Source organism: Symphalangus syndactylus, chromosome 24 (assembly GCF_028878055.3).
Source record: "Symphalangus syndactylus isolate Jambi chromosome 24, NHGRI_mSymSyn1-v2.1_pri, whole genome shotgun sequence".
Classification (NCBI taxonomy): domain Eukaryota; kingdom Metazoa; phylum Chordata; class Mammalia; order Primates; family Hylobatidae; genus Symphalangus; species Symphalangus syndactylus.
The window spans coordinates 53,438,297-53,510,385 of NC_072446.2; the positions used below are offsets into that span (position 1 = coordinate 53,438,297).

The 72,089-nt window shown below is 44.9% G+C and overlaps 1 protein-coding gene and 1 long non-coding RNA gene across 2 annotated transcripts; both read left to right on the forward strand.

Moving 5' to 3' along the window:
• The first annotated feature begins 24,813 nt into the window (after positions 1–24,813).
• LOC129474633 (uncharacterized) lies at positions 24,814–44,844 on the forward strand. Its single transcript, XR_008654594.2, has 3 exons — positions 24,814–24,985; positions 42,933–43,152; positions 44,578–44,844. It is a non-coding gene; the product is annotated as an uncharacterized lncRNA (long non-coding RNA).
• A 2,782-nt stretch (positions 44,845–47,626) lies between these two features.
• FOXA2 (forkhead box A2) lies at positions 47,627–51,136 on the forward strand. Its single transcript, XM_055265827.2, has 2 exons — positions 47,627–48,129; positions 49,170–51,136. The coding sequence occupies exons 1-2, from the start codon at positions 48,043–48,045 to the stop codon at positions 50,472–50,474; spliced, it is 1,392 nt and encodes a 463-aa protein (XP_055121802.1). The 5' UTR covers positions 47,627–48,042; the 3' UTR covers positions 50,475–51,136.
• The last annotated feature ends 20,953 nt before the right edge of the window (positions 51,137–72,089 follow it).

Genomic DNA, 72,089 nt, shown 5'->3' on the forward strand with positions numbered 1-72,089 from the left:
AAACGGTCAAGCTTTACAAAAGATGAATGTTAAACATCATCACTTAACCCTCTGTGAATAATTTTAAATTAAAACTCTAAAACTGATCAAAGCCGGAATTATTTCACACACTTGCAGTGCAGGTGGCTTAAATATATTATTTGGCCTTTTTTGCACTAAATAAAACTAGAAAAAGAAAAAAATTTTATTCAAGAATTGTTCAGTAACTAGAGGAAAATAAAACAATGAGAAATAAATCAAAATCATAAATGTGAATATTTAGGTGCCAAGCATATTTGATTTTTTTCTCTGCTTAATGTTTTTCTAAACCTATGTCAAAAAAAGCATACAATTATGTTAATAAAAATATACTATATATAAAAAAAGAAATGATCTGAAGTGATATTTGGTATGTAGACCTCACAAAGAAGTAGTTTTTCAATTGCATGTATTACCTAAATCAAAAATGACAAATGTTCAGTAGAGTTGTGGGCCTCACAGTAAGTTCTTATAGTTGAAGCTCCCTTTCGCTCTCTTGTATCTGAGTTATCCAGGGAGCTGAGAACACGCGCCACATCAAGCAAGCCTCAAACTTCCATGGCTCCAGTATTTAAACCTCATTTTTTAGCTTTTAGTTTTAATCCCCTCTGATAAGGCATTTCCAGACAAAATAAAGAAATTGAAGAGGTACATAGCATACATTTTACTATGACTAAAAATCAAGCAAGCTTTATAAAAAAGTGAGCAATATGTGAAGAATCACAAACTCATTATTTTCTGCCTTTTCATTTATTAAACCGATGTTTCCTTTGTACTATTTGGCAAAACCTACTATGAATCTTGGTTGAATGGTTTACAGTAAGGTTAATAATATGCATAAAATTACAAGGTTTATGGTGGGTTGAAAATAAATGTTCAAGAATAAGTAAATATTCAAGAATGTGTAAAGTCACACAAGAAGTAAATAGCCAGGTGAATTGCCAAACCTCTCAAGATTTTCAAAGCATTTTGCCTGGCTTCATTTTATCTTCAGCAACAGCCAGTCACCACCAAAGCTGGGAGGGGGAACCAAGCAAACACCATCACCAAGAGTGGCAGGTGGCAGGGCCCAGCTGGCCTTTCTGCAGTGTGTGTATCCACACCCAGCCCCTGCCAAATGTGCCTGCTCTGTGTTTATTCATGTCATGCCAACACTGATTCCAGTGTGCAGAAGTGCAGGACAACAAATAATTACGATGAGGATTTGTTGGGGGGAAAAGGCAGAAAGACATGGGGCTGTCTTCCTAAGGATTTTATCTTAAAGGAGGCCCTAGATTCACATGCAAAACCTGACTCCAAACGTTGACTTCAGCTTTTCTTTGATGTCTTTACAAACACACACACACATACACACTTAAATGCACAGATGCACAGGACTAGAGCGTGTCTGTTACATTCATGAGAAAGAAAATCCCAGAACAGGCTACCTTTCAGCTTCAGTCTCCATAAGCAAAGCAGCCTGTTAAAGATCACTGAATAATGCTGTTTTGTTATTTTCTTTGACATGATGATGACAAGATTGGGACAAATGTTAACTTATTATTTTAGTCATTTATATGATGTGTTTAATTGTGTGTGGTGCATCATACTACGTGAAAAGGATAAAAGGAATAATTTTCTCATGGCCAGGGACAAAAACTTGAATTGACCATCATAATATTTAGCCCAGTTGGCTCTTAAATTACTGTCTACTAACTATAAGCTCATCAGTCCTAGAAATCAAAAGCCATATACACCCACATAGGCACCTGCATATATATAAAATAAACATATCTATCTATCTGTCTCTCTGTGTGTGTGTGTGTGTGTTTATCTTGGGGGGATCTCTAAATTGTCTGTGAAGGAGAAGGAACTACTTCCTGTCTAGCGCCATTAACAACTGCATTAGCATAGAAATGCATTGGGTGACACATTTTATAAATGCATAAGAAGTGGGAGACTGATGGTGTTTAGAAGGTTAAGAGACAAGAAAATTTGATCAGTTCTGAAGGTGAAATCAATAAGGAGCTCATGCCATCCACACAGTGCATTCTTAGATGCTTCATGCAATGAAACAATCTGGAAAAACCAGGATAAACCAGCAGAGGCAGCCCCGCTACCTCATCCAGGACAACCCATGGGGCACCTGGATACACACTGTTCCCTTCCTGAGGATCTCCAGACAAATGGACGGAGAGCCCCACACCACATTATTAATCATTATAGTTACACCACCTACCTATCTTGTTGTCCCATCCCTGAACCAATGCAAAGGTTTATCCCTATGAAAACTCTTCTGCTCCAATTAAAGCCCGTTTCTCTGGTCTCCTTTTAACTTGAATGCACACAAGAACTCTGTCTCCTCTGCAGAGCATGAAGATGACATCAAATGCAGCCTTTGGTCATTGACCTGACTGAGCAGAGCCTCCACATCTGTCTCTGCCCAGCCCTTGCAGACTCAGCTACCACAGGACACAACTGCTGACCTCCCTCCAAAGGGAGGCTGGAACATTTTTGTCCTTATCTGAAATTCCCTGGTTTCTTTATTATTCCCTGTAAGAACAAAGACAGTTAGATTTCTAACAGCTCAAGGAGAAATCTGCCTTAATAAAAATTTTAAAATTATGTATAAAAATTTCTGTCTTCTCTGATCACTCTCTTTTCTTTGTTTTTCTCCAGCAAACCTAATTAAGGGAGAATTATTTGGTCTGGTATCATGCCATGTAACTATAAAATAATAAATAGAGTTTTCTGTCCCTTTTTTTGTTTCCCAAATCATTTTTATCAAGAAGAGTCCCTATTACTTGGTAGGGCAGCATTACAGAAGTTGAGGCAATACTTCTGATTTCAATAAGCCAAATGGGTTTCGGGTGATAAAAATCTCCCAGGCCCAGCCCCTGCAATTTTTGAGGAGTCATTTAAACGTGTGCGCAACACACCACACTTCTGCTTGATCCAGATCATTAAATCCTCTGAAAATGTTTTTCATGAATTAAGAATAGCCATTACGTGGCGAATCTAATTAGCAAAGACTCAGCTCTGAAGTTCTTCAAATAGCTGAGTAAATATTACCGCGTGTAATTGTGGTAATTCCCTATCATGCCTGCTCATACATCGTTAGTACTATGGAGCTAGCTTCACAGACCAGGAAGATGCTGTGCAAAATGAAGAGTATCTCTTCTTTCCATACCACTTTCTGATGCCAGGCCACTGGGGGAACCCCGCCTCCTCCATCACAAATCTCCACTCAGTTCCTTATAAAAGGTACATGCACTTGTTGAAAATCTCAGATTCCCAGAAATTACTCTGCATTTATTTAAAGTTTTATATTCCTCCAAAAGAGATTTGAGGCCCTGTGTCAATGGCTTTCCTATTTGTGTTTTATCAGAAACATCTGAAAAGAGATGCAACAACTCTTCTGCTTCCCAGCTGCATTGTGACTTTGTGGGCACAGTAAAATGGCAGTTCTCCTCAAGGTCACTTCTTAATATGAAAAGGAAAATTAGAAAGGAAATCCTACACTCTGCTTGTTCAATTGAATCTATAACAACTTCAGATTTTTGAATTTTAAAATTCACTGAAATTTTAGAGTCAGTTTATTCCCCAGGGGTTGTTGTTTCCACTCACCCAATCATTTTGCCTCCGCAATACTGGGCAGTGGGACAAGGAGCAAGCAGGAGACAAGGCAGAGGAGTCCCACAGTGCTAATGAGGAGCAGCACCGTGCTAATACTTTGCACCAACCTCCACCCCCAGACACTGGCCCCTACACATTCTCTGTCACTGCTTTGCTGGGAAACAAGGCTGAGATGCCTGAACCTTCAGCTGCCGTAGCTCCCAGTGGTCTATTAGTACGGGGGCTGGAAAAGATTCTTCACCCCCTTTCACTCTGCCCTCTCCCAGCAGAGCCACCCCGTGTTTCCAGCAAAGCAACTGGCATCATCTTCGCGCCCAGCTTCTCTTCTCTCTAAGGCATAGGAATGTGACCCCAATGTGGGCTGCAAGCAGTCAGACTCCAACATTTAGATGGAGGACCAAGAGGCCAAGATTAGCCAAAATCTCATGAAAAGAAATAGCAAGGCCAAGATGGATGCTGGAGGGCTTGCCTTACCAGCTATCAAGACTTTAATGTTATACAGACTAATAAATCAAAATTCCAAATATTGCCACATGTATTAGAACCAGGAGTTCCAATGGCCAAGAGCAGGAGAAATGGATGTCCCAGATCAAGAAGAGGGTGAATTCTCCCTTCCACCACCATTTTGTTCTGTTCTAGCCCTGGAGGAATTGGACAATGCCTGCCAACACTGGGGAGGGCCATCTTCTTGACTCAGTTTACCAACTGAAATGAGCATCTCTTCTGCAAACAGCCTCCAATACTCCCAGAAATATTTTACCAGCTATCCAGGCATCCTTTATCCCAACTAAGTTGACATATAAAATTAACCATCACACTACAGGAATAGAAAAATAAACAACTAGGTCTAATGGAGCCAAGACATTGGCCATGTATATATGGAAACCTGGTGTGTGAAACAAGAGCCAGCGAGATGATACCCAAAATGCTAGCAGCAAATGCTAACCTAAGTGCCTATATAGTCCGCGGAAGTCTCAGGACTTTCCTCATAGTAAGTCATTGAATCCTCACAGAAAGCCTATGAACTGGTGTGGAAGGCAGCCTCTATGGAGGCTCCCATTGGTTCCCATCTCCTGGCATTCACACCCTGTATAACCCTCACTCCTTGAATGGGAGCTGGACTTATTAGGAAGAGAATATAACCTCTAAGAAATAGAGAATAGCAGAAGAAATGGAATGTGGAATGTGTCTCTTTCTTCCCTCCTTTTTAAAAAATTTTTAATCAATTAATTAATTTATTTATTTTTGAGATGGGGTCTGGAGTATTTTTTTCTGAAGCAAAAAATTCCAACTCCAGTTCAAGGATGTTTCTAACACTGGTCCATAATAGAATGTTTTGTTGTTGTTTTGTTGTTTGTTTGTTTGTTGAGACAAAGTCTTGCTGTCAGGCTGGAGTGCAGTGGCACGATCATGGTTCGCTGCAGTCTCAACCATACAGGCTCAAGTGATCCTCTTGCCTCAGCCTCCTGAGTATTTGAGACCACAGGAATGTGCCACCATGCCCAGTTAATTTTTTTTTAATTTTTTGTAAAGAAGGGGTCTATGTTGTCGAGGAAGGTGTGCAGGTGTCAAACTTCTGGACTCAAGTAATCCACCTGCCTTGGCCTCCCAAAATGCTGGGATTGCAGGTCCAGCCCTGGGATATCACTTTCAAGATGAGGATATAAAAGGGCTATGGATGACACCTGAGATGCCTCTTTCACTCTCTCGTTCACTCACTTTGAGGGAAGCTAGCTTCTATGTTGTGAGCTGCCCTACAGAGAGGCCTGGGTAGCATAGAACTAAGAGAGACTTCTGGCCAACAGCTAGTAAGAAACTGAGGCTTTTAGCCTGATTGCCCATAAGAACTAAATCCTGCCAACAACTACATGAGTAAGCTAAGAAGAGGATCCTCCCCAGGTGACTCTGCAGATGACACTGCAGCCCCATCAGGACCTTGCTTTGCAGACTTGTGAGGTATCTTCAGCCAGAGCCAGCCAAATCCCTGACCCACAAAATCTGTGAGATAATACATATTGTTTTAAGCTGCAAGGTTTGGGGGTATTTGTTACATGGCACTGGAAAACAAGCACAGATAATTCCTGTTATCACCCTCATTTTACAATGAAGGTCAAGGTCACTCACCACAGGACCACTCAATAAATGGGTTGGGAAAATTGTGTATGCATTTAGGCCAAATAAATTGTTCCCTACCACATACCACTTGTAAATTACAGTTGAATTAAATACCTAAATGAAAATAATACAACTTTAAAATTCTTGGTAAGAAGCTACAGAAAGAGATATAAGCACAGACTATGGGATTAGTGAAACTGATAAAAAAGTATAAATTATTAAAATAAAGTTTGACGAATTCGAGTACATTAAAGTTCAGTACGTCTCTGTATTTCAAAAGACAACGAAAGTAAACCTTCTAACTGAGAGAAGATACTTGCAGCATATTTAACAGACAAAAGGAGAGCATTCTGAATATATAAATTAATAAGATAAAGCATAACTCAATAAAAAAGGAGGCCAAAGACATGAACAGACTTTTCTCAAAAGAAATAGAAAAAAAACAATAAGCATACCGTATGGTCAGGCACTGTGGCTTATGCCTGCAATTCCAGCATTTTAGGATGCCAAAGCAGGAGGACTGCTTGAGGCCAGGAGTTCAAGACCAGTCTGGTCAACATAGGAGGCCTCATCTCTACAAAAAATTTAAAAATTAGCCAGGTGTGGTGGCTCACACTTATAGTCCTTGTTACTGAGGAGCCTGAAGCAAGAGGATCACTTGAGCCCAGAGATGGAGGCTGCAGTGAGCTGAGCTGTAATCATGCCACTTCATTCTAGCCTGGGCAAAAGAGCAAGAACCTGTCTCTAATAATAACAATAATAATAATAATAATAATGAGGAGGAGGAAGATAAAGTTAAAACCACAATAAAATAAGATTAATACCCAACAGATAGGGAAATATTTAAAGATCTGAGATTTCCAAGTCTTGGCAGTGAGGAGGAGCAGGGGCTCTCTCACGTTCTGCTGGTGGGAATGTAAACTGATATTATTACTATATCTGGATATTGGTTGGCTAGTTCTCAGATCCTAAAACCTTTGAAGATGTTCATACTCTTCATCCCAGCAAATTCTCTCCTACTTAAGTACCCTGGAGAAACTCATGGAATAATGTTTTCAGTAGCAATCATCATCATAACAGCAAAAAACAGAAACCCAAATGTCCATGAAATAGAGAAACAAACAAATTTGTTTTCTAAATAGCTGTAATACTAAACAGCTATGAAAATAAAACAGATAGACACATCAGTGTAGATGAATTTGAGAAATACCACAATGTGTTTTTCACTTACAAAAGAATATATATGGTGTCATATCATTTAGATGAAGTCAAAAACTGCACAAAACTAAGTGATAAATGAGTGACATTTCTGTGGCACCTTGGGTTGGGAGGGTGTAGTGGGGATCTCTAAAGTAGGATGATGTTTTGTGTCTTAATCTGCATGGTAAATAGACAGGACTTTATTATCATTCTTTTAAGCATATATTGACATGACACACATCCTTTTGTACATATGATGTATCTGATTAAAAGCAGTAAACCAAAAAGGAAAATGGAAGCTTTTTTTTCTGGACTTAATCTGAAAAGCATCTGGATAGCATCTTAGCATCCTAGTCAAATTGAGTAGGGGAAGACATGAGGAGGTGCAGCAGAGACAGGGAAGTAGGGAGGGAGGGCAGGGGATGGGAGAAAAACAATGACCGAGGAAGATAGACCATGTTCTAGAGATTTCATTTCAGTTGCTGAATCAAGCCATGCCTAAAGCCAGATCTACCTTCTTGGAAGTTTCAGTCACATGAGCCATTAACTTCCCTCATCTGCTTGAACTAAAATATGATGAGAATTTTAGTCACTTACACACACACACAAATACACACACACACACACACCCCTAATTGATCTAGAAGTTCATTTCTTTCTCTTTTGTTCTTTTTCTTTTTTTTTAATTTTTTTTTAGGGATAGGGTCTCTCTCTGTTACCCAGGCTGGAGTGCAGTGGCCCCATCATAGCTCACTGTAGCCCTGAACATCTGGGCTCAAGCGACCCTCCTGCCTCAACCTCCAGAGTAGCTGGGACTACAGGTGTGCAACACCATGCCCAGCTAATTTAAAAATTATCTGTAGAGACGGAGGTTTCACTATGTTGACTTGGGCTGGTCTTGACCTCCTGGTCTCAAATGGTCCTCCTGCCTCCACCTCCAAAATGGCTGGGATTACAGGTGTGAACCACTGCACCTGGCCCATTTTTCCTCTTAATCAGCCATTAATAACTTTAGCGGCATAAGAGAATCACTTGAGAAGACTTTAAAAACCCAATTACCTGGGCTATAACCCAGACCAATGAAATCAGAAGCTCTGAGGATGGGACCAGACAAGGGCATGATTAAACCTCTACAGTTCTTACCAAGATGTAATACAATGTAATACTAGATGTAGGCAAGATTCCAGGCACAGAACAGTGCAATATAACTGTACCACTTGCTCGATGGATGCAGAGATATGTAAGACGTGTGGCGTGCAAGGAGCATACAGTCTGCAAGACGGAAATTCCTACGGTGTACATGCAAAATGTGTGCAGAGGCTATCATGAAGTGGAATTACTGGTCCATTGTAACAAAGATGGCTGTTGCCCAGTGTAATCTATTTGTCCCTTCCTCCACAGTAAGGGATCTGGAACTGGTCACATGGGTGCCTGACTGGGTTACGTCTCCCAGACTCCCTTGCAGTTAGATGCAGCCACGTGACCACATGTTCTGAGTGGAATGTGAGTGGAGGTGAAGTGTGTGCCTTCAGGAGCAGGCCTTAGGACAATGACATGAACCTCTCCACTGTCTCCCTCTCTCACTGTCTGAAACCTGACCACAGCAGCCATTGAGCTTTGGCTATAGGGCTGTTGATGATATCCTTGTGGGTAGCAGAGGAACAACCTGGAAAGAACCCTGGACTCCTGCCACCTAGGCAAGTCACACAGGAACTGTGATGTGAAAGAGAAATGCACCACAGGTTAGCGCTTATAGTTAGCTAAGCCACTAAAACAAACACTGCCGCGAAACCCTAAGGTGGACCTTTGAGGGGGATGCTCTGCCCCGATCCCTCTTCAGTAAAGGTTTTGTTGCCTAGCTGCTGGATGTGCTGGCCAAAGGCAGTCTACAGCTGCTGAGCCCTTCAGAGGTGCCTTGCCTCCAGAAAGGTGCCTCATCCAAGCTCAGGGCCATTCCCAGGGAGACTCACATCCCATGACTAATGGTGGTAGGCATCCTTGATCTGAGCAATGGCCTGGCCTGGCCACCTTGATCTGAGCAATTCAAAAGGTTGCTCTGGTCCCAGCAGTTCCCATGCTGCTAAACTGGCAGCTGCTTCTTCTGCCTACTCCTGCTTCCGTCCTCCTTCCCCTCCACACAGCATTGGCCCTGAAGATGCTCCTTAATAAACACCATTCTTCATAAACTCTACCTCATGTCTCTTTCTTGAAGAAGCCAATCTGCAACCATAGAAAGTGCTCAATACAAATACCTGTCGAACGAATAAACAAAGAAATAAATAAATGAAGTCAGCCCGGGATTTTCATCATGCCAAAGAGAGAGCTGAATATAAAAGAGTAAAATCACAACTCAGGGTTGCTGAGTACTTATTTCAAACAGTAGGAAATACTCTTAGATCTTTAGTGTTTTAGATCTTTTTAGAAGCTTGTGTAGGATGAATAAAAGTTGAAGATATTAATACTCCACATTAAGTCCCAAATATCCCAAACTGGAGAAGCTAGGCTAATGTTAATGAACATTGTAAACTATTTGAATGTTGGCTTTATTTGGAGAAAACTATTTCCAGGAACTACTTTTTTTCTTGCCATGTTCTGGTGCCAGAGATAGAGGGGAATTCATGGGTAGCCAAGCTCTCATGAGATCAGCTAAGGCTCTTATACTGGACGGCCCCAGCCTGGAGCTCGCAGCTCCCTCTCCATCCTCCATGGGGTCTCCTACACTCCAAGCTTTCAAATCCGGAGGCACAGAGCTGGAGCACTACCATCTTGGATTAGCCTGTTAGTGGAGGGCAGGAAAATAAATGCAGATTCATTAAAATGAAGTCTCGGTATTTTCTATGGATTTCAGTTAATAGTGATCTTTAAATCAAATCCCCTAGGGACCAATATTAAGAGATATTCTAACTTAAAATTTCTTAAACTTTCAGACACCCAATGAGGCAGAGACTGTAGGTTATTCCTCTAATATTCATCTCTAATATTCATTTACTGGCCTTCCTTAGTAACAGAATCTAATTCTTATCTGTACTCATTGTCACTTAATCAAAAGTGACATGCTCTGTAGTCCTTAACAGCCAGCAGTGGCCATGGACTAGTTTAAGTTAGTAAAGTGTGAATGGAAATGCCACATGAGCAGTGAGCCCTCCTTCCCCTTCTTGCTGCCTAGAATGAACAAAGAGCATCACCTTGGATGATGAAGGCAGGATGACCCACTGGGGATGGTGGCATGGAGAGCTAGAAGAACCTGGGTTCTGAAAGAGCTTTGTTTTGTTTCGTTTTGTTTTAGAGGCAGTCTCACTGTCACCCAGGCTGGAGTATGGTGGCTACTCACAGGCTCAATCATAGCCTACTGCAGCCTCAAACTCCTAGCCTCAAGCGATCTTCCCACCTTAGCCTCCTAAGTATCTGGGACTACAGGTGCACACCACCACACTTGGCTCCAGGAAGATTTTCGACATTCCCATACCACTTAAAACATTGACATTTAGGCTACTTTTGAGGAGTCTTTGTACTTACAGATCATGGAAATTACTAACAGATTAAACACAAAAGTACAATATTCTTTATGTAAAAAACTGGATAGAAAATTGTTTATAAAAGTAACATAATTTGTTTCTTTTAAAATAAAATAAATGTATATTTTGGCATCTCATAATTTTTTGTAAAAGTGGATTTTTTTTCAACTTGTTACTTGAGGGTTTCATAAGTAAACACCAGTGTTTCTCAAGGAGCGGTTTTGGAAATCTAACAGGCGTGCTATGCATGGTGTATGTGGGAAAATACTGGAGTTCAAAGGGCACTCTAAAAGGGGACAATTTGCTTCATGTGATGACCTGTGTGTAAAATAGTCCTATTTTGAATAATGTAGTTTCAGTTACACAAAGAAACACAGAGGACAGTGGCTTGAGTGGACATTCATCTCAATGAGAAGTGATGGCACCTGGGAGTGTGTCATTACCAGTGACATTTAATTATTTTTTCTTTTTGCCTAGCTCTATCTCCTAGTTTTTGGACAATCGGCTTGTATTTCCTGTGTCATTTGAGCATATGTCCCCTCCCCAACTGGGCCCTTGCCTGTCGTCCTGTGTAAGATGCAGGGAATTGAGTAGCTGGGCCAGAGTCCAAGGTACACTCCAACCCGGACGGCAAACAGATTTGGGGAAAGAACCTGTGCTCACCACCTCTCAGAAAACCACCTTCCCTTTTTCTTCAGTTAAAAAAGTGTTTGTCAGTCTGCTCTTCCCATTTCTGGGCAATGGTGTGCTTCCTGCTTTTAACTACGTGGGCAGCTTAAGCTGCCTGAACCCTGGCGAGGATGCTTGTGGCTTGTCAGGCACAGACAGTCTGCAGAGGAGAAATCTCCAAAAGTTTGTATGTAGAGAGGTTTGCTGCAACCCAAGCTAAATGTGAGTAAATACGAGCTGGTGACTGAGGCTCCAGGAGGCTGGGGTGCAGGGCCTCTCAGGGCGAGATTCAGCCCGTGGCCTGCCAGCCTCAAAGATGTGCTCCGTATGCGGTGAGGTCTGGGCTGGCTGGTATTTGACGGTGATTTAATACACAGCTCTACACACTAAGAGACTTCAATCAATGTTGTTGACTGACTGCCTGACTGGCTTTGACCTCGCCTGAAAGGGGGTGAGGGATGCTAAATAAACTGAAGGTATTATCATAATAATACCTGCTGACCAAGAGCGTTGTCAAGATGAATGAGGTCCTTTTGAAGGGCAAAATGTGCTTCTCGGAAGAATGACGCTAGATGAATACTAAATGTAACATCATTTGAATAGAACTTTATATTGCTTCAACCCTGCCTTGATCACAATATCAGCTAGAGGTCTTCTGGAAATGCAAACCCTCTTATTGAGAAAGTTCAGACAAAATGTGACCTATCTTGACACCAGCGGTTTGTTCGGTCTTTATTATCCTGGAATCCTAAAATGGAATGGATCTTGGAAGACTGAACACGTTGTCACACCCCCAAGGCCAAGACTGCCCCGAAATCATCTAGAGGTGAGTCTCTCCCTCCCCGTTCCCCTCCCCCAACCCACCCCAGGAAGAGAAATTCCCCAACTCTCCTAGGTAACGATCCCCAGTGTCTGTCCCATCAACACTGTCAGGATGACCTCTTTGTGTTTAACCTTAATCCTTTGAGAAATGATTTGTCAATTCCTTATTGTTTTGTCTTTAGTGGAAATAAAGAAAAACCTAATACTTTGTGCTTGTATTGAAATTCAGATAGACCGACAGACACACACACGCGCGCGCGCACACACACACACACACACACGTTAATTCACCAACCTGGCGCTTTAAAAATTGATTTTGTCCTTAATTCAAGATAAACTCTAGCTCTTCACTGTGCCCTTATCTTTTTCTCATCTCTCTTGTGCTCCTACTACCTAGATGCTATGTTTAACTCAAGCCAGAACTTGGCACTTGTTGCAAAAAACTAACAGGTAAAAAATTACATATGTCAAAGAACTAATGCCTTAGATGCTTCACTTGGGTTTCTTTTCCCTTTTTTGCTTGGGAGGTGGGACAGGCCTGTTGAAGGTGCAGACATGAAAGATAATTCTCCCGTGAGCCCAGTGATAGGATTATTTGCTGAGTGAGTAATAGCTCCAGGTCTCAGGCATGTGTCACCTTTGCTGACTGTAGCTCTCTACAGAACCCAGGAAAACCATTAAACAGTGAAAAGAAGTTAGCCAATTATTTTATGTGACTGAGGAACCTAACATTTTTGGCTGAATTTTAAAAAAATTGTTGTATCAGAATAGTTGAATTGAATAAAAATGCACCCATACATCAATGATTTTCCACTAATTGATATGTAGCTATACTTATCCAATCTGTCTCATGCATTTGTGATGTATTATATGAGCACCAGAATTAATCAGCTGGCATTATCTCTTGAAATGCCTTAAAAATGAAAACTGGAAAGAATAGTGGAACACTTGGTCAACAGACAACGATTGTGATGATGTAAAGAGACTTAGGCAAAACTGAATCTGCTCCTTCTTGATCTTCTAATTTTTACTCTTTGGGAATGGCGTCTTGGAAGAAGCTTATCTTGAGATATGTGAACAAGACTACTAAATTATAGGAAGCTAATTTCATTTGTATGGTGGATACATTTGGGATTACATCAAGGAAAGAGCAATTTTTTTGAATGTAGTGATTTATAGCTCTGAGCCGTTGACGTGTGTAGGTGACAGAAAAGAAGACCGTTGTCTTCTCCCAACCCGAGGTGCCACCGAGCAAAAGTTCTGTGGCAGGTTTTAATGACTAGGTTACAGGAATAAAAACAAAAGCATCAGGGACAACTCAGTGGCTTCCCTTACTGGCAAAAGACTTCCACAGACTGTCAAAAGTGATCATTGATGTGTTGTTTTGCTGAGTTGTCCTGCTAAGCCTTTCTGGAATGTTTCTATTAGTATCCCATTTTCTGTGTTTTTAATAGTCTTTTCAGAGGAAGGATTTAAAATGTTTCTTCTACAGCCCCCCTTGAAACAATCTGGCTTATATATTCAGGTTATTTATTAAAATGTGTCTTTTCAAACAGTCTAGTTGGTACATTCAGGTTCTTTATCCAAAGGTATCATCTCGATTATCTTCTGAGGTTTGAGAGCTATAAATCTCAGATCTTGTAGTAGCTCCGTGGACATCAGGAATTCATCAGCACAGTGCTAGGACCAGAGAGTCAGAAAGCAGGGGATTCATGGTCTCTACAAAAGTTAAAAGCAACAATAACTCAAAGTATCATCATGCATTGAAAATTCCAGATCTTATTTGTGATAAAATATGCCTACCTGGGGGGAAGGAATTGCTGATCTAAAACAAATTCTAAACAATTACTGTGATTACTGTTGAGTTTTCATAGCATAATACTTAGGTAAACGTCAAATTAGGACATTTCTATTACCCATCCTTTAGTAAACATTTTATTTACATGAGTTGGTCAATTATACTGTCAGCCATGGGCATAACATACATGGACTTAGCTATGTGCACTGATGTCTAGAGTAAGATGATTAGGGTTCAGAATTTTTGAGCTACTTTGGGTGCAGTTGGAGTCTCTGACTTTTGCATTTGAACAGTGGTTTGGAGCCAGGAGAAATGATTACAAACTGATTATAAAGCTGAAAAACAAGAATTTAAATTACTTCAATTTTGTAATTTATGCATAAATCATTCTCTGAAACTTGCAGAATCCATTCTTCTCTATTTTTTCCAAAATATACATTAATTCTATTTAAAATAATCTATTTCTTGTTTGCTTTTATGCACTTTGTTATTATTACTTGTTGGCATGATTAAATATGCAAAGTTCATTAAAAAGTGTTCCATGATCATGTTTCTTTTCTAACCACTATTATTACTTGATTTATTTCATGATTGGTACTGAAAATAATTGTATCATAAGGTGTGTGGTTAAAAAACAACCAGCTTGAGGTGTCAAATCTGCCAAGCATTACCCTACCTGGGACAGATAAAGCCCCCTATTCAGTGGTAGCTATGATGATGATGATGAATATTGTTAGTGTGTGGTGCTGCATAACTACATCCAGGAAAGACTTTTGCTCATAGGCGCCCACAGTAGTATCAGAAATATGTCGCCATCCTTTTCCATATCAATGCCTCACCTCTGGCTCACCCTCCCCCAGCAGATATGATTCAGCATGCCATGTTTGTCAAGTCCTTTATCACTGGCTAGGAGCTGTGCCAAGAAGCAGCCCTGCAGAGGAAGGCCAACTCATGGCTGCCCAGTGCAGAGATAAGGAAACAGAACTCCATAGAGGAGGTCAGCATCCTGGTCAGGTATCAGCTGAGTGGCCTGGGAGCAGACTTTAGCTTCCTGGTACAGCTTATTTGTGCACACTTGACAAGTGATATCTACAGAAGATGTCATCATCTTAAGTTTACAACTGGAGAAACAAGGGAACAGAAGAATTAAGAATTGTAACCTGAAGGAAAAGAAACCACAGAACAACTAAGAACCAGTCAGTGGCATTAATTTGCGGGCTGAAAATTTCCCTTAAGATATCAATAATAGCTAGTGGTTATGTATTGCAGACTTGGAGTAATTTCCTCTTGGCATGTAAGTCACCTTCTGCCACAAGCATTCCGTAACTCCAAGTGTTTATATTTATTGCTGTTTCTATTCAAACTCGTCTCTGCATCACCTTTCCCACTCAGTGATGTTCTCCTGCCTTTTGATAACCCAGGGTTTATCATTTTTGAATCTTATAACATGCATGAAGCATTGTGATGGGCATGAAGATTGCAAAGAGACAAGCTGGCCCCTGCCCTGGATGAGTCATAGACAGATTCTGCCTCAACCACACAGACAGTTAATAGGATGAAATGTCACAGTGATCTTTGCCTAAACTAGGTCTTGAAAGAAGGGAGGCTAAACAAAGAGGAGAGCGAGACAGGATGAGAAGAGAAGCAATAAGAAGGCATTGCAAGCAGGAACAGGAGGAACAATCACTATTTTGAATGCTAGTTTTATTCACGCTGAAACATGCAACACACAGCAATGTTATTGATCCCATCTCAATCTATATAAGTTATGTTGTTTTTTAAATCATCTGTTCTTTTACCTTTTTAAAATAATGAAACACATGCTCCCTTGAAAATTTCTGAATTTTTAAAATTCAGAGCAGTATAAAGAAAGCAAGAGAAATTGCCCAAAATTATGTAAACTGAAACAACCAGTGTTAGAGGTTGGTAAATACTATCTAAATCATCCATCTTTGCATATGGACAGACAGAAAGATAGATAAATAGACAGGCAGACAAACAGAAAGACAGCTAGATAGAGATACACAGATGACCTCAGAAAATTGCATCACCGTATTTATACTGTTTCAGTTGAATTAACTAAAGTATTTTTACTTTAACAAAAGAAAAAGATGTTGAAGTAAAATATGATAAATCGCTAGAAATCAGATAATATTTTCCTGCTGCAGGAAGTAATCATTTCTAAAGCATTCTTTAAAGTTAAAATAAAACGAATATCAAAACCTTTATGAGGCTAGGTGCAGTGACTTACCTAGCACTTGGCTTCCCAGCACTTTGGGAAGCCAAGGTGGGTGGATCACTTGAGCTCAAGAGTTCGAGACAAGCCTGGGCAACATGGCAAAACCTTGTCTCTACAAAAAATACAAAAAATTAGCCAGGCGTGGTAGTGCTAGTTTGTAGTCCCAGCTACCTGGGAGTCTGAGGTGGTCACTTGATCCCAGGAAGCAAAGGTCACACTGAGTGGAGATCACGCCACTGTACCCTAGCCTGTGTGACAGAGCAAGATTCTGTCTCAAAAGGAAAAAAAAAAAAAACCTTTATGAAAGTTTTGCGTGGTGCAGTGCACCTACAGTTTCAACTACTCAGGAGGTTGAGGCAGGAGGATTGCTTGAGGCCAGGAGTTTGAGACTGCAATGTGCTATGATCACATTGGAGAAGAGCTCTGCACTCTAGCCTGGGCAACATAGCAAGACCCCATCTCTGAAAAAAGAAAGAGAAAGAAACAAAGAAAGAAAGAAAAGGAAGGAAAAAAACCTTTATAAGATTGTAGTCATTATTACTGAGGATACATTTCAACTTTTGACAATATCTGACTCTGGCTGTGAAAAATGAGGACATAAGCAAACAAGCTGTTTAAACATAAGTTATTTGTCTTCTATACCTACGATGTTTTCATTAATTGTCTAATTATAGTTAATTGTCATTATCTCAGGCTTTTTCTGGGTCACTTACACAGCTTTTAGCCCTGTTAGGTATATTCTTGGTAATTCCTGTTATATGTATAAGTTATGGATAGAAGTACTTTCTCAATTTATGCTCTTGGCTTAAAAAAAAAACTTATTTCATACAAGTTTTTCAATTTCGTGTTTTTGAGATTTTTTTATTTTTCAATTTTCACTTTGAAATAATTTCAGACTTATCAAAAAGTTACAAAAATAGTAAAAAGAACTTTCTTTCATATGTCTTTCACCCAGCTTCCTCAAAAGTTAATATCTTACATAATCACAGTGCAAGTATCAAAACCAGAAAATTAATAGTAACGCAGCCCTGTGAACCAGCCTTTGGATCTACTCCAATCTTACCAATTGCCTCACCAACGTCCTTTTTCCGTCCAGGAGCCAGTCTAGAATCACACATTGCATTAAGTTATTGAGTGACTCCTTCTTCTTCCTTAGTTCATGTTCTTCATTAGTGCCTTGATAACACGAAATGAAGCCTTCGCTGGTGGGGAACTTTCTTCTGCTTCCTGCATTATGCCTTTTCCAGTCTGGCTTCTTCCTCTCCCTTTTCTGCACATGGTGCAGCCATTGTGGTTGCCCACTTATTTAGGCAATATTCCCCCCTTTTTTACTTACAGAATCCCAACCTTATTCATGCCTTGAGGGGAGATCCTTGATCTCAGATAAGATGTGCCAGACCACTGGGCTGTAGTGATTTGTGACACAGTCCTGGCCAAAGTGACTTAAGGCAAATTCTGAGCTCTGCTGGGAAGATTCTGGGAAGGATTCATTCTCTGCAACGAGAGAACAGGAAGTGAGCAGAGGAGAACAGCCCCGCATTGCCCCTACCCTTCCAGTGACTGTGCCGTGGGGATGAGATGCACTGAGCTACTGCAGTCATTTAGTGATCAGGAGGCCAGTTCTGAGACAACCGCACAGCTGCTGACCCAGAGCACTGAGGTCAATCAGCTCCCCACCTCCAGACTTGTTATATGAGGGAAAAAATCCCTGTTTGTCTAAGAAATTGCTTGCCAGATGTTCTGATAGTTGCAGCTGGAATCATCCTAATGGACAGAGCACACTATGTCTCTTCTTCTTTGCTGAAGTTTATTTGCATAGTTGCTTTTCCACTTTTCAGCATGCTTATGAGTGAGTGGTTCTGTCTGGACTTTCTACCTCTGGCCTACGGTGACTACACTGTCACTGACTTCCTTCCCATTTTATCTGAATCCTAAGCGTCCTCCCCTCTGCAGTATGATTTAGGGGCTGAGGATTGTAGTTAATCTATATTTCTCCAGAGGTTTACTTCTGCAGCGATTTCATTTTGTTCAATGGGAAGCTATTGGAAAGCTTTAAGGATGGATGTGATATGATCAGATTTACATTTTTAAAGATTCCTGTCTGCCATGGGTTAGGGGCAAGCATAGAAGAAGAATGTTTACTTATCAGCTCCAATGGTCCCAAGAACTACAAAGAGATAATAGATGGTTTGGACCATTAGGGCATCAGTGAAGGGGATGAGAGGTGTTTGAGGTTTGCATCAACAACTCTTGCTAGTGGATTTGACACGGACTATGTGGGAAAGTAACAAAGTAAGAATAAAACTTGGGTTTGGGGTCTAAGCCCCTGAATGAGTGGAGATGACATTCAGTAAAAATGAACATTGGGAAAAAAGGAAAATTGGGCAGCGGGTGGGTAGAACGAAAAACAGGAGTTCTCTCAAGCACAAGCGAGGAAGAAGCAGCCAGGAGGGCTCACTATGGGGATTTTCTTCAGTTCCATGGATGAGGTTTCTCTCTGCATGGGTTCTTCTTCTGTCTTCTGGTGTTGCATATTGTGGCAGACATGGTGGTTTTCTACACACTGAGCAATGTCCCCATGCCTCTTCCTTGCTATGAGATTCCCAACTTTGTACGAGTCCTAGGGAGACACTGGTCTACCTTAGAAATCGGTGGGATATCCTGAGGGTGAGGCTGGAAGTACTACAACTTGACTTCTTACCTCCTGTCCAAGAGGGTACTATGTAAGAATTTGTTCATTAAATAGTAATCCTCCAAAGACCTTGGGAACTTATCACTTCCCTTTACCCTCAATTCATAGATAAGGAAATTGGAGTTCAAAGAAGTGAAGAAAGTAGCCCAAAGTGACACGACCCAGAAGTAGGACAACGAGATGCAAGTCTGTGTCATCTCTCACTGCAGGTTGTTCTAGCACACAGCACGTGCTGTCTCCAAGACCCCACCAAGCCCATGGGAGTGCTTCATTCACCAAAAACAGCACCTAATTATCCCCTCTACATAACCATTTGGCACATACCAGTACAGTGGAAAAAATATTCCTGCTGTGAATTTGCCATCCCTGTCTCCCAGCATTATGGGACAATCTGTGTGGCAATGGCGCTGGGCAGTGATGTCCTCCCCTTCCTTAGAAGGGCTTCTAGCAGACTGTCACCCCTACTCCTACCCTCACTCCCTACCCACAAACAGTGAAGAGGAGATAGCAGGGACACGCTACTGAAAGAAAGCATTGGTTTTCAGAAATAGACTCTAAAAAGAAGAAGGTCAATGAAAATGTATGCTATTTTTTAAAGACTTAAAATTTGAAGGAAAATGTCCATTCTTATCAATGTGAGAGAAGACATCTGTGACTAAGTGCAAGAAACACTGGCCAGCTCAAAGAAGGCCTGTGAGGTGTGGACCTTCAGAAAGGCCCAAGCACTCTGAAGTGCCTTTGTTTGAATGTGTCTTCTTGTTACAGTAATGAGAAAGGTGTTGCCTTAATGAGCCATATAATGCAAATTTTAATGGTAAAATTAAATTTTGAATAAACACTAAGAAAAATCAAATATTAGAAATCCATTTCTTAAAAGCTTACAATGGTGACTTGTCAATGTGCTAGGTGAGCTTAAGTAAGATCATTTCAGATTATGTATACAGTGCTGAACTATTTCAATCTAATTATGTTAAAATTGTGTTTTCATTAAGGCTTCTTCCTAATGCAAGAATGCTATTAAAATTATTTTCACTGACATTCGCCTAATAAGCTGGCTTAGAAATTGCATTTACATTTGACCAGGTAGTTGTTTTTAGAATTAGTGATGCCTCAGTGGGAACCACCCCCACCTCCCATCCAGGAAGCGCTGGTGTGAGGATTAAGGGAGACACTGCCACAGACGAAGCACAGTGTTCACAGCCTGACACACCCTGAGCACCTTATGAGGCTGATGCATTATTGCTGCCATTCTCAATCTCCATCTATAATTATTGCCCTCTGTGGCAACAAATATGCAAGTAAACAGGGGCAGTTGTCAGGCTCCAAATTTTGTAGTTATTTCTTAGTTACAGCCAGACATTTCTGGCCACTGACCAATGCAGAGACAGAAGATGGGAAGCCACTTCCAGGGTCCCATCCCACCCCGTGGGCTGATTTCCTGGAGTATGTCTTAGTCTAGCCATTGTAATCCTCAATGATTAGTGAGAAGAGAGGGAGGGATAAGGAATGCTTAGATATTAGCAAGACAAAAGTCAGTAACACTAGGATTGCAAGGGGTTTAGGTTCATAGCTATACAGCTACCTAAGAAATAGTTGTGAGAAATGACCCTTAGGACCACGGCAGCAATGGTGCTTCCTCCACCTACTGGATTCACAGGACATATTGAGTACTCAATGACTAATCCAATTATTTACTTCACACATACTTATTAGATGTTTACCATGTGCTAGGAGCCCTTCCATGTCCTGGAAATATTGCAGTGGACAAGGAAAAACAAGACCTCTTCATCTTAACCCTCTAGAGGGAAAGCAGATAAAAACGAGAAAATAAACTTCAGAGGGTGATGGTCTTCCCTGTCATAGCAAAAGCATTCAGTAACGTTCTGTGGAACACCCGCTGGGTTCCAGACCCACCTTCCCAGAGAAGTTCACCAGAGAACTTAAGAGGGTGATGACTCTTTTTTTTTTTTTGAGACGGAGTTTCACTCTGTCGCCCAGGCTGGAGTGCAGTGGCGCAATCTCGGCTCACTGTAAGCTCCGCCTCCCGGGTTCACGCCATTCTCCTGACTCAGCCTCTCCGAGTAGCTGGGACTACAGGCGCCCGCCACCACGCCCGGCTAATTTTTTGTATTTTTAGTAGAGACGGGGTTTCACCGTGGTCTCGATCTCCTGACCTCGTGATCCGCCTGCCTTGGCCTCCCAAAGTGCTGGGATTACAAGCGTGAGCCACCGCGCCCGGCCGATGACTCTTATAAGAAAAGAAAAGAGGATACATAACATAGAGTGAGTAGCAGTGCAGGGGTGCAGCAGGCGAGCTGAGCCTGGGTGGCAGGAAGGTAACACTTGGGCCGGGAACTGGAGCCAGAAGGAGCCAACTGGTTGCAATGTAATCCCAACTCTCCTTGCTCCCAAGCCACTTCCCGTAACCCTCAGGATACAGGCGAAGGACGCAAGGAGGAAAGGCTGGAATTAATCTTTCAACACAGGTTGGCATCATCAGATGAAGCCCAGAAGAAAAGGAGATAGAAGAATGAGCACAGGGTGGGTGAAAGGTGGTCTGGAAAGACCCCAGGGAAGTTCTAAATAAGTGACGAGATGAGGAGACCCTTAGGGAAAATCATTGATGATTATTAGACTTTCCTGATGGCATTCCCTTTAGGCTACCTGAATGTCGTACAACTTCATGACTATGGCTGATTCTAAGGTGACCCCCCAGTTATCCCACCTCCTGGTATTTATGCCCTTACATAATCCTCTCCCCTTGAGTGTGGGTGCGACTCGTGACTTGCTTCTAACTGGTAGATGAGTCGCATAAGATTACATACAATTGGAACATCGGTCTTGCTGGTCAACTCTCTGCTTTGCTGGTGTTGGTAAATTAGCAAGGGATATGTTGGGGGCCATGTTGGGAGGCCCATGTGGAAAGGAACTGAGATGGCCTCGCCCAGCTAGAACCCAGCTGGAGACTGAGGCCCTCAATTCAACAGGAGGCAAGGAACTGAATTCTGCTAACAGACTCATGAGCTCGGAAGTGGATCCTCCCCTGGCTGAGCCTTGCGATGAGATCCCAGCCCCAGACAGCACCTTGAATTCAGCCTGTTGTGGGTCCTGAGGCAGAGGGCCTACTAAGCCGTGCCAGGATTCCTGACCACAGAAACCGTGACATAAAAAAATAAAAATAAAAATAAAAATAAAAATAAAAAAATATGTGTTTCAAGCCTCTGAGCTTATGGCAATTTGTTATATAGCAATAGAAAACGAATACGATGGCATTCATAAAGGTTGATACAGCTGCTAAAGCGTTCAGAGAACCAGCAAAGCATCACTGGGAGGGAAGAGGTCTGGAGCCCAGGGGGTTTCACAGAACATAATGTAATGTTTTTGATATGACAGGAAAGACCTGAGCACAGGAATGCTAAGAATTAAGATTTCCACTCGTGCTTAAGAGATTGTCGGAGAGACTGAGGTGGCCAGGTGGTAAACTCTTGTTTACCACACTAATTCAGTAATGTGAATTAATTCAGGAAATATAGAGTCATGGCCACAGATGGATTTTTTTGCTTATTACAAAGAAAAATTAGGCTGGGTGCAGTGGCTTACACCTGTAATCCCAGCACTTTGGGAGGCTGAGGGGGGTGGATCTACTTGAGGTCAGGAGTTCCAGACCAGCCTGGCCAACATGGTGAAACCCTGTCTACTAAAAATACAAAAATTAGACAGGCATGGTGGAGCACACCCGTAATCCCAGCTACTTGGGAGGCTGAGGCAAAAGAATCACTTAAACCCAGGAGGGGGAGGTTGCAGTGAGCTGAGATTGTGCCACCGTGCTCTAGCCTGGGTGATAGATCAAGACTGCATTTTAAATAAATAAATAAATAAACAACCTTGATTATAATAAAATAATATACAAATGTGATTTTTTTAAACAAAGTCATACAAAAGCTTATAAAATAAAGAGCAAATTCTTCCTCCTCTCCCCTCAGATTGCCAGTTCCACACCTAAGAGACTACCAGTTGTTATAATTTCTTCTCTGTCCTCCAGGAAATTTTCTGCATGTATCTAAGCATATGTGTGCCTTTGTCTATAAAGAGGAATAAACTGTATCTGCCCTTTGCTTTTCTCGTGACACGGTGTCTTGGAGACCCCTCAGTGCCTGTGCATTCCAATTAGCCATCCTTTTTCATGGCTGCTAAAATTCCTTTGTATGAGTATGCTTTATGTAACTAGTCTCCTGGTGATTGGCATGATGTTTCCATGTTTTCACTATGACAATAAATGTGACATGTAAATCTTTGTTCACTTCTACAGTTGTAGGATGAAGAACTAGAAGCAGAATTGTGAGGACAAAGCATGGGCTACCAAACTGTCCACAAAAGCTGTACTGATTTTATTCCCACACCTATACAAGGGCATATTTTTTAGTGAAACTTTGGCCAATACTGCATGTTAACAAATTTTAGAATCTCTGCCAATTTAACAGGTAAAACTAGTACCTAGGGTTTTAATTTGCATACATCTGATGTTTTCAAGCTTCTTACAGGTGGAATCTATTCAAAGGATGCAGAATCCAGGACAGAAGTTAGACATTAAGAATGAAGCCCTTGGCCAGGTGCGGTGGCCCACACCTGCAGTCTCAACACTTTGTGATGGCAAGGGTGAAGGGTAACTCAAGACCAGCAGTTTGAGACCAGCCTGGGCAGCATAGCAAGACCCTGTCTCCCTGCCACCAAAAAAAAAAAAAAATTACCCCAGCATGGTGGCATATGCTTATATTCCCAGCAACTCAGGAGGCTGAGGTGGGAGGATCACTTGATGCCAGGAGTTTGAGGCTGCAGTGAGCTATGATCATACCACTGCACTTCAGCCTGGGCAACAGAGTGATACTCCAACTAAAAAATTAAAAAAAAATTAAAGAATGAAACCCTTTGTGATAAATGGAAAGAAGAAACAGTGTCATTTCAGAGCATCTTCTCAAGGGTAATGTACCCAGCACCCCACAGGTGGTCATGATCTTGGCAGCCACCTCATGAAAGCTCAGAAACTTTCTTCCTTATCTCAAAATTGCTACATACTTTGCTTAGAGTAAGATTAGTGCATTATAAAAGAAGCAATGTGCATCAGGCACAATTAAAACATATATTTGAGTACTTGATGAATGTCAAGAATGATTTGTAATCAAAAAGTCCTTCTACAGAGTCTTCAGGAAAGAACTTATGATTCTCAGGTGATCATCCTCCTGAGTGTGGCCATGCTTGAAGGTTAAAAGAGCCTAGACACTTTTCTTCTACTTTTTGTTCTTTCAAGCTGAAACTCCATCCAGTGAAAATTGCTTAACGGGGTCCCTCCATATAAACCAATAGGTGTTATTTTAAAAAAAAGACTCACAGATTTATATAAAAAAGGAAATGCTTAATTCACACGTATTCAGTTTCTGTTCTGACTGTTTTCAACAGCTTTTGAAGTAGTCTATGAGCTCACAAAGCCCTCAGCTCAGTGCAACACAAACATACAGCGAAAGCAAAGGGGCTACTCAGGTCTCTCCGTCTCGGAGAAAATGTGCCAAAGACTGGATTATTTTTTAAATCTATTTTTGCAGTGAAAGGAAGCCACAGGCATCTGAATACTGGCTCTCTAGCTTGACACCTAATTTCTGCCAGGGTATGAAGAGCTCCCTTCTGAAACTGCACCTCTGGAATTTGGGTTGGTTTAAAACGAGATTGGAGCATTTGGGTGGCTTTTGTTTTTGTTTCCCGGTTCTCCTTCAGGCTGGCATTTCTTTCCTCCAAAGGACACTGTGTACTCACCACAGGGACTCCTGATTATCCCAAAACACAAATCCTGATTCATTTTTAAAGACTCATGATTGAGGGCTCGTCCTGTATTTTTGTTTTCCCCCAGCTATAGTCTACCTGAGCCAACAAAATGAGTGTATTCATTTTATTTTTAAAAGCCTCCTACAAATCTTCAGTGACTCTTTGAGTATAAAATATTCATACCTTGACTCCAAATTACAGTTGGGAGCATAACCACTCAACAAGTACTTTTAGTTCAGATTCATTTTAGATTCATACAAGCAGAAGAAGGAAACTTGGGAAACACAAAGTCTCCTTTGAAGGAAAGAAATCCTGAATGAAGAAACAGGGGGATATACTGCCGTCTTAAACCAACCCAAACGCCTCTGCCACAGTCGCAGTTATTTAGGGTGGAGGAGCGGGCTCTGGCACCTAGAGAAGGTGGCCGCAGCATGGGGACACCCGAATTGAGGAGCTGTTTGGGCAATAAGCTGATTTAGAGAATTAAGGTAAGTCAGTCAAATGTAACTGTGTTCCAGCTACATCAACTTTTATCAAAAGTATTCAGCACTTGTGGAAGCTATTCTGAGAGTTTAGTCACATCTACTGCAGACAGCTAGAAAGGTGATTTTACTATGAATTTGGATGCCAAAAAAACATAATCTCGATATTCAAAACCCATTTTTTGATTTCCGTGAAGTGCTACCTGGCAGGTCTGGTTGCAAATCATTTTGCAAATGCAAATCCCATTCTCAAAAGTTTCAGGAGTTTTTCTTGTTAGCAATCCTCATAATTGTTGCAATCCTGGTATAGATATTTTTAGAATAAAAAAGTAAAGAAGCCTCCTGGACTTTCAGAATGGAGACATTATGCTAATTGGAGATGGGAGGTTTTATTTGACAATGGTTTGAAAGAAATTCACCAGCATTTATGAAGTCTGCTGGGCTATGAGGTCTTTGAAAGATACAAACATAGTAAAAGGCAATTTTTTTTCTGCCAATAAGATTAGACTTTGCTAACATTTTAGCTAACCTAACTAAAGCCTTACTGGGAAAAGGCCATACGTGGATGCCTTTCAGGGATCACATAACTGGAAGTCCAGAGGTAGGGAAGCTTTTGAGTTTGTTTGATACTGTGGCCCAGTAAAAAAGTCAAGGCCTCTGGATTCTGTTTTTCTCGTCTTCATTCTGTGTGGTCAGCATCACGCAGGGTTGCAAATGGATCCCAGCAGCTCTCATGATTACAAGTTTCTTCCACCACCTTCAGAAAGGGAGAGCAGAGATGACTTTTCAGAAGAGTACTGCAGCTGTTTTTCTAATACCTGCAGCCTGCGTGGCTTACATGGCATAAATAGTTCACTCTTGAGTTTATACCTGTGGCCAGGGGATAAAGTTGAACCTATTAGTTCAAGAGTGGGCCCAAGACACTTGCCAGCACCAGAAACTCCAGGCAAAGCCTTCTTCTTTAGCAGAAATCTTCTTCCTCTTTAGGGCTGAGCTAGAAAATCCAAACTAGGACACCCATCCATTCCAGTGCCCAGAGGAAGAGCAGCAATTTGTAGCCACCAAAATCTTCATCAAGAAATTAGAATTTTAGAGTAAATCCAAGACAGCCAAGACAGCATGCTGGAGGCCCTATTTGAACAGGCTAATACAGAATAGATGGCTCCTTCTCAAGGGGCTAGAACCAGATAGGCACCACGTCCAAGGCCTTATCCCAGCCGGTCCTAGAGAGTCGTAGTTCTCGTTCCTCATAAAGGGCATTCACCTCACAAGAGCCACATGACCCAAGGCATAATCTCTGTGCAGTGGAACTTCAGCCAGTGGGAGGACAAAGTATCTGAATGCAAATTCAGTTAGCCCAACACCACACCCCTTTGTGCCAATGCTGAAAGTAACCAGCAAGACAACTGTCACTCACTATTCTAGCTCTTCCACTGGCCCACTGATTTCCCACTAACAATAACACTCTCTTATCTTGATTCTCAAGTGCTGTTGTCTGGAACTGAGTTCTAGTATAAATACGCCAATGATACTCATTCAGCAGAACCAATGAGGTTCGTTCTGGGCAGCCACAGAAAAGGCAGAGACCTCCAGCTTCTTACTCTCTCAAGCCTGGCAGGTAGCAGCACCATGAAGGGCACCAAACTATGAGAAAGTATTTAATTTACCTAGAGATGAAAAGTAAGCTGCCAGGTCCTGAGCATCCTCTCTTCTCCAGCTCCTGGACACCTCCCGTTCCTGCCCTCTTCTCAGTTGCCTTGCATCTGGATTACTGCAAAGTCCATCTATTTTCCTATTTCTAGTGCACCCTCACTCTACATTCTAGGTGTTTCTAGCAGGTTAATCTACCACTTTAATCATGTGACTTCCCAGCTTTGAAAAATTCCGTTACTCCTCATTCCCTGTTAAAAAAGAAACCAGGATTTTGGGCCTGGCTTTCAAGGTCCAGCACAATCTGGCCAGTCCTTGACCTCCCTGACCGTCTCTCACCTTCCCCTTATGATCTGCCCATATTCCCACCCTACTATCCAGTCCCTATTTCCGGAACATGTCTACGTCTCTGCTCCATATTATTTCTCATGCGTTCCTCCCAAATGGGATGTTCTTCTGTCTCTCCCATCCAAACCCAGCTTAAATGCCTCTTCACTGAGCCTCCCCTCTCAAAAGCAATTTGCTTGCCTCTCATCTAGCAACCCAAATCACCATGTGTTGGATGAATTTATAGGTGTACATGTGAAGGAGCAGATCATATGCGCCACAGCTCATCCACAGAAGGTCCCCAATAAATACTCATCATATGAGTGCGCAAGAATTTACAATTCTAAGTCATCTCTTATTAAATTACTGCTGAGTTCATCATTTCCTGTAAAGGGAACATTGACATGTATGTCTAATAGGTATATTACTCTCCGTATTCGATTGCTAGGGCTGCCATAACAAAGTACCATACCCTGGGAGGCTTAAACAACAGAAATGTATTTTCTTACCATTCTGGAGGCCACAAGTCTGTGATCAAGGTGTGAGCAGGGTTGCTTTCTCCTGAAGCCTCTCTCCTTGGCTTGCAGATGGACGTCTTACATGTTCTTCTCTCTGTGTGTCTGCATCCTAATATTAAATAGGCCCCATCCATTAAATGACCTCATTTAAACTTAGTTACCTCTTTGAAGATCCTGTCTATCTCCAAAAATAGTCACCTTCTTGGGTACTGGGGGTTAGGACTTTAACATATAAATTTTAGGTGGGCAAAAGCACATAACAGCGTATATATTACACACACAAAGTGTGTATACACATTCACACATAAACACATATTTGTCATTTTTCACACTAAATGTTAACAAGGTTGAATATAACAAAATAAAGAGTAAGAAATCTAGACAATACATGGAAATATGTGTAACACAATGTTAAATTTTAAAAGACGATAAAATATCTCATTTACTGTCATGGTTATTAGGTAAAATACATAGTATAAAGCATATGAATTTAATAGTTTTATTTCAGTGTGGTAAGATTTAGTTTTGTGTATCGATTAAATGGTACTATAGCAGGACTGACATTCCACACCACTGTTCCCATGTGCCAAGAAAAAATAACTTCTTTATTTCCTATAATTGGACTCAGCTTTGAAGTTCCTCCCACTTTTTTCCCTGTAATGACTGGGGGAAGCTGCGCAAGCTGACTTGTGGAGAGAAACAGCCTCCTCTGTGTAAGCCGCATCAGTCAGCCTCTTAGCCTATCTATTCTAAAGCCACCTTCCACTACAGCTGTTTATCCTTCTTGTGTCTCTTCAAGGTGCCTCCAGGAAATGCTTATGTCCCTTCAGGTGTTAGGGGAGGCCTGGTCCCTATGCGGAGCTCCTGTATTTGTGGCTCCCAGGTAAAGGGCATCTCCCCTCCCCTGGTTGAGACAATATCCTCTGGTGCCACTGCAGAGTGCCGGTTCTGCCTGGTTCTTTGGGGGCAACTTTGTGAGCTCCCTTTGCTAAAGTGTCTGTTGAGCATGGGCCTGGATCAGGACTGTTGGGGGGAGAGTCCACACACATGGCTCCCTTTCACCTTGGGGGGACTGCGGATCCAACCCACAGCAGGCACGATGGTCTCATCCCTCAGGGACTGCACTCACCCCCACAACGCCCATAGCAATGCCCGGCTCTCTTCGTCACCATGGAGGAGGTGAAGAAGACTGAACACACAGTGTCAAAACCCCGCATCCCAAACCCATGCCCGTCCTTGCCATTGTGGAGCTGCCGTGTTGGGGGGTCTTGCTGGGGAGGGAAACAGGAGCATGTGTTCAATTGTCTCTTGAGTCTCACAAAATACCTCCTAGGTGTTTCCCTACCCTCCCTCTTCCTGAGATCGGCCCTAAGGAAGGCTAGACTGGGCCCTAACTACTCCTCTCCTTCTTCCTCTGGCCCTCCTCTCAAAAATCAGGAAGATACTCCTATCTGCTTCTTGTTGCCTGCAGTGCTTTCACATGGCCTCCTGTAACCTCCCCTTGCCATGGCTCATGGAAAACCTCTAGGGTCTGAGTCATTCAGTCCTCATTCTGGATATGTAAGGGAGGATTTGGGAGTTTAAAACTTTTTTTTCTCTTTCCCCAAAACCTGGTTTTAAGATTATTTCTCTGCTGTTGGGCTCAAGAAGGAGAAAACTAAACCTCAAAGTAGGTCAAAGGCATTTTATTCTTAGCCTTAGACTCTCAAAGAGTGGCCCTTGGAATGGGAGATTAGCATTGCCTGGGGGCTTGTAAAAAATACTGACTCGCAGCTCTCCCCTCCTCACTCCAGACCTTCTGATTCAGAATGTGTAATAAGACCTCCAGGTGGCTCCTGGGCACTAATGCACTGATCTAGGAAAAACTCCTCAACCTGTCCCTCACGGATTCCCTTTCACTTTCACAGTGGATGGGTTGAAAGAGAATATGACTGATGAGGCGACAAAGGCACTGGTTCAATATTTTCAATAATAAAAATTTGCTCTCCTATTCATCATCAACAAATGTGTATCTCTGCAAGAACCAAACCCCTGGGAAGAACCAAACCCTTTCCATGCTCAGAAAGGTTTATGGTTTTTGAGATGAGTTCTGAGACCTGTCCAGCATGCACTTCCCTGTGTCCGTGGCCCCCAAGCTGTGGGATAACCAAAGCCTGGCAAAGCTCCTACCCTCCACTGATCTCATGCCACCTTCACAGTCTCTGGACAGCTGGATGTGTTCACTTTATTTTAAAAGGTTAAGCTTCTGAGGCTCAGTAAAATTAACCAATTCACTCAGAGTCACCCAGCTCCCAAGAGACAGAGCTGGGGCAAAGCTGGGTCATTTGAGTCTATGTCCAATGTCTTTCCCAAGCTGTTGAGAAGGAGAATGCCTAGAGTAAGCTTGTTTCTCTTTCTTTAGAAATAACCACTAAAAAAAAAAAAAAAAATGCTTGCCTTGAGTTAGAACAATTTCTGTGTACAAATTCTGTGTAACTCAGGATTTTCTGTGGGAGAATATGATTGCCCTCTAAGATATCAATTTAAAATGTTAGAATTTTCCTTCACATAATGATGATGTTGATGACGTAACAACTAGTTAAGGATCCAGTTTTACTGGAGGAAACATTAACCACCCTCAAAAGAAATACACCCTTGGCACCATTTTCTCCTCCTGGAGTAGGCACCTGGCTGCACAGGTGAGTGCTTGGGAGTTTAAAGGCAAGGCCTGCAGCTGCCATGGATGACATCTGTTTTATGATCCTCCCTAAGGGAGCTTCTCAGGCCCCACACAGCATGTGGTGTAAGTCAGACCACTTCCAAATCAAGTGAAGATCCATCCAGCTACTCTACACCCTGCAATAGCCAACATACACAGAAACCATATAGAGTATTCTGGGTACTGGTTAATATCTACAGCAGGCCCACTCTGGGTCACCACCGTGTGCATTGCAGATCTAATCTCCATGATGCCTGGAGGAAGGAGAAAGCATGATCTTGTTTGAGGAAGATGAGGAAATTGAGGCCTAGGGAGGTTAAGTGCCTGCCCAATGCTACTCAGCTCATAAGTGACAGACTCAAATCGAGGTCTTGAGTCTAAAGGTCATGTTCTTTCCCACTACCATCCATCAATTTCTCTCCTCAACCAGTGAATACCATTGGCTTAGACCACCTGTTAGGCTGTATGAGAAGTCTCAGGGAGAAGCAATTACTAACAGAACCCTGAGGAAAAAGAATGCCTGGCAGGGGGCTGATAAGAGACTCTTGGGGATAGGGAAGCAGAGCTCCCCAGACATCAAAGGTAGTGACTAACAGAGAAGGTTCTGCCCACTGTGTTGACACAGTTGCAAGGAAAAGGTGGTGTTGATGAGTAAGACCAAGCTAAAGAAAAGCTGAGCTTTTTCCCAGCCCAGTCCTAGCTCCTTCTCACACAACCCTTTGAGAAACAGTGCTTTCAACGTGCAGGACTGGTGTGCCTTCACCTTTTCTTGTCAAATTTTAAGTAAACCCAACCATGACCCTTCCAGGTACTTGGGACATGCTGCAGTTTTAATAAAGACACACCTTAGAACATTGTAATGTAGAATTTTCTACCAATCTAGTGGCCAAAAGTTTCCTTCCCAGGCCAGTTGCCTTCACATTTTTTCTCACAAGAAAATGTGGTGATCCATGCAATTGCCAACTTAAAAGCAGGAAATTGGATCCCTCTGGGTTTTGGACTCCTAGGAAAGGGGGTGCTCCATAATAAATTGTTTAAGGGAAGGAACCAACCTCATCACCTATCCCTCAACACCTGCACACACCACCTGTCCACCAGCTGGTGCAGCCTGCAAGCCACTCAACCTACCCTCTCTACCTTCCCAAGTCCAAGCAAGATGGAGGCCTCTGCCCAGATGCCTTATGATTGGCTGCGGCTGAGCACTGGCATCCACTCAACATCCCCAGAGAACTCAGACCCCACCACAGACATCAATGGTGGGAGATGAATAGCAATTCCTCTGCGAAGACCCTTGAGAATTCATTATATGGGTTGTTCTGAACACTCCTTTAAACATGCAAATCCCTTCAGTACCTCTATACTCCTGATGGAATAGAATATGAATCAAAGGCTCAGCTCTTTTTATGCTCAGATCATAAAGTCTGAAACATAACAGGTTTATGTGTGGGGTTTTTTTTTCAACCAGAGGGCATAGTTAAGGCTTTACTTACTCAGTGCTGGCTGAAAGAAGCTTAGGAAAGGGGAAGTAGTATTTCAAATGTTATCTATTTTTAAAATTAAAATGATTAATGACTAGAACATAAAACTCAATTATTGAGTTTTATCACATTGAGACTGTGATTAAAAATACAGAGAGGGTGGAATCTCCAGATAAATTCCAAAGAGTCTTGTGATGGATTTAAGGTCCCATTAGCCTCATGGGGATCAAATCAAAGGCTTTCGGTTAAAAGTAAATCTGAGACTCAGGAGTGAGAGTTCTTACAAGGACAGGAGAAATTCCACCAGTACTTTGTAGCAATGGCCCTGAAAACTGGAGGACTCTTCTGACACATGGTAGGAATTATCACCGTCCTGGTATTTTGCACAAAAGTGCTTCCGGTCAAATTATAAGCGCTTTCCCCTGTAGTCTATTTGAGCCCCCCAGATATAGTCCCTTTTCTTGCCTCTGGTGTTCAGGGAAGAGCTAGATATCTAGGCTTTCCTTGAAGATTTTCCATGATGGTAGTATCTTATCAGGAGTCCCTATTCACTGCAAGTGAATCACCACACCAGGAAACTCAAAGCAGGGAAATCATTTACCTTCTATTTAATAGGGAACACAGTTCACCATTACTCAATACTCTAGCTGACTCTTTCACCACTGAGCATTGGAAATGCATAGTTCTAGGAAGTTTCTGTTCAAACTGGGCATTTCCATATGCCTCCTTCAAGTAATGATAATAATAATAATAAAATTTAATTAAATTTTAAAAAGCCTTGGCCGGGCACGACGGCTCCTGCCTATAATCCCAGCACTTTGGGATGCCAAGGCGGGCAGATCACCTGAGGTCAAAAGTTCGAGACCATCCTGGCCAACCTGGTGAGTGAAACTCCATCTCTACTAAAAATACAAAAATTAAGCGCCAGGTGTGATGGCTCATGCCTGTAATCCCAGCACTTTGGGAGGCCAAGGTGGGCAGATCACCTGAGGTTGGGAGTTCGAGATCAGCCTGACCAACATGGAGAAACCCCGTCTCTACTAAAAATACAGAAAAAAAAAAAATTTGCCTGGCATGGTGGCACATGTCTGTAATCTCAGCTACTCGGGAGGCTGAGGCAGAAGAATCCCTCGAACCCAGGAGGCGGAGGTTGTGGTGAGCCAAGATTGCGCTATTGTACTCCAGCCTGGGCAATAAGAGCAAAACTCTGTCTCAAAAAATAATAATAATAAGTAAATAAATAAATAAATAAATAAATAAATAACCAGGCATTGTGGCACACCTATAATCCCAGCTACTCAAGAGGCGAGAATCAGGAGAATCATTTGAACCTGAGAGGTGGAGGTTGCAGTGAGCCAAGATCCTGCCACTGCACTCCAGCCTAGGCGACAGAGAAAAGCTCCACCTCAAAAAAAAAAAAAAAAAAAAAAAAGAAGCCTTGGGCTCAGTGAGCATCTTGAGGGAAGAAGAAGGGTTCTCTATTCTGCATTCAGCTGCTGACCCTCCAGGTGACACTGACCTCACTGTTCCTAAATGTTATCCCTAAAAAATGGGGCAGTAACATTTCTGAATGCTGAGATATCTTTCCAGTACCTCATTGAATAGGCCCACAGGTCGTTGGCAGAATATCACGTTTGGTGAATGCAGGTGACTCACCACCCATGACTCTGAAGACCCAAGTTTGAAAAGTTGATTCTATCTTTTTTTTTTTTTTTTTTTTAGATGGAGTCTCACTCTGTTGCCCAGGCTAGAGTGCAGTGGTGTGATCTTGGCTCACTGCAAGCTCCGCCTCCCGGGTTCATGCCATTCTCCTGCCTCAGCCTCCCAAGTAGCTGGGACTACAGGTGCCCGCCACCAGAACCAGCTAATTTTTTGTATTTTTAGTAGAGACACGGTTTCACCATGTTAGCCAGGATGGTCTCGATCTCCTGACCTCATGATCTGCCCACATCGGCCTTCCAAAGTGCTGGGATTACAGGTGTGAGCCACCACACCGTGCCAAGTTGATTCTATCTTAAATGAGTTGAAGGGGACTCGTGGCCTCTCCACACTTGAGAATGCAGTTTGGGAGTTCAGGAAATGTGATTAATATTATATGTCTACTGGTCTCTCCCTTCAGCCATTCTTAAAGATATTATTCACATTTGAACCTCACAACAATTACAACACATGTATCATTATCCTTGTTTGATGACTAAAGAGCTGAAGCTCTGCATGGATGAGGCCTCTAAGCTCTTGCCATTAGGAAATGGAGACACTAAAACTTAGATAATATCTGAGCCCTGAGTATATCCCACATGCCTACCTCCCACCTGCCACTATGTGCACCTTTGTGCTTCGGGGTAATTTCTAGCAGCAGAACTCTATCCTACCCACAAAGGACTGGAAGTACCTGGAGAATTAAGACACCTGAGCAGCCATTGTCAGTCAGTGACTGACAGGAGTTGGTGCATTAATACCTCAGCTCCCCTACCTCTGCGAGAGACAACTCTGAGGCACATGTTCTACTCTGGCTCCCAGAGGTCCCAGCAGAGTTAAGCATCAGTGCCCCACAGTAGTAACCTGCCTGATGGCAGGCCCCTGCCTGGCTGCCTTCCCTTTCCTCTCTCACCTCATCACTCCCCTACCAGCATTTCCTGGCCAATTATCCTGCTTGCACTCAAATCTTTGCATCAGAGTGGATTTCTGGGAGAGCCAAAACTAAGACACAGAACTTTTGAGCCCAGGTTTTATGTTTTCATTTTACCTGACACTTTCCTGTCTGTGTGGGTTTGGAGTTTTCTGGAGAAACCATCAGAGGCCTGATCTACCAGAGAGGTAGATCTCTCCTTCCAAAACTGAGCTGTCTCCACTGTGTGTGGAAACTGGAGGGGATTTTCCCACACCCATCCTCTCTATCGGGGTTGGAGCTACAGCCTCCCGAGTGGTTGTCTCAGCTGGACTCCAAAAAGGCAGCCTTTCAATTGGAGTTTAGCATGTGGTGTGTTTATAGTCAGTGGGGCCAATTGGCAGGGATTGGGGAGATGGAAAGAAGGCAGGAGTGAGCAGAGGGAGAATCTGGTCCCCAAAGCAGCCTTGGCCAACTGTATGGTGAGCCCCAGAGCTGGTATAGTTCTCAGAGTTATCTGAGTTTGGCTGAGATGGCCAGGCCCTTGTAGACTGTCATCCAAGAAGACTGGATTTGGGCCACCCTAGAAAAGACCACGACCTCAAGGGAAGTGCTCTCTGCAGTTGAGTTGACCCCTGAAAGGGCTGACAGCTGAAGGCAGCTTGTGGTCTGTACTCCCAGCAGCAGACCAACAAGCCCAGTGACACCTCAGTGTCCACTGAGTAGTGATCCTGGTTTCAATCTCTACTTCTCTCCACCTTACTGAGAGAGGAGCTGTTGCAAACCCATCCTGGGCTTTTCTCTCCTGCTCAGAACACTGTGACTCTCCATTCCCAAGGGAAGAGGCCAAACTCCCTAGCCTCAAAGCTCCTCAGACCAATTCTCTCTTGTCTCCGAGCTGTTCTTGCTGCCCTTCCCAGGAAGCTCCTGCCGTAACACCCGCTGCCCAGTTGCTCCCCTGTCTTTGTGCTGGCATTGCCTCCCCACCCCAACTCCAGGAGCCCTGTGTCACTTTCTGCCTGGCAAACTTTCTTTTCCTCCAGTGTTTGGCTTAAATATCAGCCCCTCAAGCAAGAAGCACCCCTCCCTTCCAGCCAAGGAAGAGTGAATTGCTATTATCTCAGGGGTGCACAGTCCTGCTGCTGCAATGATGAATTTTGTTGTGTTCATACCTATTTCTGGTTTACTCCCAGCTGTGTGAACTCCTGGAGGACATTCATGCCGCCCCATGAGCTGTAATGTGAGCTTACGGGACATACTAGGGATTTGGTGTTTGTCAAATGAATATTGGCTGAGCTTCTCTGGGAAACAAACAAACGTGCCTTTAAATAAGAGCTAAGGCCAACATTAGGTCACACCCGTGTCACAACTGTGGCTGCAAATAAAAAGGAGAGGGCCATCTGCTGTGGAGCTTTCAGCAAGCTTCTGCACCTGCAAGCTCTTCATCATAGACTGCTCTTGGGTGCCCAGAGCCACCTGGTATATTCTCATAGACAGCTTCACGTGTCTGGAATGTGTGAGACCCCTGCCCCCAGGAGGGCCCTTAAACCAATGATGGGTGCAGCGCTGACCTTCGTTCACACACCTGAGTCCCCTTCAGGACCAGTCTGAAGCTCCTCTCTGCTGGGCATAGCCTGAAATGGCCCACACTGGGCTTCCCTGCCTTCCGCACTCCCTTATAGACCTCTCTGGGAAGCACACTGACTTGGTAATTCTCATGCACAGGAGTCCTCTCCTCAGGCTCTGCTTCTGGGGAACTCACCTGAGACACCGATAGTAATAGACTGACTAATGAACTATGGAATATACACACTGCACTGCAGTTAAAAGGAAGAGGTCATTCTATACGTGTGAACCTGGGAAGACCTCAAGTCATACTTTTGTGTGTAAAAGTAAGTTGAAATCTGATAAGTGAGCTAAAGTACTATTTAAGGAAAAGAAAATACTGAGTAACGCTATTGGAAAGTTAAGAAGTGCATTCTCCTTCTCAACACCCACCCCTGTGCACTCCATCGCTGGGCTCTGCACCCCCTGTCCAGTGACCAACCTGTCTTCTGTGTTTCCCAGCAATGTGCAAACCAGCTGCTGATCATGGGGACCTCTGCTCCCACTCATCAACTAAGAAAGTCCCTTGGAAAAGGGAGCAATATTTTTTATGAACTATGTAACTATGTTGGTGAGCTTAAAGAGTATGACTTTCTCAGTTACCTGCAAATGAATCCAAGTGGCATTTTTTTAGCTAATGGGTGAAACTTGACAATGGTTCCACCCCCAGAGCAGGCCTCCTGGGCTGGTCTGAAGCAGCTGGTATGGAAGAGGGTGTCAGACTGGCTCTGGCAACTGAGGGTCCTTCTAGAAAGATGGATGGAGGAGGCTTCTGCCAGATTCAGGTCACCCGGAGAACATCACTTGGAAGAAAGATGGCTTTACAGATCAAGAGGAGGGGAAGTGCAGAGACTACTAAAGGAATAGAAAAGGAAATCAGAAAGTGGAATGGTGAACAGCATGTTACCAGGGAGGGTAACAGGGAGGTTGCAAAAACATTTGGAAGCTGAGGCTTCTAGGACCAAGCGACCTCAGGAAGAGGGCAGAGAAAAAATGGAGGCAGTGTTAGCATGTAGTAAAGACTTTAGAAAAAATTGGAAATATGGAAAAGTTGGGAGTTATTAACAGCAGTAAAAATGAAATGCTGACTTTAGCCTTCAAACGAAGGGAAAGCCATGGAATTGAAGACAAGGTCTGGCGCTTGGCTAGGGACAGTCACAAGTGGGTAGAACATGTTTTCTAATTCTGGAGCAGTCTTTGGCCCAGAGCTCAGCACAGCTACTATATCATGTATAGAGATGAGAAATAATCTTTTCAAATGTGTGGAGTCATTTTGAGCAAATGTGTTTATTTTTTTAAAAGGGTTGTTTTAAGTAAGAGTTGAGAGGACAGATTATAAAACATAGTATAATGCATCTCTGTGTAAAATGTTGAGAACTTTCTCAGCTGTCATGCTGAGAAGCTGCAGAGGATACAGGAGAGAAAAAAAATTGATTAAATGTTCTCACTATGCCAGACTCTGGGCTAAGCCATCACCATGAGTCTCACTCATGTCATCCTTACCTAGTATGAAGAGGTGGCTTCTGCTATTATCCCCCTTTTGCAGATGAGAAAACTGAAGCTTCCTTGCAAGGAGAGCTAATGGGCCCTCAGCTCCCAGTGTATACGGTCGCTTAGGCTTTCTAGATGAGAACCCACAGTAAGGAATGCATTTTCCATCCAAATGCAGTTACACACACATTTATAACAGAAACAGAGGTTTTCCAAGACTCTGTTTACTGTGTGAGATGAGTTGAGAACTTCTATTCCGTTATTTTCTTTTCCAGTACTTGTAATGAAGTAAATTGCTGTCACACACATTAATGGGTCACGAACGGAAGTTTGAAAAGCTTCCGTCTAGGATTTGTTATTATCTAATTCTATCTCTTCAAAACCAGTGCTCACAGGTAAACTGGGTTTTTAAATACAAGTAACATAGAATCTGTGCTCTATTCTCCCATCCACCCATCCATCCACTCACACATCTACCCATCCATCCATTCAATAAACATTGATTATCACACAGACTTATAGTCCAGATTCCTCATTACAGGAACTGATGCTATCTCATCAACTCTCTGCTCTCAAAATGGAAAAACTCAAATCATCAAACCAGGCAAAAAAGTCAGTAAATAGCAAATATACGTCCTAAAAACATCCACTGAGAAATTATAGATGATTCCAAAGCTAACATCTTTGTGCATCCCCCAATCTCTCCACCCCCAGAAAAAATAAACTCTTCTTTCAGACAACCAATCACAAAAACAAAGAAACATGCAAAGCATGATAAGTGAAAACAATCACCATAATGTTCCAAGATATTGGTATTGGAGGCATCACCAGGCATAAAAAATGAAAACTGAAACCACGCATGCCCAAAGTATGCTTGCATTTCTTGCTTCTGAATTTGTTGTGAGTCCTGCTAACCATGACCACAGGCTGTTTAAAATTACACCATTTGCCTTATTTAATTTTCTTCTGCAGTCATAAATATTAATTAAGTGAAGCCACATAGAGCCTGCATTTCAATCCTTTCACTTCCTGAGGACCATAAGCAATTAAGAGCCACAGCAATTTAAGTACTAGCTGGTTCTTTAGGTCTGCCCCGTGACAACCACTTTTTTTTTAAAAATTAAGTCAGATTTATTAAGTCTTGGTGGTTTCTTTTTCCTACCTGACTTCTCCTGGCCTGTGGGTGTTCCGAATTTAATTTCTCCTTTTATAAATAGGAACTGTTTTCCTGCAGGGGAGGGGGCCTGGTCATTTTCTCTAAAAGACGATGCAGAAAAGCATATGTTTTGATTAATAAGAACCAGAAATATTTATGTGCAGCATGTCAGCTAGCTGGTGGCCAAGACCGCACTTATCAGTGTTTGTTTAGAATTATTTTATGACAAAATCAAAAGAGATTATTGTACAATGTAAGAAAGATATAAGGTAAAATGTGGAAGTCCTGTCACAATCCTCCTAAGTCCCACGCTCTAGGTGTATCATTATTAATAGTTTGATGTGTAAACTTCAACCCTTTTCCATGCAGTGAGAGAATCAGGGTTTATTTTTATAAAACTTAAATCAAGTTACTCATATCCTGCAACCATTTAGGTCTTCATTATAAAATGATCATACTTTTTATATTATTTCATAGAGATATCACTGCTTATAATAGCTAGAAGATACTATGTAATAAAGTTGAGTTATTGTTTATTTAACTATATTTCACTAGCAATAAGATCTTGGGTATATTGTAGATAAACTGCACACACACACATACGTTAAATACATACACACATAGGCATACACACATGTACAAAGAAACACTATTCCAATAACCTGGAAACTTTACCTCTGAGTATTTTGTTTTCTCCCAGGTTTCTGATAACTTCTCCATCTCACTAAAGGAATGCCTTTTGGGAAAAAAAGAAAATTATAAAATGAAAACAGGTCAAGATTTGGGTCAGAGGGCCTAGGCTGTGATCAGAAGGGTTGGGTGAGCCATCAGTGTCTCTCACCCCAGTTTTCCCAAAACCAAAGTGAACTCCCTTATGTAAAAGGCTTGCATGAATCATCAAGTCTGAAGAAAATATTAGCCTCTACCATGACTTCTCTCTGGTCTTTGAGAGCTCAGTCATTTGGAGAAGGGTAGGTAGAGGAAACTCTTGGGTAATGTACATGAAGAAAGAATGCTGTATTTCTAAATGTAATATGTTAAGAGGGAGAAAAGGATGAAAGAAAACAGGTGAGTAGAGATAAAAGTCTCTTTTCACTTTCTACTTAACTATGAGAATGGGGGTAGTGAGGGTCAGATCAGAGCTCCCACCCTAAGGGACTCTGACCCATGTTTCTCAACATTAGCATCTACTTAGCAGTTTATTTTGAAGAATTAGAAGAATGAATTTGCCAGATTTCACACTTAAAGGGCACATCTAAACTCCTAAACTTTTGAAAGGTATAGACTTATTCATGTAGACTCCTCCGGAGAATATTATGTGTCACTTACATCATAATTTTTCATATAACATAGTATAATTCATTCTCAGGCAGCATCACATATTCCAACCTTCTAGACTAACAGAGACAACCTATGGGGTGATTTAGTAGCCAGGTGTGAAAGGGACAACTGAAAAATAAGTTTGTGTGTTATATCCGGTTCCATCCAGGAATCTCAAAGCAGCTTAGTATAATTTTTCACCAGTTTTATTATCCCCAATCCACACTGCCTTAAAAGCACACATTGATTAATTATTGGTCTAAATTTTTTAGTGTTTCTACATTAATTATTTATGTGCCTTTATAAATATGGTAGGAATTTTTTTAATTTGCCTGCAGAAAGAAATACTTTCCCTCCCTTTTAGCAGTTCATATGTGAAAGAAACGAGCCTTTCCAGAATGAATGCTTCATTTCAATTCCCCCAAAGGGACAAATTATCTTATCACTAATTAGGAATGTATACTGCAAATTAAATAAGCCCAATTTGAAAAATTATTCTCATCTTTGAGACACAAATTTTAATTTCTGAGCATTTTCCGTTATATATGTTGGGAAAAAATTGAGTGGTACACTAAGAACAGTTGTATTTCTTAACAAAGGGGTTAATTGTGAAGTCTATGGGTTCAGTTTTAATTTTTCCTAATAATGTTATTTTCTTATGCATGGGTAGGCAATGCCAACTCAATGTCAGTCCAAATTTTGTGGAGGAAAATTCCCATTTCCAGTTGCCATCACAAGAGACTCAGGTCTTTTCCAGGAGGACCATGAAAATCTCATTTGAAACTCAATAAGCAGGAATTTCTTCCTCACTTTCCCTTCTTTTTGATCTTTCTATTTTGTTTCTTAAATGCATATTGGGATCAAGGAAGAGGTTCAGGGGATGTTTGGGAGAGGTCAGTCCTATCCCTTTTTTCTTTTGAGTGGGAAGCCCTGCATAACCTTCAGGGCCAGCCCAGCCCCAGAGGTGGGCAACTGGGCACAATCAGTCTGAGTTCTCTGGGGCCTCTTCCTTAAGGAGAAAATTTATAAAAGTCTTGGTGAGCGTTTGCTGATGCAGTGAGGTTGCAGCTGACACTACTCAGTCTGGCTTTTATATATATATATACTTTTAAAATGAAGTTTCCACATTGAGAACTGATAATTGCCACAGGTCCCCTTTCCTACCCAGTCAACCAGGGAGGTCCCTGTCTCCGGAAAACACAGCATAGGAGGGGGAGTGTGGGGTGAGCTAACAATGCACCATAGGGGGCATAGGGGGTGGGCAGCTGTGCTTTGTGGGAGGACCACTACATCGCTTGGGCTGCACAGAGAAGTTCTGACTTCTGTGGGCTGGGGACCATGAACTGTGGCTGCGAGAAGAGTCCGTGTGGCTCAGAGCAGCTGAGAGGCGAAGGACATAGATGCACTAGGGAACCTGCAGGAGCTGAAATGGAATGTGTACTTCTCATTTTATCAAGTCATATATCACCACCTAGCTAGGGATAGACTACAGGATCCATGAGAGAAACAGGTCTTTAAAGCTGTGCTATTCCACCTGTGGTCAGTGGACAAGACTGACAGCATCAGCATCCCTTGGAAGCTTGTTAGGAATGCAAAACTCAAGCCCCTCCCTGCGGAATCAGAATCTGCATTTTAACAAGATCACCAAGGGATTCCTATGCACATAAGGGTGTGAGGGGCCGTCCCAGTCCTAGTTCATTCGCCCAGTCCCAGTGGGTCACTGTTGCAGTCATATGGTACCCCTACCTGAAGCTCTCCTTTTTGCAGAGAACTCCACAATCCTTCCTCTGCAGTTACTCTTGGGAGTAAAATTAACAAAGAGCTAAATAATGCAGACACATGTATTGCAAAGCATTAGGAGCTATGCTTGACACAGGATGAAGCTCCCAAGCAGCACCCATCACGTGCAGCAGCACCTCTGGCCGCCTTCATCCTTCTTCCTCCTGGAAGCCAGAAACCCCTAGTTATCCCTTTGATAGGAAACTGATATTGTAGAGGAATTGCCAATGGCAACAGGACAGAATTGGGCTACCACAGGGCTGCTTGTCTACCTGACAACTGAGCCCTTGGTTTTTCTATTGATTCTGGGTCAAAACAGGCTCTTCGCCTTGGGTTTTAGTCCATCTCTGCCAGCAGCTAGACTATTTTAGGATGGTGAAATGTATAATCTTCCCTTTGGAATAGGATTTTAGCACTTGGAAATTCCAGGGTCATGATTGGAAGAAGCCTCAAAAGTAAAGAGGCTGGGACCTGTGGCAGAAAAAGGGAGAAAGGAGGAAGTAAAAGAGGAAAACAGACTTAGTTTCTAGAAGCCCATGGCTTTGCCTATTTGTCCACCATCTGGAATATAGTAAGTGCTCATTAAATATTGGCTGAATGAATCCAAAACATATAAACTCCCCATCCTTGTCATTGCTTAATATTAGAGCAAGTTATATATAGCTCTTTTTGTTGATTCAGAGCATGTGTACCATTTGAGATGGAAACGAGAAGCAAACAACTGCTTCCTAAGCATCAGCCAGGAAACCCAGGACTTAGTAGCTTCTTTCTGATCTCCATGTCTCTCATATGCTTCATTGTTTCATGCTTGTTGAAAGTGCATTTGTTTATCCAACTAAGTAATCAGCAACTCATAGGCCTAATGGTATCACTTCTAAATTACCTCCCTGTATAACACAGAGGGTTCCTAAGAAAGAATGCCTGGGGTTGGATTCTCCAGGTAGGCTGTGACTGATGCCCCATGACTCTTGTCCTTCATAAAGCTTACTGCTTGCCTGTTTGGCAGGAATAACTGAGATTTCTCCCAAGAATAACATCCAAATGTATGAAATAGCTCCCAGGGCCACAAATGCAGATGCATCTAATTTAAGCATCCCTCAAAGAAAAGTTTATTCTCACTCACCATGGTATGTTGTTGTTGCTACTAAAAGTTGTCATTTTTTATTTTTATCTCTTCCAATGATTTTAATTACCTGCTATAATAGTCCCACATACCAGAAATGTGCTAAAAACACAAGAATGGTGAACAGGATGTCAAGTATATACCAGAAATATTTGTCAAACCCTGGCCCAGAATGGGCAGAGCACTGACTTTCTTCACAGACCTACACAGATGGGAGTGGAATCCGCAACTGCTCAATCCATCCACTGAGAAATCCCGTAAAAGATGGACAGTCCACAACTGAAACCCAACCTTCGGCACAACGATCAAATTCTACATGCATAAAGCAAGAGATCTGTGTGCCAGATCCATCTTAAAGGCACCCCACCCAGAGGACAGAGTCTGTCTCCTTCCCCTAAACAATATGCAGAAACCACCCTGGTAAGTCAATACCTGTAGTTGACATGAATATTTCTTCTCTTCGTCTCTCAACTCAGGGAAGATCGCAGTTCATCCCCTGACACCGGTAAGACAAAATAATAATGACTTGTTTTTCAGAACTCAAACCTGTCGTCAGTTTGTATGGTGGCTTCTCTGATCTCCTTTCAAGGATGAGAACTGAATGAATATTTGCACAAGTTATTTTGCCAAAGTTTCCTTAACATCAGATCCAATATCCTTATTACATATTGCTCCATAAAATAGTAAAAGAGAATGTAATAATAAAGCAATGATATTAAATGATACAACCCATACTGCAAAAAATATAGATTGAAGATATAATTCTACAACCAAACATAATCAATGTTACTAACATCGTATTTATTTAATTCACTTTATTTTCTCATTTTAAAAATGTATGTTCCATCTTTTCTTGTGGATCTTGCAGTGGAGAGATAGATTGCATGCAGGTGCAGAGTATTACACTTAAAATGTTGCACCTTGCCTCCCTTTTTATCAGCATTTTCCTGAGCTTTTGCTGAAGGCTGCAACATGCTGATATTTTTTTCTTTTACATAAATACCCTCTGATCAGGTGTTCTTAGCTAATGACCTTTCCAATTGCCCCCTCCATAAACAACTGGTCTTTTGACCATCCAAGAACTATGAAAGCCAACATAAGTGTTTGAAGGTATTCTCAGTGCTAAGCAGACAAATTTTGATGGTCTGATTTTTTTTTTTTTTTTTTTTTTTTTCTTTTTTTTTTTTTTTTTTTTTTTGAGATGGAGTTTTGCTCTTGTTGCCCAGGCTGGAGTGCAATGGCGTGATCTCAGCTTACTGCAACCTCTGCCTCCCGGGTTCCAGCGATTCTCTTGCCTTAACCCCCGAAGTAGCTGGGATTACAGGCATGGGCCACCACTTCCTGTTAATTTTGTATTTTTAATAAAGACAGGTTTCCACCATGTTGGTCAGGCTGGTCTGGAACTCCTGACCTAAGGAGATCCGCCCGCCCCAGCCTCCGGAAGTGCTGGGATTACAGGCGTGAGCCACCGTGCCAGGCTGATTTTTTAGTACATTTCAGAAATAACAACCCATCCAAAGAAAGTGAAATGTTGATTATAATCTTTGACACATGATATGCCTTTTCTTCATTGAGACTTGAGATTCATCCAGAGAATGAATAAGGGGTGTTTGGACATCTGCTTTTTTACCAATTAAAAAGCTTATAAGAAAGTAAAAATGCATATTTTCCCAAGATTGTGTTGTCACTTTTCCATCCCCTCTGCCTTCATCTTGCCTACGTATCTGCCTTATGTTGCCCTAAACACGTTGGGGAATTTTGAGCAAGGCCTTGCCTGGGTGTTTACTATCTGAAAGGTTTTAAGAATTGGAGTATTAATGGGACTTTTATTGTTTTTCTCCTTAGGTATTTCATGGGTTCTCACTTAGGAAAATTGAGTTCTGTTCAGTGATGCCCCTTCTGCACTGGTTAGTTTCATGTGACAAAGAGAGCTCTAGGGAGGACTTTTGCTAGGGGAACGCAGGATTGTTCCAGCAAGATGAAGGCCTAAAAGACCTGGATGGCCTGGGTGTTTTCTTCCCAGGGAGAGCAAGGAGGCCTGGATTTGAACTCGAGTCTTATGACTTTGCCATTGAGGCAACATCCAAAATAAAAATAGCGTGCTAACCCCAAGCACAGTCCTCAGTTATAAAGCAGCTTTATTATAGAAGCCGGCGGTGACCTAGCAAAATGGAAAGGGAAGGGCTTTGTAGGTCTCGGCCCTACATGAGCGTAGACTAAAGAGGGATCGGGAGAAACATCTGCAGCCCAAGTTCCCCGCGAACTTTTTCCTGGAGAGAAACTCCGGGAGCAATCTTCAGCATTCAAGCCTGAGCCAGAACTCTGGATAACCCTTTAGAAATCGGAGCTCCGGGAAGGAGGAGCTCCAAAGACGGCTGAGCTGGAAGGGAAGCGAACCCCAGGCTGTCTGAACGTCCCTGCTTCCTTCGCAGCCCGTTGGTGTCCCGCTCCCCGCTACCTAAAGCTAACCGTAGACCCCACTCGCATTCCCATGGGGCGGGCGTGCCAGGAGGGCGCGGGAGCGGCTGCTCGAGACTCTAGACTCCAGCCCTACCCTACTGGAGCTCCCAGAACCTCGTCAGGGTACAGGAGGGCGGTTTGGGTTCGCGCAGAACTTAGGGGTTGGGGCTCCAAAAAGGCCGAGTTCCCCCGAAGGCGTTTTCGGAGCGACTGGGAGAGAGGGGGAGAAGGTGCTCGGGTGCCAGAGCTGCGGGGTTGGGAACGCGGGGGTAAATGAGGACTCGGGTCGGTCCCGCGGGCCTGGCGGCCGACAGGGGTCGCCCTGTTACTGTGGAAGCCCCCGCCGAGCGCTCTCTGGTGTCCCTGACCCCATCCACCAATAGTGCCGGGGTGGAGGTGGGGGCTTGCAAAGTCAGCTCCTTGGAAGGGTAGCGCACCCTACTGCGGCCCTCCAGCTCGCTCCTTCTTTTCCTGGAATAATTTCTGGGACCAAATTTTCAACCAGGAGCAAAATAGAAAGGGGAGTGGGCACCCACATAAGCTCACAAACACTCTCATACAGCACACGCACAGACTAGGTCAACCATAAAATTCTTTTGAGTTTTGGGGGTGGGGTGGGTGTGTGCGTGCGTGTGTGTCTGCCCTGGCCTGCGGAGAAAGATTTGAAAAATTGCTCATTCTTTGAGCTCCAATGAGTACTCCTCTTTCCCTGCCCTCGGTGGAGTGATGAAGTTGCTCCCATCCACGCGCTAGGTGGGACCCCGTGGGAAATGCTGGGGATCTATCCCCTCTGACTCCTCTGCGCACACCTCCACGTTCACTACGTAGCCGTACACACCATCAAGCCCCTTCCCTGGCGCACCGAGCTGGCCTGCCCCTCGTGGGAGCCTTCAGCACTCTGGGGACCGATGGCCATGGCTTCCGCGGAGATGCAGACCTTGAATTTGTGGGAGAATCCCGCCCTGGCGCTCACTCAGCGGGCTTATTAATGCCCTCTTTATGAATAGTCCAAACCATCTGCATTTCAGCAGCAAAAGGTGCTGCCGGCAGCTTCCTCCTGTGTCCCAAACCGTGCGGACCTGAGTCCTGGGGTTGGGGAGGTGGTTCCCCTGTGCCTACTGCTCCCTCCTCGCTTGCCTTCCAGCCTTACTCTTACTCAAGCTTCAATGCGAAGCTCCGTGTCTGCCATCTCGCCTGTCTTCTGCCACCATCCCCCCCAATTTTGGACAGGTGGGCTGGATGCTTTCTCTGTGTCTGAGGGGGTGGGTACAGGGCTGGATCCCGAAGGCCCAGCCATGTTTTCAGAACCAAGAAAGAGCCTACACATCCAAACACCTGCAATATCCATCCCCCCACTCCAAATCTGGGCTCACAGGCTAACCCAGAACAGAAGACAATTTTTGAACCCAAGAGCTGCAGGGGAAATAAAAGTATACGATTGCTGGAGTTTCTAATTTCTATAAAGCAGTCCCTCTGGAAGACAGAGAGCACAGCGACGCTCTTGAAGTCAACTCCATATGCCCCATCATTGATTCCTGGATTCTTCTCTCCTCACCCCTCCCTCCCCACCTCCTGCCCTGTTTGTTTTAGTTACGAAATGCTGTGGGCACCTCGGTTGTGACTGAAAAGTAACCTTGAAACACGCCGGCCTGAATATCAGAGACAAATCTCAGACTCCCAACCGTCGGCCGCTGCTAGAGGGGCTGCTTGCGCCAAGCGCCTGCCGCCCCACTGCGGGTCGCTGGCGGCAGGGCTCTGAGGAGGCGAAGAGCCGAGGCGGCCAGACCGTGCGCCCCGCGAGTCTCCCGAGGCCGTTCCGGGTCTGAACTGTAACAGGGAGGGGCCTCTCAGGAGCAGCGGCGGGCAAGTTAAAGGTGTGTACATAGTTTTTCTAAATAGGACAGCGCTTTGCAAATTGGCTGTCATGGGCTTGCTATTTTGACAGAGAAAGAGCACTGAGAGCGAAGAAACCCGGCATAAATAAATCCGGCTTTCATAGGGATCTGCCGGGCACGGAGGCCAGACGCGCCCTCCGACAGGCGCACCGGGCGCCCGGCGCGATGGGACGGGGCGGGGGCTGGAGGCCGGAGCCACCCCCGAGGGTGGTCTCCTCCCAGGTCCCTCCTTCCTCAGGGGACTCGCCGTGGACCCGGGAGGAAAGGGGACTCGACCAGGGATCTCGCGTGCCCGATCGCCCGCCTGGCCCGCTCCCCTTGTCCGCCCAGGAGTGCGGGGCGCCGCGGCAGCGGGGCGGGCGGCAGGGGCTGAGGGGCAGGTGCGGAGCGCCGGCTGCGGCTCCCTCTCACCTAGGTGTGAGCTGATTATTCAAATGGGCTGCCCCGGGTCTGGGGATTGGAGGCCCGCGCCAGCGCGCCGCGCTATATCACCAGCCGCCCACGTCACTGCGGCACTTGTCCGCTCCGCGGTCCACACCTCCTCCTCCTCCTCCTTCTCCTCCTCCTCCTCCTCCTCCTCCTCCTTCTTCCTCCTCCTCCTCCTCCCCACCCCCCAACCAGCCCCCGCGCCGCGCTCTTCCCGCCGCCTCGGGGCAGCTCGGCACTGCCAACCTCAGCCGCCACCCGGCAGCCCGTGAGCGCGGCGGCGGCGGGCGCTCCCTACCGCGGGGCGCTGGCCTGGGCCTCCTCCGCTCCTCGCCCCCCCCACCTCCCGCCCACTTCCAACTACCGCCTCCGGCCTGCCCAGGGAGAGAGAGAGAGTGGAGCCCAGGGAGAGGGAGCGCGAGAGAGGGAGGGAGGAGGGGACGGTGCCTTGGCTGACTTTTTTTAAAAGAGGGTGGGGGTGGGGGGTGATTGCTGGTCGTTTGTTGTGGCTGTTAAATTTTAAACTGCCATGCACTCGGCTTCCAGTATGCTGGGAGCGGTGAAGATGGAAGGGCACGAGCCGTCCGACTGGAGCAGCTACTATGCAGAGCCCGAGGTAAGCGCTAGTCTTTTCCAGGGGGAAGTGGAGCGGCGGCGCTCGCTCCTTCCCCAACCTCAGGACCGCTTCCCTCGCTGGCACCCCCTACCCCGCCCCACAACCCCAGCCTTTCTCGGCAGCCGCCTTTTCCGCCCTCCTTGGAATCAAATGGGTCTCTTTTTTATACGACACACTGTTAGCCTTGAGATAATATTAACTTTGTGATCAAATATTGACTTGCGGCGCCTCCAAATCCTCTTCGTGGCCGAGCCACGCACTATCCTAACAGAGTTATGTTTGGCAGCGCGCGGCTGGGGAGGGGTGGGAGGTCGGCCGGCGAGGGGGTGGGGAGCTGAGGAGGAGAAGATGGGTAGGAGTTGGGGGCTGAAGTGGAGGCAGAGTCAAAGACTAGTGGACAAAGAGAAAGAAAGTTTGTGCCTGCAAAGCTCAGCTGCGTGTGGTTCAGGTCTCGGTTCCTTCCCTATTGCCCGGTTCAGTGCCTCCGGCCGCCCCCGCACTCCGCACAGTCACTGCCTTTCAGTTTCCCTGGGACGTGGGAGGGGGGTCCCTGGAGGGAGATGGGACAGAGGGGGCCCGGGACAGTCTTCGCTGGAGGCAGCCCGAGGCGCCCCGTGCGGTGTCCCGCAGGTTGCTTGCTGCGACCAGAGGTGGCGTCCGGGGACTTCGGGCCTCGGCGCCAGCTCAGTATGCTGGTAGGATAGTTTGGGGAGACTCTGGGATAGGGGAATGCATTTGGGGTGCAGGCTTGGGAGTACTCCATGGGACCCCTGTTCTAGAATCTGGGCGAGGTGGAGAAGGACTAGAAACGGGCCACATGCCCAAGCAGCAATCCGCTCGCCACCTTCCCAAGGGCGATCATCGATCATGACTGTCCCTGGATGAAACAGACTCGGAGTCCCGAGACTGGGCCACAGGGGAGGAACGGGCTCCCCGGAGGCCTCCCCGGAGGCGGAGGCCTGGGCAGTGGGTGGGAGGTCTAGGCACCCTCCAGCCGCGGTGCTAACGCTGTCGCCTCCCTCCCGGGGCTCTGTCCGCAGGGCTACTCCTCCGTGAGCAACATGAACGCCGGCCTGGGGATGAACGGCATGAACACGTACATGAGCATGTCGGCGGCCGCCATGGGCAGCGGCTCGGGCAACATGAGCGCGGGCTCCATGAACATGTCGTCGTACGTGGGCGCTGGCATGAGCCCGTCCCTGGCGGGCATGTCCCCCGGCGCGGGCGCCATGGCAGGCATGGGCGGCTCGGCAGGGGCGGCCGGCGTGGCGGGCATGGGGCCGCACTTGAGTCCCAGCCTGAGCCCGCTCGGGGGGCAGGCGGCCGGGGCCATGGGCGGCCTGGCCCCCTACGCCAACATGAACTCCATGAGCCCCATGTATGGGCAGGCGGGCCTGAGCCGCGCGCGCGACCCCAAGACCTACCGGCGCAGCTACACGCACGCAAAGCCGCCCTACTCGTACATCTCGCTCATCACCATGGCCATCCAGCAGAGCCCCAACAAGATGCTGACGCTGAGCGAGATCTACCAGTGGATCATGGACCTCTTCCCCTTCTACCGGCAGAACCAGCAGCGCTGGCAGAACTCCATCCGCCACTCGCTCTCCTTCAACGACTGCTTCCTGAAGGTGCCCCGCTCGCCCGACAAGCCCGGCAAGGGCTCCTTCTGGACCCTGCACCCTGACTCGGGCAACATGTTCGAGAACGGCTGCTACCTGCGCCGCCAGAAGCGCTTCAAGTGCGAGAAGCAGCTGGCGCTGAAGGAGGCCGCAGGCGCCGCGGGCGGCGGCAAGAAGGCGGCCGCCGGGGCCCAGGCCTCGCAGGCTCAACTTGGGGAGGCCGCCGGGCCGGCCTCCGAGACTCCGGCGGGCACCGAGTCGCCTCACTCGAGCGCCTCCCCGTGCCAGGAGCACAAGCGAGGGGGCCTGGGAGAGCTGAAGGGGACGCCGGCTGCGGCGCTCAGCCCCCCAGAGCCGGCGCCCTCTCCCGGGCAGCAGCAGCAGGCCGCGGCCCACCTGCTGGGCCCGCCCCACCACCCGGGCCTGCCGCCTGAGGCCCACCTGAAGCCGGAGCACCACTACGCCTTCAACCACCCGTTCTCCATCAACAACCTCATGTCCTCGGAGCAGCAGCACCACCACAGCCACCACCACCACCAGCCCCACAAAATGGACCTCAAGGCCTACGAACAGGTGATGCACTACCCCGGCTACGGTTCCCCCATGCCTGGCAGCTTGGCCATGGGCCCGGTCACGAACAAAACGGGCCTGGACGCCTCGCCCCTGGCCGCAGATACCTCCTACTACCAGGGGGTGTACTCCCGGCCCATTATGAACTCCTCTTAAGAAGACGACGGCTTCAGGCCCGGCTAACTCTGGCAGCCCGGATCGAGGATAAGTGAGAGAGCAAGTGGGGGTCGAGACTTTGGGGAGACGGTGTTGCAGAGACGCAAGGGAGAAGAAATCCATAACACCCCCACCCCAACACCCCCAAGACAGCAGTCTCCCTTCACCCGCTGCAGCCCTTCCGTCCCAAACAGAGGGCCACACAAATACCCCACGTTCTATATAAGGAGGAAAACGGGAAAGAATATGAAGTCAAAAAAAAAAAGCCTCCGATTTCCACTACTGTGTAGACTCCTGCTTCTTCAAGCACCTGCAGATTCTGATTTTTTTGTTGTTGTTGTTCTCCTCCATTGCTGTTGCTGCAGGGAAGTCTTACTTTAAAAAAAAAAAAAAAAACTTTTGTGAGTGACTCGGTGTAAAACCATGTAGTTTTAACAGAACCAGAGGGTTGTACTATTGTTTAAAAACAGGAAAAAAATAATAATGTAAGGGTCTGTTGTAAATGACCAAGAAAAAGAAAAAAAAAAGCATTCCCAATCTTGACACGGTGAAATCCAGGTCTCGGGTCTGATTAATTTATGGTTTCTGCGTGCTTTATTTATGGCTTATAAATGTGTATTCTGGCTGCAAGGGCCAGAGTTCCACAAATCTATATTAAAGTGTTATACCCGGTTTTATCCCTTGAATCTTTTCTTCCAGATTTTTCTTTTCTTTACTTGGCTTAAAAAATATACAGGCTTGGAAATTATTTCAAGAAGGAGGGAGGGATACCCTGACTGGTGGCAGGTTGTATTTTATTTTGGCCCAGGGAGTGTTGCTGTTTTCTCAACATTTTATTATTCAAATTTTCAGATATACCAACATTGAATGAATTTTACAGTAGGCACACAGGGACCTGCTCCCGAGATTTTGCAATTAACATTTCATTATATTTGCTTTATCACATACTTGTCCATCTATCTTCACCTCCATTGGTCAATCCATCTTATTTATTTAAATCCACTTCAAATTTGCAGATACCAGTACACGTCCCCCTAAACACTAAGGCAAGCACATTATTAAATGGAACTCATGTGGTTTATGGTTACTTTTTGAATTTGGGGGTTAACTTTACACACAATGAAATACACAGATCCCAGGCAGACCATTCCAGCAGGTTTATTTTTAAAGCCAGTAGAAGATCACTCTCCACATATCACAGTTTTCCACCTTGGCTCTTTGAATGTGCCCTGTTGTTGTGGTCTCTTGGGCCGCACAGCTTGCTTCTCTTGGGGGAAGCCTGGATTTCACATGTTTTTGCTGTACTTCTGTCTTTGGGCCTCCCTTCAGGTCAATGAGCCTGGATCAAACTTGCAAATTTGTGTTGCAGCACTTTGCCTGTTCACCACTGTGAACAGTGGTGGAATTGGGACTCTGCCTGGATCTTCCAGCCTCCTCTGTATACAGGCGCCACCCTTTCCCACTCTTCTCCCTGGAGCAGGTATTGTGCACAACCATGGCAGAACTTGCTAACACAGAAAGACCTTGCTAACCCAGAAATGGCGAGACACTTGGTGTAGGGAAACATTTAGAAGACCTTCTCCTGGAATTGGTTTGAAAGGATAAATTAGGGTAATAATCCAAGTCTGTTTTTTAAAAATAGGGTATATTTGGGAGTGAGGAGGAGGTAAGGGGTGTCTGGCCAATCGACCATGATAGCAGTGGAGATGCCACTGTCGGCAAATTTGCTCCCCATCTCCCTCCAAAACTCAAGGCCCTTGCAAATCTTCTTGTAAGTTAGGTAAGGTTGGCAATCCAGGTTTGCAGGGCCCAGGGGATATGCAGGTATTTTGTGAGCTTTCAAGGACTCTAAAAGTATAACGAAAAAACCCAGAGTGAATTCTTGTACACCATGCTCCCTCTGCCCCCAGACGACTCTCTGGCCTAAAAGGACGGCCAACGGCAGTGAAAACCAAGGCCGAGAGCGCAAAGGGGAGTCTGGTGTTGGTTTTGCCCAGGACATCTGCTGGTTGGGCAAGGGCAGGATCAGTGTCGTCGCGGGTCAGGCAGACTTGGGAGCCACTCTCGCAGGCAGTTAGCTTGCGGTAGATAAAAACACTCTGGAGGTTAGGACTTTTTGCCTCAGGTTTCTAAGCTCAGGCTCCTTTTTTCAAGACTAGACCTTTGGGCTTCTTGACCATCCTAACCTGGAGTGTTCCAGCTACGCCCCAGACCTGGAGACTGCCTTTGCGTGCTACCTTGCTGGGGTCTCTGCCACCCCATCCCCCACCCCGCCGCCATCCCCAACAAGCCTGGCCTTCCCACCCGCTTGAGGGGGTTTGGCATCGCCTCCGCCTCCCCCCTACCACTGCCCCCCTCCCGCCTCCAAATCCCTTTCTTAACATGCCACATTGTCCCGAAGAACACAAGGAAGAGAAATTGGGGAGGGGGGGATCCGGAGGCCACAGCCAGCAATCAGGCCGTCGCTCCTCCTAGCAAGGACACACACGTCGTGAGCCCGGCCTGAAATGTGTTTCATTATCACATAAAAGGCTCCCGTGGCGAAGGAGCCGAGAGGCAGGGCCGGGGGCCGAGTGGGGGACAATGGCGGCTGAAAGCGCTGCCCTAACCTGCTATGTTTCGTATGGCACGCCCATTGTGCGAGGGTCGTTTTAAACTACTTAGCGCACCCCCCTTCACTGATCCCAGCCGATAAGATATAGTTCTGTCCGAATACATAAAAAGGATGTCGGGGAGCAGGCGCTTTCGGAGGCTTTTCTGTGCTTCTTGTGTCTTTCACGCCCCCCTCCCACTTAAATCCCTCCCCTAGCCCGGGTTCCGAGCTTACGAGCTCACAAATAGCCTCTGCGGGCTTTCCCCAACTCTACGCATTGTGGGGTGCAGAGGCTCTCCCCCCTCCTTTTTTTCCTTTTTTCCCCACGCCTTCCGCGCGCCGGTTTAAGCAACCATGATCTGTGAATAAACAAAGTCTGTAAACAACCGAAAAAAACATTCTAGATCCGAATTCCAGGAGGGTAAACTTTCCATGCCACGTCACACTTCAGCAAATTTGCACAGATATTATATTGCTTCCCCCCTCCTTTATTATTCTTTTTTTTTTTTTTTTTGCCAGGATCCCATTGTACTTAACTGAATTTTATAACGCTGATCGATATCTTGGTAAAATATTCATTTTTAAACTAGCGGGCAGTGAAATCTTTGCTTTGTGTGCTAAAGTCAACAGTCGCTTGGTTTGAGCTCAAATAAATGCGGGGATGCCTCGGCTCGGAGCAGTCGGCCTCCTCCCTCCGCGCGCTGGACGCTCCGCCGCCCGCCCGCCCGCCGGCCTGCCGGCCGCCGCAGGTAGGGAGCGCGCCCACCCGGGGGCCGCGCCCGGCTCCCCTCCTCAGCGTCCGCACCCCACTCCTGTCTGCGCACCGCCCCTCCCCCAGCCAGTCCTTCTCCCTTCCAGGGCTCAGACGCCCGGGCGGACTTGGCTGGTGGTAAGCTCAGCCAACGGAGACTCAAGGGGTTGGGTTTTTTTTGCAGGGGGTTCGGAAAGTGCATGACTTGGAAGGATGAGGGGTCGCAGAGTTGCAAACTCAGACCGCTTAGGCTCTGAGCTCAGTTAGAGGAGTTTGGTAGGTCCCCGAGGAAGCCACACAGGCTCCTCGAGCGGCTCGGGTCTGGGGACTCGATCTGAGAGCAGAGTGTTTCCGGAGAACAGTGGAGGGTGGGGTGTGGGGAACCCCGGCCTCAGAATCTAGTGTGGGAGTCAGCAGAAAACGATGTGCGTGGTACATGGGAGTTTGAAGAGGCTGAGGCCAGAGCGTGGTGACGCCCTCCCCTTGGCGCGCAGGGGTTCGAGTCCAGTCTCAACTCTTTCTCGGACACAGGCAGGCCGAGGAGACGGTGGGGGTCGGCATCAAGCAGCAGCAGGGGAGGGGCCGCGCCTTTCTAAGAGGCGAATGAACCTTAGCTCTGGCTGCAGGAAGCGGCTGGTGGCCTTTGCGCACAGCCGTGCTTGGCGGCAGGCAGGTTGGGGAGCCTCTGGGGTTACGAGCTGGGTCCAGGAGAGAAAGTCAGAAAGCAGACGCAGGGCCATTTATCATCCCATTCTCCCTGCAACCCAGTCGCCGATTTCCCCCGTTCCACGGGCAGGAGCACGCTCGCGCGTGCCGGGCTTGCCCTCAGGGATTCCGGAGGACGCGAGTTTGTAGGACCCAACAGAACCAGCCACGTCCTTCCGCCGCCTGCGGAAAGGCGTGGACCTCGGAAAAACAGTAGTTCTGCTGCTGCCCCTTGAAACCTCAGGACTCTCGGTTTTCGAGAGCAGGGTATGATAAAGTTGTATTTCCCCAGGTGTCTATCAGCGGCCCCCATCCCCGCCCCCACGCCAGATCCACATTCTCCCTGGGGTCTTTAAATGCCTGGGTAGCAGGCACTGTGAGAGGCCCGTGCCTGGCTCGGTTACTTTGGGTCTTTGGTCTGACGCGACAGGGAACTGGCACATGGAAATTGCCCACCACCCCCGACCGGAAAGCTTTTCCCATCTGCACCGCAGTGACCAGACTTCGAACCCAAGTGGGCAGAAATCTGTTTCGTTGTTCAGCAGGGTCAGTGTTATGTAGTCACCTTCCTGTGTGGGGACCCTTGGTGGCCCCTCCTCTCCTTCCCTGGTGCCTTGGGCTGTGCGCCCGTGTCCACCTCACCCGAAGCCTGCTGCGGAGCGCGCCCGCCGCCCTCCGAGCCCCAGCTCGCCTCGTGTGGCTGGTTATCTTCGCTGAACATGATGGGACGCCTGCAGGACACACGGCAAGGCTAATCGTTTTTAAATAATTAATGAGTCCCGTTCCGCTGGTAATGCGCGGCGTCGAATCCGTCAATTATTTGTCATTAGACGGGTGTCGCCCCACGGCCTTCCCTCGGGCCTTTGATGGCCCGGGGTCCCCTCGCCCAGGCCACTCCACGACCTAATTCAAAGGTGCCGTGCCTTTGAGAGCCGGGTACGGAGTAGCCGTGACCCTTAATTCAGTGCTAGTTTTGAAAGAAAGACCCTCGCTGAAGAGATGTAATCTTCCAAATGGCCAATTTAAACGCCCGATCTTTATCGCCCGCCTTCTCCCCAGCTTCATAAAGAGAAGCCGCTCCTCAATGCTTTGGAGGCCTTTTAATGTGGGAGTGGGGCGGGAAGAAGCAAGAGATAAGGCTCAATAGGGCATAGGAGGAGGCGTTAGCCCGAGGAGGTACCTGAAGTTACCTGGGGGCAACGCGTTTTCTTCGGGGCAGTGCATGCTTCTACACATCCGGGGGACTGGAGGTGGCCCTGGCTTGGAGGGAGAGGTGGCCGAGACGAGATCTGGAATGTGCAGACACCAGTTATGTTTCAAAAAAGCAGCAAGGCCTTTTCTGACTATGCACTTTCACCCTGCAAGAGAGGGCAGGAAAGGAAACATTTTCCTCCCAAACACGATGAACCTGGAGTTGCAAGCAGCTCGTTCTGGCTAATGTCGCAAAGTCATAGGCATAAAGTCCTGCCATACAGAATAGACCACCTCCACCCCCACGCACACCCTAGTGCCATTAGCTCCAGTTTGTTGTCCCTGCTGTAGCAAAAGAACGTTTCAGACCTGAAATCCTACTGGGTGGGGGACAGCATGGACACCAGCCCTGGAGGCAGCACCATGGCAACCAGGCCAGCCAGAGGTTGTCGAGTAAAATGTAAAACTGTAAAACATACAAACAGAAAAAATAATCAATCCCCAAAGTTTGCAACTTGACTTAATTACACTTCTTGCTCTTTCTTTCCCCGGTCAAATGTTCTTTTTACAGTAAATAAAGACTCAAGGGTCTAGGGATCTTATCTTTATCTGTCCCCTTCTGAGCAAAAACAATGCACCGTATCTTCAACCTTCCTTAAATGCGAAGACATCTCCACTCTAGGCTTTATAGCTAACTTTAGATCAGAAATTTACTGCAGCCTCTATCCCCAGGACTGGCTTTCCTCTGAGAAGAGGTAAAAGGAGATGGGGCATGGAGAGACAAGATAGTGATACTCTATTTTAACAATGGATGGAAAAAGGATGAAGGCCTGTGACCCACACCCTACCCCCACCAGGGTCCTGGGCTGTTCTTTAGGTCTTCAGCTCCACACACGTGGCCTTTCTAGAGCAAACCACCCTGATTGGGATTTTCTGAAAAATTCTTTTTTAATGAGAGGCACCGGATGTGGGCAGGATGTTACAGGCACCTCCAGAGACAAGCAAACAAAAATAGCGTAGAATGGATGAATGTCCTCAGCGGAGCTCAGCAGGGTCCCCAGCTCCTGGCAGGCCTCTTCTCCCTTTAACAAAACTCCCAGGGAGTTCCCTACCCTGCAGCACTCCAGGGGGTGCCGCGGAAGCCTAAATCCTGGGCCATCTTCCCCATTCTGTTCACAGCCTTCCTGCCCACTCTCTTATCCCTTTTCTCCTTTCTTCTCTAAAACAATCATGTGTGTCCCCAGTTGCCCCCTCCCGCTATTGTATTTGTTGATGACCTAACACGCTCCCACCAAAAGCCACACACAGAAAACCAACAACGTGGGATGGGAGGAGAGACCAATTATGACTGAGGCTAACAAGCAGGGAACACCCAAGTTGAGGCCGGCTGTCTCCTGGGAGACTGATGGAGGCTTATTTTACAAGCTGTAATTCCGTCGCAGTCCCTCTTGCTAGACTGGAGGTGATGCCTATTCTCCCCTCCCCCTCAGTCCCTGCACCCTTGGGGCCTAGTCCAGATCGTTTGTATCCTCTGCAGAAGAAGCTGCCACCTTGTGCTAAAGTACCACTCATGAAAAGGTAGAGAGGACAGGGAGTCTTCACAAGCATACCCTCACAACACTGTGCTTATTTTTTACGTTAGTTGCTGTTTGTCTGAGCTCTGAGCTCACTGCCAACATTCACATGGACTGGTCAGATGTCATTGTCACCACTCCCCCCGCCCCCCGCAGGTTCACATTAAAAAGCATTGACTTACTTGTCCTCAATCTCTCTCTAAAGAAAGGGTGATATTTCACTGTTAGATAACACAACTGATAGCTGGGAGTGCTAAAAGAAGCAACAAATTAAGTTACATTCATTCATGCAAAGCTAGAGGTCTCACTTCCCACCAGGGCAAGTGCCTGGGGTTTAACCCTGTCTTGTTAATCAGAGGCAGCAATATTCCCAGCAGTGTCAGGAGACGATGATGGCAATACTATACTTTCTTGACTTAAACGTCATTAAATTTATTGTGAGAGAGTATTTCAGCCTCATAAACGTATGTGTAAGGGAAAAATACTGGCATGTAATGCAGCATTATAACTTTGTAATGAGAATTGTTTGCTGTTTTTTAGTTCTACTTGCTTATGTGGTTCAATCTCTGCTTCTTTAAATGGTTGGGTCCTAGTTTATTTTTTAATAAGTAAATCAGCTTTCCCATTGTTTCATTTATTTGAAAATAATAAGACACAGGTCCAAAAATAAGCAGGGATGTTTTTGAACTAGGGTTGGCAATGATCTGAGCAAATGCGTGTGAATTTTGACTTGGTATTTAATGAAAAATATAATCTCAATTTATTATTCCTTCTATTTTTATAAAGCAGAAGTAATTATATATTGAATTTTGTTGGGAAATTGTTGCTTACTGAAAGGAAAGCATATATATAATTCCTAACTTGAATTCATGAATGTTAAAAGTGCCTTATTTGAAAACATAAAACAATCTTTGGAAGTATTTGGAAGAGAGGGCTTGGAAGGCACTAAGGCCTGAGGTAGATAGCTGGATAATCAAAAAGGACAGATGATGATTAGATGACGTTTTCTGTGAAGGAACAGGGTGAGGTTCCAGGGTAGGAGCTGCGTTATAGAGAGCTTCATACGGAAGTCACAAGCATCTTTAGCAAAAACGTCAGGATGTCAACATGTACGCCCTTCAGTATAAAATATACAGCTCTGCTCAAGCTTTTTGATTGCTTTACCTCCACAAACCCATTTTAAGTTTCAAATAAAGGAGATCAATTTCACTATATATTTTTCATTTGTTCTGTGATTCTGAGCTACATTAATCGGGGCAGTTAACACACAGAAAGAAGTTGTAACTTCAGCAAATCTATCCCCTGCTAGCTGAGAAAATCCTCTCTCTAGAAAAGAGAGACTTTTTCTTCAGAAAAGTTAGTAAATTTCTTGGCAGAAATTTTGTTTTACCATTTTAGTGTTTTCAGTGGCATTCATGCCCCCATCCACGTCCTGCCCTCTCTTATTTTGAATGGAAACTCTAGTCAGTCCAATCACCATTGAGTGGGGTTCTCCTAGGTGCCAGGAATCGTGCAAGGTGTCTTCCTGAATAGGATCTCTTTTTAAGCTTCCCCACGTCCTGCTGGTGGAAATCATAATTTACAGGTAATGGTCTTGGGGCTGAGAGAAGTTAGGTAACTTGCTCCAATTTCACAGCGCAGCTTTGAGCTGGAGTCTTTCAACTCGTATTCCCTCAACTTATTCTGGCTTCCCAGGACTCTGGGACACAGAAAATTCCTATTTCAATGAAGTAGGAGGCCAGCCTTCACCAGAACTCCAGAATCTGGAAAATGAGCAGGGACATCTGAAGTGTTAGGGGGAGGCTGGAAAGAAACTGGAAGAACTCAGAAGAGCCAGGCTTTGGTACTCCCTGGAAGGATGGCACAAACCCCGTGGACTGTCCTAGAACAGACGAGGATGGGTGATGTCTGGGATCAGGCTAGATTCTCATGCTGTCTTCTGGGGTAACACAGTCAGAATTCTTATGTGGCCATGGTCCCTTGAAGTTGGGCAGAAGTTCATTCAGGCCTGGATCACGCTTTTCTGCCCACTGATGCTTCCAGGGCCAGCTAGCCAGTGCTGGAAAGAGGGAGGCAGCAAGCAGGCTCTTACATTGTGATTAGAAGGAGAAAATGCCAGAGAAGAGAGAAAATGTCAGGGGCAGAGACTAAGGGCTGACATATAAGTTTAAAACAATCCACGTAGCCAAATCATTTCTGAGCTACAGCCTGTCTGCCTTATTCCCTACCGAAGGATTCTGGGAGCAAGGTCTAGGAATGTCCTAAGAGACTCTTGCCTCTGACCTCCCCCTGACCTGCACCTGGTGGCCTGACAACCCAGGTGACAGCATAGCTGGAATGCATACACCGCCCACAGCTGGTCCCCAGCACGCCCTGGGACCAGCCCCCATGGCAAGCCTCCCCCTCCCACCCCTCACATATATACCAATGCAGATCTCCATATATACCTGCCTCTGAGGTTTGCCCCTGAATAGGATGCCGGCCTAGACACATCAGCCTGCAGCCCTCAGGGAGGGAGGATGCTGCCCAGCACCCAGTAGGCCTGTCGACTAGAAGAGCGCCACTCCAGCAGAGTGCATCTGAGTGTGCATGTGAACAGTGGCTAAGCTTGTGCCAGGCTCTGGGGACACACAGTGGAAATGAGCACTAGCCCTCCTCAAATCAGGGCTCAGGCTTGGCTTGGAGGTCTCCTTTACTTTTCAATATCCGGGAAGCTCAGTTCCCTGGCCTGTCCATTTTCATTGGTGTGAGATTCCCTGCAGACTTAGCATCTTCCATTTCGGCTTTTCAGAGACAGGCAGACAACTGGATTCTAAGGCCAGCTCCTCACGTGTTGGCATGTGGATGGCCAACACTTGGAAGTGAACAGAGTTCTAGATAAAATTGTATTCTCACTCCAAACTGGATAACTGAGTGTTAGACTAAGGTGGGGGCACAAGAATGACACAATTACTCACAATCAGATTGTGTGCTGAGCCTTGTAAAGACAGCCAGAGCAGAGGAGAATGCCAATTTTGGGGGCTGTTTATGGGGGCGAGACAGCGGGGGAAGCAGTAGCCAATCTATATTTTGTCCTCTTTCTATTTTAATTACCACCTCCCCCAATGAGCAGAGTTTACCAATTAAAGGCCAATCTCTCTTGATTTCTTTGCTTCAAAGGACATTTCGATTCACCCAGGCAGACAATTAAATCCCCCTCGTGCCTCTCCCTTCCCAGAGCTCAGGAACAAATGCATCCCTATCTCTTCCCAGCATCTAGCAGTGGGAAGGAGTTGATCTCAGGTGCTCACCTGCAGTTATCAGAATGCCAGACTCATTTAGGGAGCTCAACTCTGGAAGCTGAGGCTATCCTTTCATTGATTGTGGCAAGCGCGGTTTAGATTTCGCCCTTGCTCAGTAAACAACTAAAAGTAACTGCGTGATTTCTCCCTTGCATTCCACAATCTCTCTCCTCCTTCCCTCCCTCCCTCCTCTCTCTCACACACCACATGACACACACACACAGACACACACACACACACACCCTTTCCCTTTCTCAGGCCCAGGCCTCTGGGCTCCTGGTCATCATGAAAGAACAGGCTGATCACTATCCCTGTATAACACCGTTAGCTAAGTGCCTCCCCACTCCCAGCTGCTGGATGTTTTGCAGGGGTTGGGGTGGGTTCTGTGACTTCTTCCCAGGACTCATGACTCTCCCAAGGTGCATACCCTCCCAAGTTTCCAAACCCCCAACCATGCCACATCTGGAAGTCCCCACCTGTCTAGAATGCTTTCCAGAGACTTTCCCGACCATTCCTCCCTTGCCTCCCTTCCCCCACCCCAGCCCCTCTCCCTGTTTCTTGCTGCAGCTCAGACCCAGTTCAATGAAGTTGAGGGCGGAGGACAGATTCTGTCTGAGGTGCAGCAGCTCTGCTTCTGGCTGAGGTAGCCATGTCTCAATACAGATCTGTTTTGGGGATGAAAGCAAATTAAAATGGCAAACTGGCTCAGTGATGATCAAACTTCTAAGGTCCTTAACAAGATCTCCATTTACTCCTCAATTACTAATAGAAAAAGGGAAAGATGTACTCTATTGTCCACCATTTGCATTCTCTGAATAGATTGTGTGTTACAATTAGCCCCCCTCATTAGATCCGTCTCTAAGAATGGGTTTGCTGTGCAGCAATTGTGAGGAGCGTGCGTACTCTGCCATCTATTTGTGTAAAATAAAGTAGGCATAATTGCCAGCCTTCCAAAACAATAGAAAACCTTAGTACAAATCCTAACAATTATGATTTAAAATTTAATAATTCTTTTTTTAAAAGCCAAGTGATGAAGAATAGTTTTCTTGCAGACGTTGGACAGTCAGCCTGCCACGAGTGTGTTTTTTAAAAAAATTAAGCGACTTTCTCTTTCAAAGTCTGTTGTCTTTCAAATGGAATTTTTTCTTGTTTGCCTAAATGCCTTTCACATGATAAAAGATATTTTTCAAATTAGATCACCTCAATTTAAAATACAGTTACCTATTATCAGCCAGCCTGGAGCATAAAGCATTTTAAGAAGTCTCACAGATCTATTTTATTTTTTAGGATTTAGAAGTTTCATGGATCCTTTTCATTTTTAAGGATTGTTAAAATAAAACAAACATTGTAATTTGTAAATTCTTAAGATTTGTGATAGAAATATTGCTCACAGTCTTGAATATTCCACATTAGTCAATAGCAAGCAGATAAATATATATATATATATATTTCTAAATGAAGGGTTGCTCTGGAAATTAGACAGCCATTTTATTACATAAGGTATTCTTGGACAAACCAAAAAAAGTGTGTCCTCACCTTTTCCAGCACAGTTTTGTAAATGGAGTATAAAATGTATTTGGAGTTTTCATAAATTTATTAGGTGCCAAGTATTTCTTTGCACAATGTCTGTCTAGTTTGTGTCCTGAGGGCAAAACAATGTGTGATATTCTTGCATTACAGTTTTGTGGTGGCTGCTCACAGGCAGGTCACATCATCCTACTTTCATTGTCATTGGCAGTGCTATTTTGTTGAATATCTGTTTTGATATGACTAACGCTTATTTCCCAATTTCACCTTGCATTTTCTCCTACATTTTATGTTTGATAAAATAGCTCAATAGTGGTAATTAAACCTCTCCTTAAAAAGGTATATCTATATATTTCTCAATGCTTGTCTTTCTAGCAATGAAATCCACATTAAAAACATTTCTGGGAGAAGATAATTTCTTTGTTATTTTTGGATTGTTTAAAACTATTCATACAATATGGAAAAATAATGCCAGGTAAAAATAGAATTGCTTCTATATCAAATAGGAATTTGTTTCCTTTACTGCCTTCCTTTTTGCAATGTCTGTGCAGGTCTTCCCACACCTTGGCTAGTTCAGTAGATATATTCAGTTTAGATATATTTTAGTTGGTCACCTCTGAAGCTCAGACAAATTGCCGGGCTAAGTTTTGAAAAATAATTTAGGAGAAACTTGCAGATATTTTGAGGACGCAGGGTGTAACCTCCCATGGCACCAAGACAAGCGACATACTGTTTGGTGCAAGGGGCGAAAAACACGACCTAACGGTGTTTACATGTGTATTCAGCCATGAAATTGAATATTATCAAAGTTGAAAAAATGCAAATCAAATTAAAACCAGAGAAAATTGTCTTTGGAATTACAGCGGCCTGGAGCCCCCAAGTGTTTGCTTGAATTGAATCATTTAGAAAAGAAAAAACATCTAAACTGCCCCCTCACTATTCTCTTCCGCCCCCACCCCAGGCACGAACCTTGTTCTTTAATTCTACCAGGAAATGTATCAAAGTTGAGGCATAAATAACTCGACCTAGGACAAATCACGTTGGAATATATATATATATATATATATGTGTATATAAAAATTAAATGCCTCCCTCTATCTAGGTGTTCACAGAGTCGCACCTGCTTCCGAAATAAAGCAGCACTCCCTTTCCTCATTCCTGGGTGAGCCCCTAGGCGCCGGCTGGCGGGCTGGCTCGGGCTCCCCGAGAGTGGCCCGGGGACCTTCGGAGCAGCCTTCCTCGGGCTCAGGCTGCGAAAGCCGGAGCGTGTGCTCGGGCTCCGGGAAGGCGGCGGGTGCCCGGGTACCCGGGGCCAGGCAGCCGGGGCGGATCGGGCGTGCCGGGGTCGGCAGAGCAGCCGACCGAGCCCCCAGTCCCCGCGGGTCCGTGGGGCTGTCCCGGTTTGGCGAGCTCCGGCTGCCAAGATGCGCCAAACGCGGAACCCGGGTTGGCCCTCCGGGGGGTTCTCCTCGCCCCCTCCCAACGCTCACTTCGCTGACATAGAACTTCCAAAGGTCTTAGTGGAGGAGGCCACAAAAGGAAAATGCCTGCTAAATGTCACTGGGGGTCGGGGGAGAGATCGAAAAGAGCACGAGGCAGAGGGACGGTCATTCTTGCTTTTCCCCCACAAATTCTAGAAAGCGCAGGGAACCGATCCTAGGCAGCCAGTCCCCACCGGACCCGGCCTATCCCACCCCAGTCGCCACGGGCTCTGTCAGCTGTATTCCTCTCCCACCCTCCCCAACGCTCTCCCGCCTGCGGGAACACTGGCGAGTCCGGGGTTTCTCCTGCAGGTGCCAAGGTCGGCCCTGTCCAGGTGAGCCCGCTGGGCACCGCGCAGAGAAGGGCCGGGCGAACAGGCAGACAGCCTTGGGTCAAGACTGGGAGCGCGACCCCGCTGCGGTGGGAGCCGGACCCAGGCAGCCACGCCCACCAGTCTTAGTCGGGGACACCAGAGGGGGGCTAGAATGGGGGGCGGGACGCTGGTGACACCAGCGGTGGCTAGGATGTGCTGGCACGGCCCTGGAGACACTTTCGTCTCATTTAGTGACCTCACGATTTTCTTTTCGCTCCCCCAGCCTGCACTTTCTCCTCTTCGACACTCGTCCACCCTGCTCCAGCCCGAGCTGCACCTTCTCCGACCCGGTATCTCAAAAGGAGCTCGAACTCCTTTTCCTCTGGGGAGGAGAAAGAGTGGGCGGCCTCCGCGTCATTCTGTTTCCCTTCCTCCTCCTCAGTCCTGATAGAATCCAAGGGCTGCTCTTGTTCCAGAAACACAGTAACTGCATTCCAGCTGACTCCGATGGGGGCGGGCGGCGGAGTAGTGGAAGCCCATTTTTATTTGAAACCTGTCCCTATATTTTCCTTCCCAGGAACCCCTGGATAAAGACCAGCTTAACCATGGCTGAGAAAACAGACCCAGGCTTCCCAGGGCGGTTAACCTGCCGGCCTCTGGGCAGAGACTGTAAGTTGGCGTCGTGTTTGGGAGACTCGGGACCCTATTTCCAAGGAGAAATATGGGGGACATGTTTATGTTTGTTGTTTTCAAAATTAAGCAAAGGAAACAACAGCCAATTAAAATGAAATATTGTTATTCCCCTCGCACTTCGTCAGTGATTTGCCCCCAGGGATTCACAATTTTCCCAAGCCTGTTAACGGGTGACAATGAGTGAGTGTCTCCTGTAATTTAATTTTCCTGTCACACTAAATAGAGCTACATTGTAAACCTTAGATCTACTCTTACTGATAGGATCGCCTTGTTTTGCCATTTGCACCATAAAGACCCCCAAAAGGGACACTGTATTGTGACCTCTACTCTTGAATTATTCAAGAACTTAATGACATTTTCCATTTTAAAAAGGGAACTAATTGCCATTGATGCAAAGCATGTGACCTTCTCCGGATACCCAGTATGAGAATGTAACCATCTGTATGTGCATAGAAGGCTGAAGAAGGCGGGTACAAACAGGAAAAACACATACAATCCTAACGAGCTCAAAATGGACACTGGAATCAAGCGTAGGGTTTAATTTCACCTCAAACCATGACACATAGCTCCACAAAATTCCCTTCATCAGACCTAAAGTCTGCATAAAACCTTACATCAATTAAGGCTCGTTTTGGGGGAATCTAATAATTTGCTTCCCTTCTTTTGTGGCTCTTTAAAATTATTTATTTACTCAAAAAGGACAAGAAAACCCCATAAATTGGGATGGAACCGCATCTCAATATTTGCTGTTTGAATCAGTCTTGAGTTTCTAGGAAATCCGTTATTGAAATTCTTCACTAACTAGAATTATCTCGCTTCAAATTACTTGGAAATGGATGCTTATCTTTTTTTTTTCCAAAGAAATGACAAAACAAAAACAATAACCACAAAAAACTCCCAGTGTGTTTCCTACTCTTCTTTTACTTTTTCTTGGAGGAAAGCAAAGGGAGAGAAATGGACTTCACCAGTGTTCTTTGGCTTCATCAATTCACAGGTCAGTGTGCAGAGATTCTGGGATGCTGTTCCTGGTTTATCTGAGTCAGTCCACTTTTAAAGTGCGAGCGGCATTAGGAGGTTGGGAGCAAAGCACTTTCTTGTGCTGGGCTGCAGATGCTTCTTTTGAACTTTGAGTGATGCTTGGGACAAGGAATGGTCATTTCTGCAGGGAACAGACAGCTCCTTTTAGAAGGACGCTCTCATAAACTACCCCCTCCCCCCAGGCTTCATTGAGAACTAAGTATCCTTTCTGTGTTTGGCTGTGAATCCACATCTCTGTTGTGTAGAATTTCTGGAAAAGGAAAATAAAATACATTTGAACACCTAACTCGACTTTTATAAACCCCACGTTATGTCAACATGTTTGACACAACTGGTGCTGGTGCAGCCGGAAGTTGTACAAAACAGAATGCCTGACACTCCCTCTGTTGAAGTGTATCAAATGCTATTTTAAAGGGAATTGCCATAATACTGTTATTACCCCAGTTATGTAATAGAGCAACTGTTTTCGTATTTCTCTAAAACAAACCTGTTTCCCTCCCTGGTATCATGTGCTTTTGAGGTCTGTAACATGGTAGGAGACATGCAGTAAGGATATGTAGTTCTTATTGTTAAATAATGAAGACGTATTTAAGAAATATATTTGAGACATTTTCAAGTCAAGAAAAACAGAGATATGTATGAGAGGAGTGGCCAGCCACCCTCTTGCATGTCCCCTGTGATAAAAGCAATGCTTTATTAGTCAAATGTTAATTTAGTTTTAGAGATTTTTCACTTAGTTTTCTGCATTTAAAACATTTTATAACAATTTGAGATAGACTGTAAGACAGAATAAATGATAAGCGTCTCTCATAGCATTCTCTAGTGTTATAATCCAGGAATTTTTTCACAGTGACAGTATATTTTCAAAATGAAATTTTAATTCACTGTTCAAGTTGCCATCATGGATAAATGACAGTCATGTTTCTTTTGATTTTAAAAAACAACTATCTTGATCAGGGGCCACTTGAAGGACACGTTAAGTACTGTGGAGATCGCGGTGTCCTTAGGGCAGAGCAAAGTCCTCTTTTGGCCCCATTCCGAGATCTCATCCTCTTCTGAATGGATATCTGTGTTGGTAATCCAGAACACCATGAGGAGGGATTTTATCGTCACTGAGTTCCAGTGAATGCTTCTAGAAGAGTTGCAAGAGATTCTGATTGAGTACTATGTTTCACCCAATTCCTGTTCCCCCTCTTTACCTCCAATATAAAAACAACTTTGGAAAGCATTCCTATTTGGCCTTTATAAAAGGGTAAATGAAATACCTATGTCATTTTAGTTCACCTGTAAAATGGGTTTCTCATTTCTTGATCAAGCCTGGTGTGAAGGGACACATTGGACTTTAAATTGTTTTATACCCTTCGTCTGTTTTTTTTAAAGATCTGAACTGTTGACGTACAGTTTTTAAAATGCTAGAGCTAGCAAAAGTTGACAACTTTCCATCTGATTGTATTTATTGAAACATGTGCATCTACATATATTTACTGGACTTCTTACTGTCCATTTTTCTTCCCCTAGGAAATGGCATCAAGATAGTTCAACTAAGACATGGTCATTAAAAATATTATAATAATACCTTTTTGAAGCACTCAATTTCTCCTGTTTACTAAATATTCATTTCATCAACATGGGCTGCGTTCCACTGTGTCAGTATTCTGCATGTGCTTGGAGCACTGTTCCAGCCTGAGAAGATGGTTCTGAGGCCACTTAGCAAGACATTTTCCAGCATGAGCAGGTTTCTCTGTGGAAACACGACACCCTGTTCTGTTGTGTTGTCTTTCCTCAGGGAACTTAAGGGGTACAAAGTTCCTGAAAATGTTCTTTATGCTGGTTGAAGCTCTTATGTCACTGTACTCATTCCCTACGATGCAGATTTGAATCACAGAGTAATTAAAATATGGATCAAATAAGGCTGGGGTTCACCAAGGCTGAAAGCTGTAGCCATTCAAGGCATCATTTCTGTCATGAAAATATAGGACCTTTTCAAAACATGCCTTCAGGATGGTGTTCCCTTTTCAAACAAAAATCTAATGACTGCATACCTCTGCTTGACCACATCTTACACTTTCTCTAGATTTGCTTATTTACAGCTACTGGAACAAAAAGATGAGATGAATAAAGCACACTGATTGTCCTGAGAGTCTCCTGAGAGAGAGTGTCCTGAGAGAAGCACATGAGCTTCTTCCCAGGCTGAGCTTTGACCCTCCCAAGTATTTCCCCAAAGGCCATGACACTGCATCGGATTGCTCCTGGACGCTTTCCTCAGAGTTTTCAACAAATATAAACTGAGGAATGGAACACAGCACCAGATTTGCTAATCAAGAGGCAAGGGTCCCAGTCCAAAGGGGTGCTGTGTGTGAATACAGAGCCCAGGAGAAGGGAAGGAGGTGCATGAACATCGGGAATTGCAAAATCTTGCTGAACCAATAGACCAACAGCCATTAACATTTGTCAATGCAAAGATCCTAAAATATACGAGTGTGGAGCTGTCCTGCCATAAGAACTGAAGCTGTGACAATCACACTGCCATGGTAGATATTTAAGCTCCCCTGAGATTTCTGAATCTAACAATGAAGTAGCTAATTTTTGGGAATCTCTTTTTATGACCAGAAAATACTCACAAACTCAGAGTGATTGTTTGGGGTGAAAGATGGTCCCATGCCTTGTGGGCCTCTCTTTGCTATCTATACAACGTTGGAAATGAACCCCTCCCTTACAGGAAGGTGAACAGCAACCAAAGTGAGCCCATCCTGGGAGGGCAGTGTGGGTGTACTTTCCTCAAAGAGCCCTGAACACAACAGGGCACACAAACAGCCACAGCACCCTCAACAATGCCCCGCCATCTGCCCACCAGGGCACACAGATTCACACAGATTCAGTGACACATTCCAAAAAAAGGGAATTAGGGAGGACCTATGGCATGGCCAATGTGGAGAGAAATTTACTACTCTTAGCAGTGCCATTGCTAGTTATTGGAGCAAAGAAGGGCATACAAGGAATGGAACACAACCTGTTTAAAGTAATAAATGTCAACCCTAAAGTGCATGGAAACATCCCTCCTTCCCTTTTGAGGACTGTGTGCTTCACAAGCTGGGCATTTGCTGCATGGGGTTTTCTAATATAATGTGAATTTTCAATGTGCTTTGTCTCTGTAGAGTGGCTTTAAAAAGCCCTTGAAGTCCTCAGCTTTAAGTCCATGCTAATAGGGGAAGTCTTTTTTTTTTGGAGGTGGGGAGCTTTGGTTGGGAGAAACATTGACCCAGACTGCACTCTGGGTAAACTAGGGCAAAAGACCTGATATCATCTGCAGGGTACTTATTAACCACTGTTCATTTGCAGGATCAATATTTCCAGCAAAGGAGTCAACACTCAACATACACTGCTACGTCTCACTTTTTCCTTGACACAACAGTTTATTTTATAAATACATCTGCTGGAGAAGAAAAGGCAGTACCAAGGATTGTGTCTTTTATCTCCAGGATATGCAAAGCGCATTTATTTTCAGCTTTTATCTCTGGAATTGTATGTTGATCCCATACATATAGATTGATTTTGTTCAGGTAGATAATGAAAAGTCAAGTGGAAAATTACACAATGGCATTCACGATCCTAGTCTTATATCGGTATATAAATTGGTTTATTATTTCATTCTATTAAAGAGGCTTTTTTTTTTGGTACCAGGAAAACTTCAAAATGCATTGTGTTGTCAGCCTCACTGAATTTTCTTTTGGAGGAGGAGGTGGGGAGGGGAAGCCAAAGCCCCGATTTCTCCTGCTCCTTTTGCTAATTGTATTGGCTAAATGAGCTTTCACAGGGGGGGGTCCTGGCTGCTTTTTGCTCTTCCCCCAGCCCACTTGTAGGTTGCACGCAGGGCTTCTATAACTCTTTCTGGGTCAGGACAAAGATATCCACCGTGGACACCCTGTGACATAGGTGGATATTTATTTCATCCCGGGCAATTCTAAATTTTGTCATGATGACTGAAAGAGGCAATCCCCTCCTGAGCATTAAGAGGCCAGGGGTGAGAGGGTGGCAGCATAGAAAAGCCACCACCCAGAGACAGCTTGGAGCCACAATCCTAGAGGAAATATTAATAAACATCTTTTGGACATTTGGTAGCCCGTGGAGCTTGCTCCAGCTTAAAGCAATTAATTCAGGACACTGACATAAACTCTCCAGATCTTTGACAGCTTGGAGCCGAAATAAAAATGCTAGTTCTCCGGGGAAGAGAAGAGGATGGCTAGCCCTTTTCTGGACTGTTTGCTTATAGGCCCAGAGAGCAACCTTCCTTGCAGAATGAAATGCAAGGGCACAAACAATGTACCAGGGAGAGAATAGAAGATGGGAATGAACAGTTTGAACTATTTGCTCAGCAGAAGGGCACCACAATGCTGGGGTAGTGGTTTTCCCATGCGCCCACTGTCCCTTCTTTGGGATCTTTTGTTGTCCCCTGTCTCTTTTGGCCAGATAAGAGCACAGCTGCAGCATTGCAGCTAACAAGTAAGGCCGTACTTGTCCCCCTAAATCTCGGGGTGCCTTTACTGTAACAAGTTATGCTCGGCTCTCTTTTCTTTCACAAGAGGATGGTGAGGGAGAGAATAGAAGAACAGAGGGGACGGACGTATAGGACACTGACACTGCCTATGTCTGATTTCTCCTTTCTTTCTTTCTTTTTCTTTCTTTCTTTCTTTCTCTTTCTTTCTTTCTTTCTTTCTTTCTCTTTCTTTGTTTCTCCTTTCTTTCTTTCTTTCTTTCTTTCTTTCTTTCTTTCTTTCTTTCTTTCTTTTTCTTTCCTTCCTTCCTTCCTTCCTTCCTTCCTTCCTTCCTTCCTTCCCTTCCCTTCCCCTTCCTTCCTTCCTTCCTTCCTTCCTTCCTTCCTTCCTTTCTTTCTTTCTTTCTTTCTTTCTTTCTTTCTTTCTTTCTTTCTTTCTTCTTTCTTTCTTTCTCTTTCTTTCTTTCTTTCCTTCCTTCCTTCCTTCCTTCCTTCTTTCTTTCTTTCTTTCTTTCTTTCTTTCTTTCTTTCTTTCTTTCTTTCTTTCTTTCTTTCTTTCTTTCCTTCCTTCCTTCCTTCCTTCCTTCCTTCCTTCCTTCCTTCCTTCTTTCTTTCCTTTCTTTCTGAGGACTTTCTTTCTTTCTTGCAAGCTGTGATCAGATGCAATCTTTGTGGGGCATTTAAATGGAAGGGTTCAGTGATGTGTATTGCTTGTCAAGCCAAAATGTTGCCTTTTGAGGAGAGGGGGAGAGGTATTCATCGAGTGCAGGGAAAGGGGGTTTGGGGGCAGAGATTTTGATTTCAGATAACCAGACTTCTTCTGGCTGCTGAAAAGAGGCCAAAGTTTTAAATTGTCAATTTTAAAATTGTGTTCAGTTATGATTTGCCACTTCTGAATATTATTTTGAATTTCCCCTTTCATGCTTATTTTGTTCAGAATCCTAGTGAATAGAGGTTGCTGGACTCAGGGTAAAAGCAGGATGAACTGGAGATGGGACATACAAGGTACTTTTGTAATTGCCATAGATTATACCTATAATCAGAGTAAATGTCATCAACAAGTAATCAAAATATTTTTTTACATTTGCTCTTCTAAAATCAGAGCCTATTTTAAATATAAGAGAAAGTAGATGCGATAATAATATAAACTACAATTACATTAAATTGATATTAAAGTCAAAATCTAACACAGATTTGCACTGTTGGGTGTGTGTTCCAATTCAGTGGGTTTTTCCACTGATGTTGATTTCGGGAGCCAGGCTTCAATGTTTAATTCTATTGTAATATGGTTATTTAGCCTGAATGGTTTTATAAAGTGAAAAGGCAAAAAATTTAATTCCAAAGAAAACTAATGTTTCACTATGATTGTGTTAAACATTTCAGAAGCCCACCTGTGGGAAACACAAAGTTTTAATGCTGTGTTTTTTTGTTTTTGTATTTTGTCTCACCGACAAAACTGGCAGAAAAAAACGCTTTCGTATATTTTTCCTGCTGGGTGGTCAGAAGGAAAGGCCATGAAGCTAAAGGTCTCCCATTGAGAAGCTGTTCTGCAAAGAGCCGGCCTCACGTGCCGCCGCCAGAGAAGAGAGCACCTGTTCATCTCGGCTCACTGTGGGGCTGAGCTCAGCGCTGGCAGGCGAGGGGCCGCACGCATCCCCCACAGCCACCGAGAGTGCATCCCTGCAGGGAAATCATATCCGACATGCCTGTGCCCACACCAGACTTAAGACAGCCTCTAAAATGTCCACGAAGCCATTGTCCAGTAGAGCTGTTAGTTTTAACACCAGTGAGTATTACCTTTGGTTAAAAGGATGCATGTGTATAGGTGTATGTGTGTGTGTGTGTGTGTGTGTTTGTGTTTTTGGACTTGTGTGGAGAATGAAGAAAGGGTTCCATTTAGGCATTTGCAAATATTCGATGGCATCATGAAAAGACAAAAAAATCCTATAAAATATATCATATTTTGCTATGATTT

Excerpts from the sequence above, each read along its gene's own strand:
- FOXA2 (XM_055265827.2), top strand. The coding sequence starts at position 48,043 with ATGCACTCGGCTTCCAGTATGCTGGGAGCGGTGAAGATGGAAGGGCAC. Across the intron at positions 48,130-49,169 it reads GCTACTATGCAGAGCCCGAG|GGCTACTCCTCCGTGAGCAA; the intron begins GTAAGCGCTAGT and ends CTCTGTCCGCAG.